Source organism: Bos grunniens, chromosome 16 (assembly GCF_055505025.1).
Source record: "Bos grunniens cultivar Pamir isolate PY7600 chromosome 16, Bosgru_T2T1.0, whole genome shotgun sequence".
NCBI classification, from domain to species: domain Eukaryota; kingdom Metazoa; phylum Chordata; class Mammalia; order Artiodactyla; family Bovidae; genus Bos; species Bos grunniens.
Window position 1 is genome coordinate 79,464,893 of NC_141180.1, and position 60,948 is coordinate 79,525,840.

Genomic DNA, 60,948 nt, shown 5'->3' on the forward strand with positions numbered 1-60,948 from the left:
TGTTTCTCCTTTTAGTGCCTGGGTCCTTCAAAGAGGCTGTGTCCTATTCCCGACCTCAGTGTGCCCACCGAGCTCGTTGCTCGTGTTGCTGGCGTGTTTGCCTGATTTCTTGTGTGTCTCCCCAGCTGGCCTGAGAGCTCTGCGGGCAGGCTTGGGTCCCTGGTGCTGGAACTCTGTCCAGCACACAGCATGCCCTTGAGGGGTGTGTGTTGACCAACAGAACAAATGGAGCGTTCGCCCCTAGAGTGCTGAGTGTGGGTCTGCCCTGTAGCGAGGGTGCTTGTGTAGGGGGACTTTGTAGTGTCACCATGGTCCCAGAGATACACCTCAACATTTGTCTCACTCCCCTAGGCTGTCTACCATACTGTAACAGGCATCAAAACACAGTGATGGTCCAAGCTAGGGCATCAAAACACAGTGATGGTCCAAGCTAGGGGAAGGGCCAAGGGGAAGGATGACAGGACCCGAGTGGTGAGAAGTCTGCTGTCGCCCAGCTCTCCTCGGGTCCTCGGCGATTCCTGGGACCCTGGGACCTGCCCCTGGTGTGCCGCAACAAAGCTCCCTGGTCTGGAGTCAGACCATGGAGACGGTCCCACAGCTCTGCCGTGCCACTGCCCTGAGCCTCATAACAGGGGGTAATAATACCTATTCCACCTTTCCTGAGGAGTCGTGTGGCTCAGATTCGTCCACTCGCCTACTGTTTACCTATCCATCCATCCATCCTTTCCATAACTTTGATCAGTATCTTCTATGCCAGGCATGGCCCTGGTTGCAAAGGATAGACATTTGCTTAAGACATACTTCCAGGGAACTCGGAGAGTTATGAAACAGACAATGAAATCATGAAGTGTGAATTATGACCAAGAAATAGAGTGTAATAGCATGAATGAGATAAACGGGGGACAGGCCTTGATAGGGTCCCCAGGAACCCTGCTCATGGGGGGGTAATGGGTCTGTGGTCCTCACGGGCACAGACCCCTGGCACCACAATGCTGCTGCCTTGCTGCCCTCCCATGCCGAGGACGGGCTCTGCTGCCCTTCAGTGCGGGGAAGAGCTTGCACCTCTCAGGACTTAACACCGTGAAGCTCAAACTCTTGCCAGTCCCTTGTGTTTAGACCCAGTTCAGGGTAGTTCAAGGTGTCTGGGAAGAGAAGGAACACCATCCGCAATCCCTCACTACCCCTCTGGCAGCTGGGATGCCCTGGCCCCTGGGATTCTCCCTCCTGGACTCATCCAGAAGCAGTCTAGTATTGTTCAAAACCTCCACCCTGGAGCTGGGTGGCCTGGGTTTGAATCACTCCCCACCTCCTTTACTACTAGCTGGGTGACCTTGGACAAGTTACCTAACCTCTCTGAGCTTCAGCTTTTGCATTTGTAATATCCACACATGTAAGATTACATGACGATATAAAGTGCTTAAAACAGTGATCGAACAAAACAGGGATCGCACGGTGTAAGCTCTGTTTTATGAGCACTACCTCGGCCATCACCATGATGTATCATGTGCTATTTGTCTGCCTCTCCCGAAGTCTTTGAGGGCAGGGACCCTCTGACTTCCTCATTCATCTTGGTATCCCCAGGGCCTGACTCAGAGCAGACAGGCCGAAATATCTGTTGAATGATGACCGACTCAGGGGTCGGTGGGAGCTCTGGGACAGGCTGGGTAGAGCCAGGGCTGGGCGGGGCACTCGTACAGGGGTCTGAGGGGAGCTGTCCGAGTCACAGGAGGCGCGTCAGTGGCCACCTGGTCTGGGTGTCATGCTTTTCTTTTCCTGCTCGCAGCTCCCGAGTGCTCTGTGACCATCTGCCGGGGCGGGAAGGGCAGGTGCCCAGGGAGGTAGAGCGGAGCCAGTCTAGAGGATTCACGCTCCTGTCACTAAGCTGCTGGACCAGGGACAGCTAGAGGGAGTCCACAGGATGGGTGAGGCACCCTGGAGTGGCCACGGGGGGCAGGAAAGAGGGGGCGGCCCTAGTGGCCACCAAGATGAGAGGGGCACCAACCCCGAGAGAAAGGACCGTCTGTCAGCAGAGCCTGCCCCATGCCCTGCCCACACTGCAGGGGAGTGGGGGCCTGCTCTGCGTCTCTCAGGGCTCCCACCCAGGTCCCTTGTGTGCTTCCCAGCCGTCACACAGCCTCACAGACGCTCACGGCTGCGTGGACCTCAGTCTTTAAAGCCCGGCAGAGCCTGGACGGGCAGAGCAGGGGGCCCTGACATCACTCAGGAATTCACTCAGCTGAGTGGGCTGAGGAGTCACAGGTGATCAGAAGTGCATTCTAGGGGGGACCGTGTTCTATCGACGAAGAACTAGTTCTATTTCCAGGGGAAGGGCCTGGACTGTTGGATTATGCATGAGGCGGCGCCCTCTCCTCTCTGGACCTGCACAGAGTTGGGCTGCTTTTCCTTCTCTTAGTCCTTGATCCCTGGAGATGGGACGTGAAGAGTGAACAGCTGGGCATGTTGGCCAAGCCCCACTTGGCTGGAACATCCTGCAGAAATGATGGCAACCTGCTGCAAAGACCCCAGTGGACAGGGACTCTGATAGAGCTTTGTGAGTCGGAAGGAGACATGAAGGGCACTGGGAGGGAGCTGGTTGTCCTTCAGGCCTCAGGAAGTGGTCTCCCGCAGCTCAGAGACCTCCGTTGGCAACTCCTACCTGGTGACTCAGAGGTGAAGAATCCGCTGGCAATGCAGGAGGCACAGGAAACAGGGTTCGATCCCTGGGTTGGGAAATTGCCCTAGAGGAGGAAATGGCAGTCCACCCCAGGATCCTTGCCTGGAGAATCTCATGGACAGAGGAGCCTGGTGCAGTACCGTCCCTAGGGTTGCAAAGAGTCGGCCACGACTGAAACGACCGAGCAGACACGCATGCACATTACGATGACGACTCCTGCATCACCGCACACACATATAAACATCCCACTCACCATTATGCAAACACATATGCACCCTCACACAGTCATGTATGTATGCACATACATACAACTCCGCTCACATAGACACACCCCTTTCCCACCCTTACCAAATCATCGACACACATACACACACCACTCTGCCCCCTTCACTGGTTTAGACGGTTCCAGACATGCCTGTGAGATTTGAGTTTGTTTCCAGTGAGGAATAAGGTGATGGCTAATGGCCAGCTCGAGGGGATGGTGGCTGCTGCTCTTAGCTGTTTTTTGCTGCTGTCCTTGCTCTGTGCATGAGGAACCTTAGCTCCCTGGCTAGGGATGCTGCTGCAGAGGAAGCAGCGAGGAGCCTTAACCCCTGGGCCTCCAGAGGAGTCCCAGCGGCTGTGGTTCTGCTGACGTTGTTTGCGTGACTGTCGTCCAGGCTGTGTTTGCACTTGTTTTCCATTCACTGAGTCTTGCAAGATATGTTTCCACATTGGCTGAACGCCTACCACGTGCCAGGCACAGTTCTAGGTTCTGGGGATCTCAGTTGGGTTTCCCACGAGGTTGGTCTCGAGATAAGGGCTTTAAAAGATAATTTTAAAAAAGCTTTATGGAGATAACACACATTTAAAGGGAATGATTTGATGATTTTTAGTGTGTGCACAGAGCTGTGCAACCATCACCACAATCAATTTTAGAACATCTTCCTCATCCCGTAAAGAAACCCTATACCCACCAGCAGTCATTCCCCATTTTCCTCCTCCCTGCTCCACGGCAGCTGTGAATCTACTTTTTGTCTATAGATTTACCCACCCTGGATATTCATATAACTGGAATCATATAGTCTGTGATCCTTTGAGACTGACTTCTCTCACCTGATGTAACGTTTTGAAGGTTCACCCATGTTGTAACATCTGTAGGCTTTTTGTTCTTTTTATGGCTAAATATTATTCCATTTTATACACTGGCTGTACAACATTTGCTTGTCTATTCATCAGTTGACAGACAAGTGTTTCTATTTTTTGGCTATTGCAAATTATGCTCCAATGAACATTTGTGTACAAATTTTTGTGTGGTCATATGTTTTCAGTTCTATTGAGTATATACGTAGAAGCAGAATTGCTGGGTCATAAGGTAACTCTATGTTTAACATTTTGAGAAACTGCCAAACTGTTTTCTAAAGCAGCTGTACCATTTTACATCCCCACCAGCAACGCATGAGCATTCCAACCTGAGACAAGATTTTATTTGGAAAGTGATCCCAGGAAACACCAGTAGGAAACATGGAAGGGAGAAAAAGAAGGGAAGGCAGCCAACAGAAGATCCTTATCCAGCGAATCACCACTGAAAGTAATCGAAGCCTAAGGCCATTGCAAGTCCGTCTGGGAGCCAGTATAGAACTAGAACTAGGTATCCCACCTGAGGAGCATGGTGGGGAGATGGGGGTGGAGGGGCGCAGATCCCTAACAGCCCTGGCTGAGTACTCCTACGTGTGAATCTCCTGCCAATTCTCTTTTGCTTGATGCAGAAGCAAGCAAAGCAAGTGCAGCAAGAAAAATCTGTCAGGCAAAGAAATGCAGATGCTGGCAGCTGAAGCCAAGCCTGCTCGTCAGTGACGGTGGTAGGGAAGAGGAAGCCAGCCGGGGCATCAGCAGCATCTGCTACCGGGGGTGGAGCACAGATCCTGCCCTCGAGGGGTTACCCTGCAGTGAGAGACTCAGACAAGCATAAGCGGTGCACGGTCAGGTAGCACCCTACGGGAAATAAAGCAGGGAAGGGGACGAAGGGAGGTTAGGAGAGCTGCGTCAGCTCAGGGGGTCTGGGCGGCTTCTCGGAGGACGTGAGCTTTCAGCAGACACCTGAACGGAGCCAGGGACAGGCCATCTGAAGGCCAGTTAGGTGTCTGATGGAAGCAGCACTGGAATCTGGGCTCTGGGGTCAGCACGTGCTCAAAGCCCGAGCAGGGAATACTGCTGGTGTCCTGGTAGCGAAAAAGGCAGAGAGCAGTGGGAACCCCCAGAAATGCAGCCAGGGGCCAGGCTGGGAAACAACGTTGGATTTTGTCCTAGAGGTAAAACAGAGGCCACAGAATGGGTGAGAGCAGGGAAATTTCCTATCAATTTATACTTTGGTTTCTTGCTATCAAAGCCATTGGGTTCTAGAAGTATTGAAAATCCCTAACCCAACATTTAATGAGCCCTTTAGGCTGCCAAACGCGATAACAGCTCGCTACTGGGCATCCAACCACCCCCTAAACATTCACTCTTTCCATTTAATAGTGCCAGGCACTGGTCTAGGTGCTGAGCGTGCAGCAGTGAGCATCTGACCTAAACTCCTCTCTCGCCAAGCATACATTCTAATGGGCAAGTAACGTAAATATGTCAAATATGCTCTAAACATATGACTCATTAGAAAATGATCACGGCTTTAGACTACAGAAAAATGAAGGGGACACAGGAGTACAGAGTGTGGGCTGGGGGTCCGGGCTTAGGTATTTTAAAGGGAAGTGTCAGGATGACTCCTGAAGGAGCTGATAACGCAAGGACAGCGCTCTCAGCTTGGTTGACTCCCCAAGGCTTCATCCCCACCTCCAGGGAAGGCATCCAGAAAACCTGCCACTGGACAGAGGGCACGGCTGGATGTCCGAGGAGCCAAAAGGGCCCCCAGGGTGGAGGACGGAGATGTGCCCATCAGCGGTCTGCACACAGCCTGGTGGGGGGGGGAGGGGCCAGCCTGGGGGCAGGGCAGCGGGGCTGAGTCTGCCCGGGCACAGGGGAATATTGATGAGCTTTCTGGCAAGAAGTGACGGAGCTGGTGGGGATGGTGTAATGAAGACAGATGATCCCAGGCCAGCCCTGCTCATCCTCCTGCTGGAGGAGGGAGGGGGGCGGGGGTGGGAGAGCGCCTTGCTAGCCAGCGCTGTGGCTGGCAGCTGCCCACCCTCCCTCTCCTACCCTCCCCCGCCCCGCCCACCTGAGTCCTCCTTCCTGCCCCCCGCCCCCCGTTGGGATGAGTCCCTTTCCCCTTCTCCACTCCGTTCTTCTCTCTTCCCCGTTTCTCCCTTGGCCCAACCTTCCGCAGCTCTCCCACCTCCCTTCTCTCTCTCTTTGCCCCCGTCCACCCCCAGCCTCCTGGCCTTGCACTCTCCTCTCTGGGGTTTCCCGTCCCCTGGCAGCTCTCTGAACGGCAGCCACGCCCCTCCCCATTCCGTCAACACTTTCCTGAGCGCCCACTGTGTGTCAAGCCCTGGCCATACTAGACTGTAGGCCGTGGCTACAGCAGTTCCAGGGAAGAAGGGAGCAGATTTGTGTGTGTCTCTGATTGTATCTCTCTTCCTTTCTTTCTCCCTTCCTTCCTCTCTCTCTTTTTCTTTTTTTCTTAAAGTGGAAAAATATGCATAAGATAAAATTTATCATTACAGACCTTCAGTGCACTCACACACTTGTGCACCATCACCAGTAGTTAGCTACGGGACATTTCATCACCCCAAAAGGACCCCACGCTCATCACTGGTCTCTCACCCCTCCCCTCAGCCCCTGGCAGCAATCAATGATTAATCTGCTTTCTGTGTCTATAGATTTGCTCTTCTGGCATTTCATATGAATGGAATCATACAATATGTGCCTTCTTCTGTCTGAATTCTTTCACTCAGCATGTTTTCAAGGTGATTCCGTGTTTTAGCATGTACCAGTACGTCGTTTCTGGTTGCATAATATTCCACAATACGGTTATCTCATTTGTTTATCGGCTTGCCCATCAGCTGATGGACACTTGGGTTGTTAGGCACTGAATTTTGAAACAAACACCCCCACACTGAACCCCACACCACTCTTACCTGTGTGGCATTAAGCATCCATGTAATGTCTTTGAGTCTTGACGATTTCACCTGTAAAATGGAACTGTAAAAATTTAAATTTCTCATCCCCTTTCAGAGAATAAGAAAAATGAGCTGGTTGACCAGGTTGAACAACTGGAAACCTGCCTCTCACCTCTCTATTCCTGTACCCACTATCCATTTGTTCTTGAATTTGGGATAAATGTTCAATAAAAAGATCTACTGCCAAGACTAAGGGGACTGATGTATACTCTTGGGATATCTGTCATTCATTCATTTCTCTGGTTTTAACATGCACTATTTTTTAGAGGTTGGAGAATATCACTATGAACAATGAGAGAAATTAAAAACTCACTCCCTAACGACTGATTTTTGATGGTGGGCTCATGTGAGTTAACTCGTATCCTGGTGTGTGAACGCCCAGCTAAATGTGTTCATTGAGATGGAAATACTGATTTATTTCAGCTGACACAACATAGACATCATTTTAAAGCCATGTGGGCACACTCTGCTGGCACAGACGGCTCTGAAATGCACGGCCGCTGTGACAGGGTGGCAGAGTGGAAGAGAAGATATATGTGAATGGGCCTCGAGAGCTGAGACGCTTGATGGAAGTGTGAAGTGGGGTTATATCACGCTCTCATTCCCCCAAGGAACTGCCTGCCCCCACCCCTGCCCCCACCCCAACCATCTCCAACATAGGAGAAGCCACATACAGAGACTGTACATGTCTGCCTTCATTGAAATAGGCCAGACATTGTACTTATGTCCCCGAGTACAGAGGCTCCCTCTGAAAGGAAGGACGGGGAGTGGATGGAAGTCAGTTAGACTAGACATGCGGAATTCCTAAGTGGCTAGCTGAGCACCTCCATGGGGGACCACGTCTTAGCTCCCTGGGGAAGGAAACTGTGCCTGGTCGTCCTCACCCCACTCAAGCTCTGCCTCCTCTAAGCTCTCAGAGCACGAACCTGCAGTCAGGACCTTAGCACTGATGCCCCCGGACTCTCCTTTACACAACTGGACTGTGAGCCATTTGAGGATGGTGTCTTTTGTAGCTGCTGTGGTTTCCCCATGGGTCCAGGGATACAGTAGGAATATAGAGAGGGGTCATGAATCAGAGCAGTGGTTCTCAAAGTGTCCCCCCAGGCCACCTGCATGAACTACCTCCTGCTAGAGCTGGTTACGAATGACATTGCCAGGGAGCCACCCAAGAGATTGTATTTCAGTAGGGAAGGTGGTTGGGGGCCATTAATCTGCATCTTAACAGTGTTCCCAAGTAATCCTATGCTTAGTAAAGTCACTAATACCCTGAATATTCATTGGAAGGACTGATGCTGAAGCTGCAGCTCCAATACTTTGGCCACCTGATGAGAAGAGCTGACTCATTAGAAAAGACCCTGATGCTGGGAAAAACTGAAGGCAGGAGAAGAAGGGGATGACAGAGGATAAATGGTTGAATGGCATCACCAGTTCAATGGACAGGAGTTTGAGCAAGCTCTGGGAGATGGTGATGGACAAGGAAGCCTGGCGTGCTACAGTTCATGGGGTCACAAAGAGTCGGACACGACTGAGCAACTGAACACCACCACCAACAATCCTATGCTTAGTAAAGTCAGGAAACCACCCAGACCAAGGATCAAGCTAGGTGATCTGGTAGGCACTTTCCAATCTGACAGCCTGTGACATACTGCTCCATCGTCTAAGCATTCCGTCTCCACCCACTTGTCATTACGAGCTTCCTGTGTGCCTCGCTCTTGCCCGTGTAGGAGACTGAAGCTGTCAGGGCTTAGGGGAATAGCCAAAGAGCAGACCAGCATCACTGTCCCTGCTCCCAGCAGAATAGCAGGGAGGGCGAGGCGAGGGGGAGAGGGGGCAGTGGGCTGGGGATGGGGAGGCAGCAGGGCGGGAAGGGCTGAGTGAGCAAACAGGAGGGGCACTCAGACCCTGGCAGCCACTGGGTCACTGCTGGTGCCCTGCCCACCCAACCAGCCTGCTGGGAAGGAGGGACCATTGCTGCCCAGACAGTCTCTGCTTTGATCACCAAGAGGGCTCACCAGGACACGTAGAACAGGCTGTTGAGGTCAAATAGAGCTGATGTTGTAGGATGAGAAGCCAACCCCCGGGCCTTTGGATGCCCTCATCTGCTCCCCAAAGCTAGTGTCTCTGGGCACACCGATGGCAGGGAGACCCCTGTCCTTGGCCCTCCAGCATGTCTCTGATAGTTCCCCTTCCCTAAGAGGAGCATACCCAATGTTTAATAACTGTTCCTGTATTACATATATTACCTCACTGATTCTTTATGCCACCCCTATCATTAATATTAAACCCCTTTCACAGATGAGAAAACCGAGTCAGTCATATATTGCAAAGTTTGCACGAGTTCACTTCTTTCAGCTGGTGAGTGTCTCACCGCTCCCCTAGCACCCATCTGGGTCCCAGGTGTCCTCTTCTGCATCCTGCGGGGCCCTGCCCACCTTTCTCAGAGCAGAGGGCCTGGGACTTGACCCCTGCAAGAGTGCTTTCAGATCCCTCACCTCTCTGGTTCAAGACACGGCCCTTCTGTTGATGCAGCCCCAAGGTGGAAACCTCACCACACTGGTGACTCAACTGAGTTTGCTGTCAGATGAAACCAGTAGCTTGATGTTTTTTGGTCCTAACGCCCCCATCCTATTCTTGCAGAACAGGAATGCCGTGCCCAGGGACAGGAGTTTACATTGATTGCTTTGAATGTTTTCACCGACACTATTTGTGGTTCTGTCTGCCATATCCCCCGTAGACAGACAGACATACGTGCACACACTCACCTCCTCCAGACAACAAGCAGACATCTTGGATAGTCCTCCTCGACGACCTCTGTTTTCCACTTCCCTTTTGCAGAGTGGAGAGAAACAGGGTCAGGCAGTGCTTTTTCTGGTGTTCTCCGAGTCACACCACATACTCAGACCAGACAGCCCCATGCCCAAGACGGGAGGCACTGCGTCAGAATCCCAGCCCGAGCACTTGGCAATGGACCCCAGAAAATAAATTTAGCCTCTGTGCCTCAGCATTCTTCCCTGTAAAACGGGGATAATTAGTATTAGTTGGGGGATTAAATGTGATGTGCATACCTGTGTGCTAAGTCGCTTCAGCTGTGTTTCACTCCCTGTGACCCTATGGACTGTAGCCCTCCAGGCTCCTCTGTCCATGGGATTCTCCAGGCAAGAACGCTGGAGTGGCCAGTGTTGCCATGCCCTCCTCCTGGGGGTCTTTCCCAACCCAGGGATCAAATCCACATCTCTTATGTCTCCTGCACTGGCAGGCAGGCTCTTTATTATTGCCACCCAGTAATTGGTTAATAAAGGTCTCCTCTCCCTCCTTGCCTCCTCTGGTCTCTCTGGGTCCCCTAATCTGCTTTCTTGCCCTAACCCCTCCCATGTCTGCTTGATCACACTTGCCCTTGGTTACAAAGTGGAACCCAGAATGTCTGTGATGAAAGGGCCTCAGATGCAGTCTAATCCAGCCCCTTTGTTGTCCAGATGAAAAAACCATGGTCCCTCCTCCCAATTCTCTGTTGCTTCATTTTGTTCCAAAGTGGTTGTATTTCCAGTACTCCAGTCACCACCTTTTCTCTCTCCAGCTCACGTAGCACTCAGATAGGACTGCTTTTCGCCAATGCAATCAGTGAGCGCCCAGCCTCCCGCTTGCTGGATTTATGGCTCTCTGCTGCCTTGCGGGGTCCTCAGGGGTCTGTGCGGCTCAGGAGTTATGGACGCACAGAGACTGGTGCTGTGCACTTGGCCCAACTTGTCAGTCACCTCCCAGGGTGGGTTGCTTGGAATAAAGAAAATAAAATACCGGGGCCAATATGCTGACTACATTTTTATGCTCCCCATTCAAATCCAAAATTTTCCCCATGGGGCCTGCTGGAAAATATTCAGAGGAAAAAGGCAGAGATCGTTCTAGGATCAGCCAGGGAAGGAGGCCTCCCGGGAGGGTGCGGCGTGTCCAGCGGCTGGATGTTCCTTCTCAGACGGGTCTGCGCCTGTGTAAGCAGGATGCTGCAGTCACAGAGGGTGGCCAGGGAGAGACTCTGATTTCTTTGAAATCTCCATTAATCTTTCCAAACCAAAGTTAATAGCAACCAGCTTCAACTCAACTCTTAAACCCCCTCCCTCCAACCCCAAAATCCCTCTCAGCCTGGTCAAATGCCTCTGCCGGAGGCAGTGAGTGGCAGCCCGCGTGCATATCTGGGGCAGTTTTGTAATAGTGGGATTGGATGGTGTGGGAGCTAGCTTTCTTCCCAAGTGATGAGAAAAATACAATAATTTCTTAAGATAAAGGACATTCTAACACTGAAGGAGAGAAAGAGAGAGGACAAAATGTCAGACTGAAGGACTATTCTTTAGACTGAATCAATTTGGCTTTATTAAAAAGATACATGATTGTCTTTATGTCTGCTCCTTGCAGTAGAGCAAGAAGCTCTGGGTCTGGATTCAGAGATTTGGGATTTCATTTGGGGCCTGCCACTGAGCCGAGTGTGACTTTGGGTAAATTAACGGGCACACTTGAACACCAGTGGACTTGCCTTCCCAGGTGGCTCTAGTGGTAAAGAACCCGCCTGCCAATGCAGGAGACATAAGGGACTGGGGTTCAATCCCTGGGTGGGGAAGATCCCCTGGAGGCCGGCATGGCAGCCCCCTCCAGTACTCTTGCCGAGCACCCTATGGACAGAGGAGCCTGGCGGCTGCAGCCCATGGCATCATGCAGAGTCAGACACAACCGAGCTGGTTCAGCACAAGCGCACGAGGTCTTGCCTTCAGTCTCCTCACTGTAGAACGATAACATTTACCTCATGGTGGGAGCAGGGAGAGGAGTCAGGAAAGGAAGGCGACCTCTGCTGAGCGTCAGTGAATAGACGTGTGACACTGGGTGTCATTTGATTCTCCGGACAAGCTAACGCGGCTGGGGCCATCAGGGCCACTTTACAGATGGGCGAACTGAGACTCCTGGACTAGACCATCTGTCTCCAGCTCTCACAGACCCACGGCTGGCTCCCACAGGCGCCTGGCTGCAAAGCCACGTTCTTTCCAGAGGGCAGGCAGGCAAGGGCGGGTAGAGGCTGGAGTTCCTGCTCTCGGCCTCATCCTCCACTGAGATGAGGAGGCAGTGGAGCTTTGGCGAAGCTTCTTTGGCTAGAGGGTGTGTACCCAGCGTCATAGATCATGCTGCTAAGACGTTGGTCACGAGCTCCTTGTCTCTGCAATATGCTCCTTGAGGGGACGGTCACTGTCCAATTCATGGAAAAGGAGTAGATTTTGTTTTTCATTCATCACCGAATACCTAGATCTTAGTACAATGCCTGGCATACCATGGTACATTTATTTAATAATGCAGAGCACCTACTCTGCACTGGCTCTGTTGTAGGTTCTGGGGTTTCAACAGTGATGAAAGCAGATTAGACACCTGCCCTTCTGACAATTGCAGCCTAACAGGAGAATCGGCTAGCAAACACAGAAACCAGCAAATAAAACAGTCTCAGATGGTAGTAAAGTTCTGAATTTAAAGGAACAGAGTAAAGGGAGAGAGTGTGTCTGTTGCAGTGGGGGATTTTTCTCAAGAGGTAACAAATCTGACTGGAATGAGGGGAAAAGCTCTTCGTTGACAAGAAGGGGGAGAGGTGTTTCAGACAAAGGGAACAGCAAGCGTGAGGCAGGAACAAGCTCGGAATGTTGGAGGGAGACAGAAGGAGGCAAGTGTGGGGAGAGCTGTGGGAAACGAGAGAAGAAGGGTCAGATCATATAAACCCCCATAAGCCAAGCTAAGAAGCTTGGGTTTTATTCTAATTCCAGTAAGAAGTCTTTGGAAGGTTTTAAGCAGTGGGAGGGATGTGATCTGATTTACGCGTTAAAACAATCACTCTGGTGTTTGGACAGAAAGTAGACTCGGGTGGGAAGGAGGGCTGGAAGCAGACAGAAGGCCGGTGCAGTGGTCCAGGAAATGTGGTGAACCCAGCCCCGACCAATCTCACGGGACTCGAGGGCTAGCAAGGGAGATGGGAGAGGGAACTTGGTTTGGGCACCGGGTCTTGCTGATGGATTAGATGCACAGGCTGAGGCAAACAGGAATCAAAGATATTCCCTAGGCTTTTGGACAGAGTTGATGGTGCTGTTAACTGAGATGGGAAAAATGGAGCAGGAACGGGTTGGGGGCAAGAGGTATAGAAATCAAGAATTCCACTGTGGACTGTTAAATTTGAGATTTCTGATAGACATCTGTTATGATTTGAACTGTGTTTCTTCCCCAAAGATATGTTGAAATCCTAACCCCTCATGCCCATAATCTTATTTGGAAAAAGCACCTTTGCAGATAAAAGTTAAGAGGAAATCATTGGGGTAGCCCTAATATAACTAGTGTTCTTTTAAGAAGAGAAAATCTGGGGACAAACAAGCACAGAGGAAAACACCATGTAAAGAGATTTAGAGGGAACATGGCCATGTGACGATGGAGCCAGAGACCAGAGTGATGGTGTTACCAGTGGGGCTACTAGAAATCAGAAATGGCAAGGAAGGATCCTCCCCTTAGAGGACTCCCAGGAAGCAGGGCCCTGCGACACCTTGATGTTGAACTTCCAGACTCCAGGGCTGTGAGAAAATAAAATTCTGTTATTTAAGCCAACCAGTGTGAGGTGCTTTCTTACAGCAGCCCTAGGAAGTTAGCACAGCATCTAAGTGGAGAGGTCAAGTGGGCATCTGGATGTGCAGACCTGGAACTCAGGGAGAGGTTATGTTTCCAGTCATAGGTCTAGATGAGTCTGCCTTGAGCGTGAATGAGAGAGAGTTGACAGAAAGGAGGCTTCTGAGAGATGAGAGTGGGCAGTGGGGTGGGGTGGGGGAGGGTGCGGAGGTGTTTCAAGGAGGAAGAGAATGTTTCAAGGAGGAGAGCCTGGTCAGTTGTGTCAAAGACCGATGACAGAGCAAGTCAAACAGCTTTGTTTGTACTTCAGACTTGGGAAGAGAGAGGCTGAAAAAAAATAATAAACGAGGGAGGCTGCATATGACCTTGACAAGAGAGATGTCAGCAGGTGGTGGAGACAGAAGCCAAGCTGGAGCAAGCTGAGGAGAGGATGTAAGTTTAAAAGTCTAGAGTGATTACAGAGAACTACTTTGAATTTTGCTGTGAAATAAATGGGCCTTTCCTGAAAAAAGGTATAGGGCTCAAGGGAAGGTTTTCTTTTAAGGCAGGCATTATTAAGGCATATTCCTCTGTTAGTGAGTGACGAATGGTTCAGAAGAGAGACGGGACAACCGCTAGGAGCAGAGTCCTGGCAGGAGTGGAGGGGCCAATGCAACCAGGAGGGAACTGGCCCTGGATGAAAACAGAGCCTTCCCCTCTATTCTAACTGCAGGGATGGCGGAAAAAGGAGTCGAGATCGTGCCGGCAGGATGGCAGATTTGGTGGTGGGCAGATGAAGTACTTCTCATTTGTTTGCATTTCTTGGTATTTATTGTATTAGTGAATATATTACATATGGGATATATATATAGGAGAGGAGAAAGAGGAAGTATGAAACAGTCCTTTGAGAGGAAGAGGAAACGAACACAGCTTGGAAATGTAGAAGGTTGCTGGAGAGAGTGCTCTTTTGAGACTTAAAGTCCTAAGTTTCAGGGCTTCCCTGGTGGCCCAGTAGTTAAGACTTCACCTTCCAAGGCAGGAGGTGTGGGCTCAACCCCTGGTCAGGCAGCTAAGATCCCTCATGACTTGTGGCCAAAAAAAACATAAAACACAAGTAGTATAGTAAGAAATTCAATAAAACCTAAAAAAAAATAAGTGCTAAGTTTCCACTGAGACCAGTCAATAGGCCGGGTTGTGCGATTTTCTTCAGTAATATTCAACTGCTTGGGTACAGAGGGGTGGGTGGCTAGCTAGATTCAACCAGAGTTTTGGATTTCGGCGAGTTCCCGAATGGAGAGAGGCAAAGAAAACGAGTGTTTGTGAGAGACAGATCACAGTAATGAACCTTGGAATTCAAGCTAGATAAGGAAGAAGCGCTCACATGTAGAGCATGGTGTACAATAAAAACTTATTTGGTGGATTAGGTCGCTATGAGATCAAAGAATAGTTGGAATGGGGGTTCCACAAAAAAGTTAATTGGAAAGATAGGAGGCATCAGAGACTGAGATGCCTGAAATGAGATTATTGGAGGTGCAGATATCGGTGAGAGCAACATTTAGGTATGAGAATACAAGTGGGCGGAGAAGATAGCAAAAAAGTAGCAAGGGGTGGGGTCTAACCCCTTCATTACCAAAGATGCTGGAGTTTTTGCAGGAGGAAGAAGTAGCTTGGAAGCACCTCCCTTGACCCAAGATGTGTGAGGTGCAAGAGAAAAAACACCCTTCACTATTGTCTCCCTTCATCCTTGCCGGTAGGCGGGGCTGTGGAAGAGGCAGCATTTTCAGAGACATCCAGGTGCCAGTAAAACAAGACTGGAAGGGAACGCTCAGGGGTGGCTTTCAGGATAGAGGGGCTTGGGCTGGTGACAGATTGCACCCCAGGGGATACAGGGGAAAGGCTAGGGAGCCTGGGAAGAGGTGGGAGATGGGACTCAATTCGTAGTTACACGGAGTGGTTTGAGGATTCTGGTCTGGGATTATGGATAACATGGGAAGCAAGGACTTGTGATAGGAGGCGTGACGGGTGTGTTCTGGCCGTATCATCATCAGTTAAAGCCACATCCAGTCCAGTGTATTTAGCTGCCAAGTATGGGAAGAAAAGGACGAATGAAATGAGCCCTTGTATCCTTGAGATGTCCAATGCCCTGCCAGGCACATGGCATATTCATTGATTAAAACTCCGTGTATTTGATGCTCTGGTGACTGTAACAGGAGAGGGTCATAACCCAGAGCACTGCATACAATAGGTGCTCGGAATCCTGCAGATAGTGATGATCTCTTACTACCTTTGATGCTTAATATGGAACTAGTTTGCATTTTAGCCCTTCTGATGAAAGTCCGCTCCTGCATTCGAGACTCACCAGGGGCTAGATGTGGTTGTGTTCTGCCTTAATGGGCAAGGTGTGGACGGCTGAGGCAAAGGTGGGGATAGGAAGGTGACCTGTCCAAGGTTGGAGCTGCAAGACAGCCCTGTCCCCCAATCTCTGCCCCAGACTAAAACCTCCTTGCAGGCCCTGCTCTGGAGACACAGAACAGGTGCATTCATTGGCCAGACTGAGGAAGCCACTCCTGCCCTGGCCTTTGACATCCCTTCCTTTTCCCTGTAGCTGCTTTTCCCCCAGAATAAATGATGTCTAATTTTTTAACTCTTATTTTTTCTAGCCTTTTGGATTTTGTTTGCCTCCTCTTTGCTTCATTGAGGCCGGGGCTCAATCTCTGCCTTTTCTTCCCCAGAATAATGCTTCCCTCCTGTCCCCACCCCTCCCCCACACCATTAGCTATGAGTCCAGATCTTTCTCTAAGAGGCCTCTAAGGTTCCCGCTGATGTTATGCCCCAGTGTCTGAGGTGACCTGGCCTGGTCCCCGTGTGGCTGAGAGAGCGCCCCTTTGTGCTGGCTGATGAAAGGCTGCCCTGTCCTGTCTAGGACCTCAATACCGGGAAGGTAACAGGAGAAAGCCCACTCCCCTCCTTAGGCTCTGCACCTGCTGCTCTCAACTTTCCTCGGGGGCCACAGGGTGCCCGGGCAGGCAGCTCACTCACTAAGCCTTAGAAGAGCAACCCTAGGAAGCAGGTCCAGGAGCCCTTCCTGCCCTGTCCTCTCCAGACAGAATGGGGCCTGCAGAGAGGCTGCCCAGACCCCACGGCCTTTCCTCCCCATCACCCCCGCTCCATCCCCATCCTGCTCATGTTTCTTGAAGGGATTTGGATTCTTTCAGTAGAACAATGAGCCTGCAGGGAGGTTGTTCCCCTCTGTGACTGAGAGTTGAACTACAGAATTTCTGGGCTGGAAAACAGCTCATCCTGTTAGACATCCTTGCCTTTGGCTGTAGAAAGAACAGGGTGCAAACCTTCAGACCAGAGTCACTTTCTGTAAAAGACTCTGTTATTTTTCTTGGTAACACATCCTGGTGCTTTAAACTGCAAAAGTCAATTCAGTTCAACCTATGTATACAGAGTGACTTTTTAAATTGTCATTGTTACATTGCTTCACCTATTATCTCATTAAGTTATTTCATTACTCATTTTGGACAGGTAATATCCATAAGCTAAGCTAAGTCACTTCAGTCGTGTCTGACTCTATGCAACCCCATAGATGGCAGCCCACCAGGCTCCCCCGTCCCTGGGATTCTCCAGGCAAGAACACTGGAGTGAGTTGCCATTTCCTTCTCCAATGCATGAAAGTGAAAAGTGAAAGTGAAGTTGCTCAGTCGTGTCCAACCTCAGCGACCCCATGGACTGCATGCAGCCTACCAGGCTCCTCCGTCAATAGGATTCTCCAGGCAAGAGTACTGGAGTGGGGTGCCATTGCCTTCTCTGGTAATATCCATACAGGGTACAATATCAGAACTACTGGAGGGTAAACCATGAACACTGAATTTCCCTACTTACTCCTGTGCCCCACCCACTCAGATCCCCTTCCCAGAACCGACTGTTACCTTGTCTCGTGTATTTTTCTGTAGCTGTTCTGCACGCATCTAGTCTCACTTCATGTTCACGACAGCCTTCTCAGGTGGGTTCTGTGAATCCCCTTTGGTTCAGAAAGGCTAGGCAAAGTGCACAAAGTGTGTTAGTAGCAGTGGCAATTCCACTTGAGCTACGTGTAATTTCAAAGCCCACACAGCTTCTGCTCTAACAGGTTGCCGTTCAGCCAGCTCACTCTTCCCTTCCCTTCCACAGTCATTCACTCAGCAGGGTTGGCTCGAGAGCCCGGGTGTGCAGGGCCCTGTCCTAGGTGCTGAAGACTCTCACAGACGCCAGGGATCACTTTGGTCTCTACACTCACCAGGCTTATGCAGGAGCTGGGGAGGTCGAAATTTCACAAACATGGCTTGGCCACAGGATTTGTATATGGCACTTAAGCAGGCCACTCTCTCCTTCTGACTGTCAGTTTCCCTATCTGTCTGATGAAGAAAGCTTAACCATCTGATGAACTTGACTCAAGGGGCTGTTGTCAGAATCTAGGGATAATGAATGCAGAAGTTCTTGGGAAGCATACAGTCCCAGCACATGGGAAGGAGTCCAGGGTATTCCTATGGACAGCTTCCCTGTGTGAGGGCCAAGGGTCACTGACAGATGAAGTCAACAGCACAGAACAAGGAGCTGGGATGTGATAAACTGAAACAGGGTTACCATCACGATGCTCTTTATTTCAGGGTTGTCTTTAGCATGCAGGGTAGGTTGCAACAGACTGTGACTAGAAGTAAAATGTGGGCAGCCTGTGGGGTTGGCCTAGAATGAAAAAGAACAACACACAACTGAGTCTCTTTCAAAACACTAGCCTGCAGGCTCTGAGGCTTCCCAGGCCCACCCCGCTCTCTGCCTGATAGATATTCACCTGCCTTTGAGGGTATGTTACCAGCAGATCAAGGGCCTTCCTACAAGTTCCTTCTGCCAGGACTCTCTGGGTGCCCCTCCCAGCCCATCTTCACCTGGCTATCCCTTTTTCATCCTGCAGGCCTCCGCTTAGATCCCATTTCCTCAGAGAAGCTTTTTTCCCTGGACTCCCCAGCGTAGATTAGGAGCCCCTGCTATTCACCACCCCCACCCCACCCCCATCTCTCCTGATTAGCTCATATCACCAGTCAGTACCCATCTTGTGCACCAGACTGTCAGCTCCAGGGGAGTGGGCACCAAGCCCATCATTTGCTTGTGTATCCCCAACGCCCAGCACAGAGCTTAAGACACGCTAAAGTATTTGTTGAATGAACATCTGAAGTTAGTCCCTCCCACCTCTGGGTTCAAACCTTGTTTCTACCTTGTTATAGCACTTCTCACACAGTTGGAGTTCTATTTTTTTAACACGACTGTCTCATCTGAATCTTCTCCCTTGATATTCCTGGTGCCCAGCCGGCATCACGGCACAGGGGTGTTCCTGCACACCGATTGCTTGCTGAAGGAATAAAGGAGGTAATTCCTTGCAAGGAGCTGCTCTAACCGCAGGGCATTTCCTTTGCAGACAGTTAAGGAGCAGTCTTATCAGGTGGGCCCAGGAAATGGGGGACGGGATTAGGTGGGAGCTGATGGGGCTGGAGAGAGGAGAGAGCAGAGAGCCTGAGTGCCATCTCCCCGCTGTTACTGCTGCGGTGTGGAGGGCAGGAGATGGCCCCGAGGGAGGAGCCCTGGTCCCCGGAGGGATCCTATCCGAGGGCTCTCGAAGCCCCGTCTCTCACTGGGATGGGCCTGGCTCAGGGGACCGACCCCGGCTGCCCTCGCCGGTCTCCTTCTGGCGGGGGAGGTGGAAAGAGCTGGGGCGGGGTGCGGGATGGGGGTGACTGAGACCGCCGCCCTCTGGGCTTTCCCCCGTCCCCACCCCGTCCCTCAGTCCCTGAAGCATCAGCCAGAGCTGGGATGAGAAGCGGGTGGCTCGGGCCGGGCGGCGGGGGAAGGGCGGCGCGCCAAGGCGCCCAGTGTCCTCCGGCGGCTGGAGCCAAGGCCCAGGCTCTCGGGCCCCACGACGCGAGGCGAGCCGGGGCTGTGCGGTGAATGCAAAGAGCCAGGCGAGCGCCCAGCGCCGCGCAGCCGACGGCGTCCTCGGCCGCAGCCCAATGAAAAGAGAGCAGATAATTTATTCTCTAATCCCGGTCCGGGTGCCGGGCGCTGGCGAGTGGCGGGGGCCGGGAGGGGGGTCCTCTCCTCCCCGCCCGCCCCCGCCGGCCGCCCCCTCCCCGCCCCCGCCGGCGCCCGGCGCGCACACACACATTTCCTGACAATTAGCGAGCACACCTTGGCCGCGCGGCCTCCGGCGGCGCCGCAGCTTTTGTCTCCCGCCCGCCGGGCTGCGAGGCGCTGGCGCCCGGGCGCGAAGTTGCGGACCCGCCGCCCCGGAATGCCGGCCGCCGGCTGTGGTCGTAGGGCGCGGAGGGCAGGGTGGGGGGCCCGGCGCGCCGGCCCCGGGGCTGGGGGGCTGCCCCAGAGAGGAGAAGAGACAGGAAAAAGTAAGGCAGCGCTGCCCCCTCTTCCTTTGTTATAACCCTGAGTGTGAGCGCGCGCGGGAGTGCCTGTGCGCGAGTGTGTGCGTGCCGATATGCGCGCGCGTGTGAAAACGCATGCCTGCGTGTGCGGGTCGGGGCCGGCCGGGGGCGGCGGGGCCCGAGGGCGCCGGGCGGCCTGGCAGGGAGGGGAATTGCACCGCGTGCCGGGTCTTTCTCACTCTGCGCCGAACTCGGGCGAGCGAGCAGGTAGCCGTCCCGCTCTCGCCGGCTTCTCGAAGGACTGAGCTCGGAGTTTGTTCACAGACGAGCGCTGCGCGGGGGAGAAGGGGCGCGCCGGCCTGGGCCCGGCCTGCGGGTATTGGGGGAGTGGAACCTCCTGCAGAGGATCTGCCCTGACCGCAGGGGGCGCACCTGGGGGGTGTCTCTGGGCTTTGAGCGCGGCGCCGCCGCCGCCACTGGGCCTCCCCGCCCGGGGGTGGGAGCTCACGATGGCCCCTGCGAGCCCGGGGAAGGGGCGCGGCTGCGGGGGCTGCTGGTGGGGTTGCGGAGGGCATGGGAGGCGGCGAGACTAAGTGTGTCTAAATGCCAATTCCCCGAAGTTCAGCGCATCGGTTGTCATTTCATACCTTAATGCATATTTATGCTGCGCCGGAATAGGCTTCATAATTAACTCCCGGAGCATCCGCAGAGGTTAAAGGGACCCCGAAGATTTGTGCATTGATTGGGTTCCACGGCGGTGTGAGTGTGTGTGTGTGTGTGTGTGTGTGTGTGTGTATGCGCGCGCTCGTGTGTGCGTGCGCCCCGTGCGAACCCATTGAGAAGAATAATTATTTTTCTCCACTGGAAGCTACAGCAGAGAATAAGACAAGGAGTGAAGAGAGAGAGAGATAGGAGGGGGAGAGAGAGAAAGAGACAAAGGAAGTGAGTGCGAGAGAGGACACGGCTTAGCATCCGAACTGTGAGTACTGAGCGAAAACAAATAGGCAGAAAGTGCTGCAAACCCCTGGGCCGGGTTGAGGGCCAAGAGGCTGAGGAGGACCCTCTTCTTGGCCGGGGGTGGCGGCGGGGGGGTTGGCTGAGCGATGAGGGCTTCTTGAGCTTTGGGCGGACCCCAGGTTGCGGGCTCAGGCACTCACCTGAAAGCCGGCGCTGACCAGCCCCGGGCTGCGTCAACCTGCCGCCCCGGGTCCGCGGAAGGGAAGCCCCCCGCTCCGCCCGCATTGTCTTTGTTCCCTTTAAAGGATTTTGCTCCCGGTGGGATTCAGTGGGGAGTGTGAGAGGGAGCTGGAGCCCCGGTTCTTGAGGGAGCCGAGTCTCCCTCTCCCGGCTGGGAGAGACCCGGGTGCCTCCGCGCTTTGCTTTCCCCTCGCTGTAGGGTAGGATGGCGGAAGGGGCTGTGAGCAAGCCCAGGATCAGGACTTCGTGACCCCGGTGCATTTGTTTGGCGCTAAGACAGGAAAAGCAGAGGTGTCTGGAACTCTGGGGCAGAAGTCCTCAAGAGCCAGCTCGGTAGGCTGGAGAGGCCATTTCCTTGGGCAAAACCAACTCTTGGCCCTGGATCCTTTTCCTGCCTGGGTCCTCAACCTCGCATCCCGAGAGGAGCAGGAACCCCGGCCTGGGTGGGGCCTGGGGAGGCCGCGACGCAGGGGAGAGCGGCTTCCTTTCCTGAGACAGGGTCAGCGACGGGGTGCTCCTGGAACCCGGCTGGCCCCCAGCCCCGGCCTCTGCCGAACTGGTCAGGAGAGGGCGCCTGGGGGCCGGAGGGAGAATCCTCCCTTCCTGACGGACATTCCATAGCCTTCTTTCGGAAGCTCTAGTATCCTGCTCTTCTCCTCTCAACCCTCGTTAACAGATTCTTCTTCAGGTTTGAATTTACTTTTTCCTGGTGGTTTTTCAATGTATCTTCATCTGCCGGTGAACAACTTAGCCTAACATAAGCAAGCCTCTAAGAAGCTGACTTTAGAGAGAAATTTGGCTCTTTTGAGTCTGAGACCGGAGCCCCAGGACCAGAGAACTCCGAAATGATTGTCCTTTAAGAAGCCCCCTTGGGGAGCAGTTTTGGTGGCCTGCAAACCCTGTTTCCAGCCTCCAGGAGGACACAGCTGGAGCTTGGGGCTGGGAACAGCTTCTGTGTCTGTCACTCATTTCCACCTTCCCATCACCCCACGGGGCCTGTCACAGGAGAGAGAGGAGGAGCTCCCTCACACACACACACGCGCACACACACACACACACCACACCGGGCAGAACTTCCTCCAGGTGGTGCTGGGCACCCTCTGAGACTCAGAACAGCTCACCGTGCCCATACACCTGAACACACACAGAGAATGTCCAGCTGAGGCCACTCTCCTGAAGGTATGACGAGGCAGGACCCACCCTCAACTGGGGGGAAGGGTCAAGTTCAGTTTAACCCCCAAAGGGAGCTTGAGGACTCTGGGGGGTGGGGAGGAGCAGGGTAGGGCTGTGGGGCTGAATGCAGTCGTGCGCACACACACCTGGGCCTGTCTCGCCACTGGACTGCCTGCTCGGCCGTGACGTTGCGAACGACGTCTCCCTGCACCCAGCACGGCGCCTGTCCCCTCTTCTGAGCTTGGTGCACGTGTGCTAAACCTTCTCCCATCTTTTCTCTCTGCCTGCCTCCTTCTCTGAGAGGTGGTCCACTGCGGTTTGGAAGAGCCTAGCCATGTTGTTCTTTAGGTTCTTTAGGAGCCACCGTTGCCTTATGTGAGTTGAGGAAGGCGTGGAAAGAAAGGAGTCAGGGGGGGAATAGGGCCTGGGCAAGGCCCTGGAACCTTTTGATGTTCACCAACTGCTCAGGTCGACGTGCCTATGAGTTTGCCAATGACCGTTATTGTATTTTTCTTTAACAGCGTTCTGTCTCTGACAAGCCCAACCCTGGAGTTTATTAGAGATCAGATGCAGGGGCCAGAGGTGTCAAGCCTGTAGGGACCACCCCCTGCCCCCCAGCTTCTGCCTGTATTCTCTACTTCCCTAATTTCACTGTGCTTTTGTTGCCTGAGGCTGTCACCAGGTCTGGCTTCTCCTTGCCTGAGAGCCCAGGGACCCTGCCACCAGGCGGGAAGCTTCCTGTCTTTGCCCAAGAAGGCTCAGAACTGGGGCTCCTGAGACTACTAGAGGAAGCCTTTGGGAAAAAGAAAGTTCGTGCCTGACCTCTCTGCTTTCTTGCTCAGTGGAGCAGCACCCCCCTCCCCCCCAACCCTTGGGCAGGGGCTCCCAAGTCAGTGACTAAGTGGGAACCGAGCTGGTCACACTTTGAAGTAGAGATGGAGCTGGGAAACAGGAAATTTGAGCCATGGGGAAAGCTGGGGTAATAATAGGATGGCCATGCTGCTCTGGTAGCAAGCATGCAGCTGGGCTGGCTCAGGTCTGGAGGGTAAGGCACAGGAGACTGCCAGGTCCATGTGGGTCAGTTCTGATTCGGGACTGCAGCAGTCCAATTGCAGCTCCAAATCTGGAGGTCCGTTTGGGACAGAGGCAGTAGAATCAAATCCCTACAAATTCTCTGAAGTACTTTGACCCTCCCTCCCTTGTGGTGGGTGGAGTTCCCCACCCACAACCTGCTCCAGTACAGGGACTCTCCCCCCAGAGAATACAGGCATGAGGGAGCGTCACACACATACCACGCCTGAACCATGGGACTACCTAGATCTCTTGCCCTTGCTTCCAAACTTCTTCCTTCATTCAACAAATCCGTACCGACACCATTCAGCCAACATCCTTATGGTGATTGTGTTTCCAGTGAACTCTTCACGCGGGAGTGACCGCCTGCCGTTCAGTACCTCCATCAGACTTCCTAATGTCCCACCATGGGCGAAGAGGCAAGGCTGCTTGGATCCAAACCGCTCCCCCCCAAAGTACAAAAGTCTATGAAAAGTTAGGAGAAGTCAGCTCTGGTGTGGGTTCAGTGTCTTGGAATTGATGGGAAGTAAGTTTTGCTCTAACTTACTTCCAGGTGCAAATATTCCTTCCCCACCAGCGTGTTGGTTCTGAGTGCCTGCCTTGCACCTAGCTTGAGAAGTGGTTCTGCACCGTGTCTGGCTTTCGCTAGCAGCACACTGGCCCCGCTGGAGTTCTAGTTTCCTTCTCGTTTCTCTGGCTGAGCCCAGTCTGCATCCCACACCCCTTGCTTTCAGTTCAGCTGGAACCGTCTCCAGCCCCAGGGCCCCAGTGCGGGCTGAGGCTAAGTGTTGCTGTGTGCTCTTGAAGGGAATGGTGGGACTGGGGGCTCCCAGCAAGGGAGCTGCTGTGGCCTGTTCCCCTGTGAGACAGGCTTCAGTCTCCAGGCTTCCGGACATCTGTTCTGCCCCATGAGTGGGCATCAGGGGACTCATTACTGGCAAGGGGATGGCACACCTCAGGGTGTCTGCGCTTGGTCAGTCAGATGGCCCTGGGGGGAAGGGCAGGAGGTCAGGAATACCTCAGGTCTGCTCCCACGAGCCGGGCATCAGCCAGCAGCCAGCTCCCCCATCCCTCTCTGCTTCCTCCTGTTCTGCCTGTTTCCCACTGCAGCCCTCCACTTTCCTCGTGGTCAGCATTCTTCCTTTGCCTGCCTGCTCCTTTTTTCTCTCTCAGCGTTCTCCTGCCCTCTTTTCTAAGAGCAGAATGCCCACCCAGCTCCTGCAAGCCTCAGTTTCCTTCTCTACCAAATGGGAAGAAGAACGATAGCGTTTGCATGACCAAATGATTATAATTAACAGGGGCCTGGCACTTGCATGATACGTAGCTTTCACTCAATAAAATATGAGTTCCTTTTCTTTTTTCTCCTACGTCATTCCTTTTCTTTCTCAGTTTCTCTCAGTGTCTCTGTTCTGTCTCTCCCATTGCTGTCTCCTCCCCTCCTCTGTTCTGTCTCCTCCACTCACTCCCTCTTATTTCCACCCCCTACCCTCCTCCAGGCCCAGGCTGTGCTGACAGGAGCAGGGCTGGGCGGCCAGTGGCAGGCTTGGCTTCTCACTGGAGGCCCAAGAATGTGTGGAGTCATGAGGGACGATGGGAGCCAGCAGCAGGAAGGATGGCGCCTCTGTCGTGGCAGGAGAAGCTTCCCACATCCTCAGCTTGGCTGAATGGGAATACCAGGGGCCAGGAGTGGGGGAAGCCCCCACGGGTGTAGGCGTGGGGGACCCGCAGGGCTCCCTGGTGTTTCTAGCGTCTGTTGGCGTTTCTGGGGAGAGCTCAGACCTCAAAGGTGACTGTCTTTTTCCCTGGAGTGGCCTGTCCTGGGGAACAGGACAAAGGAGGCCACTGGCCTGTGGGGTGGTTTCTGTGTATTTCTCCTTGAGTTTCCTGGGCCCTACCCAGTCTTCACCCTCCCACACAGAGCTTCAGATGGTTCAGAGGCAGCCACAAAGGAGATAGGAATAGAGGGGGTGTGGCCCTAGCTTGAGGGTGAATCCCTGGGGTTCTCAGCAAGTGGTGGTCTTTCAGCAGAAAGCATGTTCTCAAGCCTGGAGGAAGCAGAAAAGCAGGTGAGGCCTGGAACCTCCTTCCCTTCCTGCACATTCCAAGGAGCTCTGGACAGGCCAGTACCTGAGACTTGATACCTGTTCTTTCCCCTCCCCCTCCCTCCAATCCTCTGGCCCCAGAAACACCAGTGGAGAGGGGCTGCCCACCTCCAGAGCTTACCAGGGGCTTGCCAGGTGGGCTGGGGCTGGCAGGCCCAGGACTCAGCCTGTCCCGTGCCCACAGTGGGCAAGCCAACCCTGGGTCCCAGCTGTGGCCCGCGAACCCGAGGTCAGGACCCGCCCTGAGCCGGTCTGAGGCTCTCTGAGACAGAAGGCCGCTGGGCAGTGCTGGGGCAGAGAATGTGGGGGGCCCCAGGGAGGAGGAGTGAGTGTAGAGAGGAGCTTGGGCTGCAGAGACGGAGGTGGGGAGGGCGGGGCAGGCAGGCAGGAGAGGGGGCCCCCAGGGAGCCGCCTCAGGTCTCCTGCCAAAAATTAAACCATAAAAAAGCTGGAGGGGAGCAACAGGGGGAGGACAGAGAGAAAAGAGGTGGAGAGGGAGGGAGGAGACCAAACAGCCCCTCCACACCAATAGCCCGGCGGGGGGACGTGAGTAATACATGGCTGGTTCAGAGGCAGTGAGATCAAAAGCAAGCAGATACAAGAGGTTTGTGCTTCACCGACCAGACAGCCAGAGAGCTCAATGAGACCTTTGTTACCCAGGCCCGAGTCAGGGTTGAAGGAATACCTGACCTCCTGGTCCTGCCCCCATCCCGGCCCCGGCGGGGGCGGCCGGCTGGGTCCCCACTCACGAGTCAAGTTTAGCTGGGCACCGTTAGGCAGGCCGCGGTGGGCGGGCAGAGGGAGCAGGCCTGCCCGCAGGGGCTGGGCCTGGAGCTTCTGGGGGCAAGTGAGAGTCAGTGGCTGCTGGAAGGCAGGAAGTGGCTCTGCAGGGATGTGAGGGAGACTGCCTCGGACAAGGGGCCCCACTGGGCCCACCAGGTGAGCAGCTCCTTGGACCCCAGCCCAGGGCCCAGAGTCCCTTGGGAGGGGGCTGCAGGCATGCCACTTGGCGCCCACAGGTGTTTACAGGTCCCGAGCCTGGGGTTTGGGGCCCCGTGGGAGAGGAAGGGCAGGGAAACCAAAGGCTTCTGGGGTTGGGGCCAATGACCCAAGTTCAGGTGAGAGGTTGCCCCCAAGTTTGGGCAAGGCTGGGGTGCACTGTGTGGATTGCTGGGGCGTGCGGGTGGCCCAGCGGGAGGAGGCCGCCCTGGCCGGGGTCCTGCAGGAGAGAGCCAGTGAGTCGGCCCCGAGGCTGGGTGGGGGGCTGCCATGGGGGTACTGCTGCTCCCTGGCAGACACAGGGCCGGCCGGATCCGGTCCTGAGGCCTCTTCCCGTCCTGCTGGGGGTCCCTGAGCGAGGTCAAGGCCAGCTCAAGGATCTGAACCCTTTGGGGCTTCCCTGCAGTTGTGCCCTCCAAGGCTGATGCATGCCCACAACTGACCCATCATGGGAAAGGGAGTGAAGACACAGTACTCGGGCTTCGAGAGCATCTTTTCTGGGGTCCTGAGACCTTGGTTCATCTCAGCTGAGCTCTTCACCCTAGTTCTAGAGGTGCCTGGCCAACCACACATCCTTCCAGGGAGAGAGGCAGAATACCAGGAGCCCTCTCCCCCAGCATCGCCCAGGGATGGCTCCAAAGTTAGCTGCCCTCGGCTGCGGTGATTTCGAGGTCTGGCCTTTCCCTGCCTCCAGTGAGCTCTGAAGACAGATCCCTTTCCCCAACTCTGGGGCCACCCAAGAATGGATGCAGTTGCTAGCCACCCGCACTAGTCTAGGAAGTGTGGGCTGGCCCCCAGCCTTGGGGTTGCTTAAGAAACTTGCTCACGCCTGTAAACCCAGGCCCTCCTCTGCCCTCTTTGCTTCCGGTGGCTGGACTAGAAAGGGTTAAGCTTTGTAAGGAGGGAGCCCAGTATGGGACTGGTCCTGGGCGCAGGCAGCAGTGGCGATGAAATATCCGGCCTTATTCTCTAGAGGAGGAGGTAGTTAAGGACCCTGGGCAGGGGGCTGGAGGCTCATTAAGGACATTTGAGGAGGTCCTTTATGGCCAGGAAGCCACCCCTCCTCATACCCCAGTGTGAGACCCATTGTGTGGGGCCTTTGTAGGGCAAGAACTGGAAACTCATTACTGGGATGGCTTTAAAGCTGCTGAGGCCCCGGCAGGTGGTGGGGGATGGTAAGAGAATGTAACTTGGGGGGCCCTTGTACATCCTATCCAGGGAGGCGATGGCGGTGCGGGTGGGTCTGTGGGAAGATGAATGAGCGCTCCCCAGAAACCCCCAGCTCCCTTTTGAGATTCCTGCCGCTGGACAGCCCCCTCCCCCCAGCTCTGCTGTGGCCTATGGCTTTTCATTCCTATGTGATTACTGTTCCAAACTCATGTAGGGCTAAAAGCCATGGGCTACAGTGAGGGGCGCGCGCCTACTCCGGCACCACCTGCGTCTCCCCCAGGACCAGGCTGGGGGCAGCCACAAAGCAGGTACCGAGGGGGCTCTGCGAGGGGGCTCTGCATGTGGGGGGTCTGGTAACCTGGGATCGGGAGGCTGTGTGACCTTAGCCAAGTCACTTCCCCTCTCTGGACTCGGTCTCTCACTCTGATAAGAAGAGACTGGACGAGCGATTCCCCAGGGAGGCTCCCTCAGCACAGAGGTGCAGGGGTGCACAGGGGTGCAGGGGTCTCTGGGCCGGTGCCTCTCCCTTTGCCAAGTTCCTGAGGCCTGTTGTGCTCTCAGGGATCGGTGGGTGGCGGGGGCTGGAGTCGGGGTGCTGGGCCACACAGCACTCTGGCCTCTGCTTCTTGGCCTTGCTGACGCCTCCTGTCAGCTCGGGATCCTCAGCCTTTTTCTGTGTGAGAGAGACCTCAGGACTTCTCAGGGGCTGAACTGAGAGAGCTCAGGCAACAGAATGAAGCTGGGAAGGCTGTGAGTTGGTGCCCAGCCCCGGGCTCCTGCCCAGTCCAGGCGCTTACCGCCCTCCTTCTGGGTCTCTGGATGGCGCCTGCTCTCCGTCCGCCCTCCTGCCTGTCATCCCTCTTGCCGGGCTCCCCAGGGCTCTTTCTGCTTTTGTGTTTAACCTGCCTGACTCCATCCTGAAAGACGCCAACAGATGGAAATACTGGCTAGAGAGCAGAGGAACCACCTTCTCCTCGGTCCCTCTTCCAGCCCCCGGTCTGTCTAAGACCACTGAAGGATCAGAGGGTCATCTGTTTGGTATTGAGAATCAGAAGGCAAGCTACTTATAATGTCTCAGAGCCCTTAATTTCCCCGGCCAGCATTTACCTGCCATGTACCACGCATGATTCTAACTTACCTGGACTAACTCATTTAATCCTCGAAACAACCCCATGAAAAGGATACTGTTATTATCCCATTTTACTTCTGGGAAATCCAAGGCACAGGGTGCTAAGGAACTGGCCCAAGTTTGTGTGGTTGGAAAGGGGCGGGGCTGGGATTCAAATAGATGCTCTTGCCATGTCATCCTGGGTGCCGGGAGAGCCCACGGCCAAGGGCATGGGAAAGAGCTGCCTCACACCGGGCCTCTCCTCACCAGGCACAAGTGGCCCCCAGGTGCAGCTCTAATCACCCAGGTTTTCCTTTTCCATCAGAAGTGAGGGGGGAAATGAAAACAATGGGAGAAGCGAGAGAAAGCCCGAGGCAGCTGGGTTCTTGCTGGGGCTCATCCCAGTCACTTCCCCTCTTGCCCCAGCTTAGACGGTGCAGGAACAGGGATGAGGATTTGCCAGGGCTCCCCACTTTCCCCCTGAGCTCCCTTGGCCAGAGATCGGGGCCGGGGGGTGGGGGTGGGGGGCAGGGGCTGGCATCTCCTTCCCCCGCCTCCCTCCCATGAGCCTGTGGTGCTCTTCCTCCAGGACATCCAGGCACCTGATTTGCTCCCTCTAGCTCCCCGCCTCCTAGATTAACAGAGGTTGGAGCAGTGTCCCCTTCCTGCCTAAGCTGAGTCTCTCCCAGGAATCCTGTTGCCCAATTTGCCAGGAAGGCCCCGGACACTGGGCTGGGCCTGGGAAGAAGGGGACAGATGACCCCTTCGAGGATTACTATCCCTCTCTGACGCTCCAGCAAGGCAGACTCTCAGCAGGGGTTGCTGGGTAAATGTTTGCTGAATAAATCCTGAACCGGGAGAGCAGGAGGGAGGGGTCGAAGCCACTACCGGGCTCAGGAGCAAGCCCACCACTCACCGGAGAGTCCCCCCTTGCAGAGCCTGGGGCTGGGTGCTTCTGGGGTTACAAAACTGCAGCTCCTTTCTCTTCTTTGTCTCTTGGCCCCTGCCAGTGGGGCAGGCCTGGAAGAGATAGGCAGTTAAATATTTCACATAATCGGTGAACTGAACTGAATAGGCGAGCTGGCCTCCTGCCCTCTCCCGGACGACGTGCAGATCAGAAGTCTGCATCTATCCAGTCCTCTGCCTGCAGACTGCTGAAACCTAAAATATTCTGAGCAATCTAAGTCTTTTTCACAGTCTTCAGAGCTACCCAGCATAAGGCCTCCCTTGGGAGAGTGGGCCCGTGCTTAATGCTGCTGAGATTCAAGTGAATCTCTCTGGCCATATTTGTCCCGTTTTTAGTGGAAATGGAGTTGGACTTCTAAAACTCTGCTTTCTGAATGCAAAGACTATTGGAAAAAAGTCTCTGTCCCATCTTTAGAAGGAGGTGGCGTTAAGGTTTGACATCTGGGGGCCCATGTCACCATGTCATGCTGATGACCCCAGTCACTCTTGTGATGACCCTGGGGGTGGGCCACCCTCAGACAAGCAGGCCTGGAAGACCCTGGAAGCTAGGGCATAAAGACATTTCAAGACTGTTAGTGTTTTGACCACTTGAGCTCCTAAGGCCCCCAAGTTCCCCAGAACTACTGGTAAATGAGGGGCTGCCCTTGTAGTTTTGAAAGCTTGATGGAGTTTCCCCTCCATCTCTGTAAGCAAGCGGGCAAGCAAGATACAAGGGTGGGGGCTGCCCTGGGCAAGTCAGCAAAGGCAGAGGGGACCTTGGCTTCAGATTCCAGGCGCTCAGTGAGCCAGAGGCTGGAACGCGGTCTCAAGCAGGGCAAGAAGGAGTTAATCTCCAAGGGGACCTGGACTTCTCCGAGACAGGAGGCCGAGACAGGAGGCTGGTGCCCAGCTCTGCTGCTGCCAACTCTGGGAAGAAGGCCTGGGATCTGTAGTTTGTGCCACCACCCACCCTTGGCCTGCCTTGTTTATCAACACAGCCTGGAGACTACAGTTCCCAGAAACCTACAGAGGCCAGACTCAGGGGGAAGAGGTGGGGTGTGAGGCTCTGGGGTGGCAGGAGGGAGAGGCAGAGGGGAGGAGGTGGAGAGAAATCCCAGTTCACTCCCCTTTAATTCTCTCTCCTGGTGTGTCTGCTCCGCGCCGATCTAATCCCCCAAATCCGGTCTGCTAAGCCGCAGCTGCTTCCCTGTGATGAATGGCGCGGGGAGGGAAGGTGAATCCATATTTTAATTACAAAGGCGCGGTGCTGAGGGGAGCTGGGGAGGGGCAACGGGTGGGGGGCGGCGCTCCGAAGTACTCTGGAGGCTGAGAGCACCCCTCCTCTCAGGGTCATTCCCCTTCTGCCCTTTACCTGGGGTGGGGCTGGGGCAGAGTGCGGACGGGAGTGCCTTGCTGGAAGCTACCCTGCTTCAGGAGGTGGGGGGCGTGAGGGGGTGGGGAGTTGGGGGGAGGGATATATCCCTTTTTAGCCTGTCAGAGAATTCCAGGCTTGTCTCAACACTTGTAAATATGTTCCTGTCCTTCCAACCCCCACTCCCGCCCACCTTGGTGAAGGACATTACCAAACTTTGAGACACCTGAGAATTTGTGGTCTGCCCGCTGGAACCCTGGCTTTCTCCTCGCCTTAGTCTCTGGCCGGCTCTGGCTCCCGTCTACCTCTGGTTCTTCCGCCATTCACGCCCTCTCTGACCCACTGCCCGTTTCTGCTGAAGGTGCTGGAATTGGAAGACCCTGTAGGGTGTCTGCATGGTCCTCTCGGAGTGAAGGGGGGTAGGGGCTTGGGAAGGGGTCGGCAGGGAGGCGGGGACACTCCTGGCTGGAGATGATGATCTGGGGGTGGGCAGCGCTTCTGCTTAGCCCCCACAAAGCTGACTGGCAGAGAATCTGACTGGTATGGGTCTGCCCGGTACCCCAGACCATCTTGGACCTGAGCTGGGGTCCAGCCAGGGAGGAGGATGGGAAGGAAACCAAGGCCAACAGCTTGCAGTCAGATGCAGCCTAGCATGGGAGAGCAGGCATCTGTCCAGTGTTCACGTCCCTTTCCTTCCTATTCTGAGTTTTGGGAGCTGTTTTTCAACTCCGTGCCCCTCCTGGGCAGGGGAATTGAGGCTGGAGGGGAAGGCTGCAGAGTGGGAAGGGAAGTTTCCATCACATACATGAGTAGGGAATGCCCACCCCGCCGCCGGTGTCATTACGACTCTCAGACTCCATTCATTTCAAACGTTCAGACCCTTTCCCCCTAGAAACAGGAAGAGGAGGTTCTTCAAGGTCTGGCTTCTCCGGGGAGCCCTCCAGCTACTGTGAAGAGAAGAAGGAAGGGGCACAGAGGGCACCCAGGTTCCTGCCGGTGGGGCAGAGGGACTCAGGGAGGAGGAAAGGGGCTCTCAGCAGGCCAGACACTGAGTGGACACCGGGGATGCCCAGGGACTTGCTGCTGAAAGGGCTTGGAGTGAAGACCCTGCATGCCCTAGGAGAGAATGGCAGGCCAGCCAGGCACTTCCGGTCAAAGCCCTGAGCAGAATAACCAGGCTCCCCCGATACACCTTCCACCCTTAGAAACAAGGACCTGGCTTTCCCAGGGAGGCAGTCCCCAGATCCACACCTGGAGAGCCAGGTTGCAGCCCTTCGCTTAGCTCTGAGTGGCTTTTTTAACCCTGCTTTCTCTAACATGTAGGTCCTGGTTCCTTCCCCCATCCCCCACCTTGCTTACAGGGTGCAGAACATTCAGCTTGTTCTCATCTTCCCCAAAGGACCCCTGGGAGGCACAGTCACAGGCCTAGCTAGGAGGGCGTGTTGGGGCTGGGGTGGTTGTGTGCATTTTGCTGTTTTGAAGAAAGCAGGCACTGGAAGCGAAGTAGGGTGGGGATGGAAAAGGATCTCTGAACACTGGGACCAGAGACTGTGAGGGTGGAGGTGAGGGAGCCACGGTCAAAGGTACTTCCCGACTTGTTTCCGTTGTGAATTCCTTCCCCAGATCAAGTTGTTGCGCCTGCTGCTTCCTCCCCTATACTTTCCCCTGAACTTTGTCCATAGTACCCCTGATACACTCCACATCCTGCAGCAAAGAAAGTGTGTGCATTAACAATTACTGGTTACAAGGAACCCCCGACTCTCGCCCTCTTCCTGATCAGGCTGGGATTCCCTTTCAGCCCCTTAGCTTTGGGGTCTAATTTGTTAAACCTTGATTAATCTCCTGGAACACTGAAATGAGGAAATGAAGGCCCAGAGAGGCACACTTACGTGCTTAGGGTGATACACACGCCAGCGTCATAGCCAAGAATAGAACCCAGGCCGTCGAAGCCCCCATTAAGATCCCTGTCTCTCTCTAGGTTTGTCATGGGAGGAATCTGGAGATAGATATAGTAGTTGTGTCTCGGCTCCGTCTATATATATCCTGGAGATTGTGTTCTGCTCTCTATATATACTCCAGAAGAGTGGGTGTGTGGCTGGGGCTGGAAAGCGGGTGATTAAATAACCAATCTACCTACCCATGCTGACTCAAGCTGGGCTTCCTGCCCACCCAGCTGGCCATTGGAAATGCGCTGCACCTATTCATTACAGTCATTATCCGCATTACCGGGATCCTGAGCGCAGGAGGGAGGAGAGAATCCCGACAGGACCCAGTCCGCTGTGGGTGCTGCGCTTAGGGAGGACCTGCCAGCCAGCTGGGCACTCCGCTCTGCCCGGAGAAGCGTGAAGGAAGTTTGTTCAGAGGAGCAAGGTTGGCAGGACCCGTGGAACTCTCCGGAGAGCCACCACCTGGGCCCTGCCAGGTTCCTCAAAGACGATGGAGACAGTCCGGGCGCCCAGCACTCAGGGCTGGCCATCCTGGGCTCTGTCTACAGCTGGAGGGGCCGAGGCAGGGACGCGGGCCTGCTTGTTCTCAGCCACTTCCTCTCAGTATCTGGGCTGTCCTTGGCGCTCCTTGCAAAAAGAGAAGTGATCACAGCAGGCCCGGTGTGTGGGCCTGACTTCCATGCAGGGGGCTTTCCTTTGTCCCTTCTGCTCTTCCAGGGCCAGAGGAAGGGCAGAGAAGCGAGCTACAGGCGTCTGCGGGTGGCCGCGTCCAGGGAGGCCTTGTTGTTTGGAGAAGGGGGTACTTTCACAGACTGAGAGCTGGCCTTGAGGAGCCATGACCCCTCCCAACCCCAGAGGGGCCCCTGCCTCCTGTGACAAGGGTCGTGTCAGCCGGAATAGGGGTACAGTGGGGTAGATCCAGCCTCAGCCTGTACTTCAGGCTGAGACTTTTGCACCAGGGAAGAAGCCCTGTCCTTACCCCATGTTCTTACCCCCCACCCCTCTGCCCTGCCTAGTGCTCAATAAAATAGCCCAGGGTGCTGAAATAACTGTCTGCTCTCTGCTGAGGAGGGTGTGGACTCGGGCTGGTCAGGGGAAGTGCCTCTTGTGCCCCATAGGTTTCCCAAAGGGCCTCAGACAAATCAGGGCTGTGAGGGGCACAGGAAATCCGAGACTCAGTGCCAGGTGTCGGGTGGTGCTGGCTGAGGGGCTGCCCTCAAGGCCCCCGAAGGCCGCCCTTGGATCGCGAGACTGTGTGGTCCCGAGGACCCGGTGGACGCCCGATGCCCGCGGTGGCACAGCGCAGAGCTCACTCTGAGCTGGCATGCTGCCTGCCCCCAGCCGCAGGTGTGCGGGGACGAGGCAGCCGCAGGTGCGGGGACGGGGAGGCCGAGGGTGGGCGGCGACGAGGCAGCTGCAGCCAGGCCCCCCTCTCCCTGGGCTCGCCGGCTCCAGTCTGAGGCGGGACTCAGCTCCACAGAGACCAGGACGCGAGGAGCTGTCAGAGACCGCCATTTGGTGACTGGCCCCACCCTCAGCGCCGGGAGAGGCCGCATGGGGCCTCTGCAGCCTTGGGGGTCCCCGGGGTGAACCCCAGCTTGCTTCTCTCTCCTGCCTCTCTCCCACCCCCTTCCTCCTCTGCCTTTCCCTGCAGATCTCTGGTGAGTAGTCCCCGGCCTGGCCCAGGGCATGCCCCAGTTCACTTTCGCTTGCTTCTGTGGCCTCCACGGTTTCTGCAAGATGAAGAGGAAGAAGGAGGAAGCTCACAGGCAGCGGGAAACAGCGGTGTGAGCGGAACCGGGGGCCCTTCTTCAGCCCCTGCCCCTGGCTGAGGCTTGGAGCAGGAAGCCTCCCTCTGACCGGGGCTCTTCTCAGGTGACCCCTGACCCCATCTCACCTGTAGACAGCAGCCTCCTCCGTGTGGCCTGGCCTCCTGCCCCTGAGTTTCCAGTCCCAAGAGCTCCCTGAAGAGAGACCCCGGTCACACCAGGGGAAGCCCAGGATCTGCTGTGGGCCTTCCAGAGTCAGAGAAGCCCCAGGGAGGCCCCAAGAATGAAGCATCTTCCTGCCCTGGAGGCTTCTGCCCAGAGCAACCACTCCCATGAGGGACATACTGCCTGGGGCCAGGAGAGCTGCTGCAAAATAGGAAACCGGCCTCTCTGCCAGAGAAACTCCAGCAGCTTTGACCCCGGGGAAGCCTCAAGCAGGTGGAAGCGTGAGGCAGACCCCTCCTAGCCTAGGATGGAGTCTGCCCTGGGATCTCAGGACGTGAGCCCGGAGCCACCTCTGTGGGAGTGCAGCCAGGAGCTGAGTCCCCTGCCCTCCATACCCTCCCGGCGTCCCGCTGGGCCCGGCCGCAGGGAGGCCCCCTGAGCGTGGTAGAGGGACAGGGACATGGAGGGACAGAGACAGACATCTGTCCTCAGCTGAGCAGGCCGCCTGTCCTCTGCCCCACTGTCCTCCACCATGGAGTGCAGCCTTCCCTCCAGCCCAGCTCACCTCCGCCCAGCCTGGCCTCACTTGCCTCCACTGGGCCTCCTCAACGGCAGCTCAGATGTGGCGGGACCTCCTCAGGGACTGCCCTCCGGGCCCAGACCGAGGGACCCCTTTCCTGCACTAAACCGAGCCCCTCCTTTGCTCTCCCGTCTTCTCGCCTCACTCACCTGTCCCTTCCTTGTCTTCTCAGAAGCCATAGCGGGGAATGCTTGCATGTGGTGCCTTTAGGGGACACTCTGATACCCTCCTGGACGTGTCCCCTAATCCTATCTTCAGGGTCAGAATCTATCCCCACTCCCAGCCTGTTTCCAGGAGGCAGGAAGCAAAGGAAAATCCGTTTCCTTCCTTCTCTGCCTGCCTTCCTCTGTCCTCTCGTTTTGATGAAACCTGGCCTTCTGTCACTGTGTCTGGACCTCTCAGGTGCTAGAGGGTCACACACAGCGAAGCCAACAGCTGAGGCACGCTAAGCAGATTCTGCGTCTTGAGCGAGTCTGCCGTCTACTTCGTCACTGGAACAACTCAGCCCAGGAACACACTCTGCATCCAGGGACAAAATAGCCTTGCTGACACATAACAAGTGACCTGGGTAGAGGAGGTCAGGGTCAGCACAGAAGGGGCTGTGCACCCTCTGCTTGGAATGTGCCCATCTCTGGGTAGTGGGGGAGGGCAGGAGACCTGCTGTTTCTTCTGGAAGCAAGGGCATGTGCCATCCTGGCAGCCTTTGTCCCGCCAGCCCCACACTCAGGGGCATTTCCTGAGCTTTGAGCAGATGTGGTGGATTCCAGGTCCTCTTTGCAAGGCCAGAGCACAGCTTAAGTTCTCTTTCCTCCCAGCCTCCAGCACCCTCCTTTGCCCTCACCGCCGAGCCCCAGCCCTCTACAATCTGTTATTTCCTTTTACATCCAGAGAATTATAAACAAATCCTTCCCTCGAGGAAGGAGTAATAATGGCCACTGGGGTTGCAAGGGACAGAAGAAAACCTCCCTGGTTCTTCAGCCTCCTGAACAGTAGCGGCCTCAGATGAGGCAAAGAGATGGTCAGGAAAGCTTCCCAGGGTCCTGGTATGAGGCCACAGAGCCCTCCGGGTGGCTGGAGACAGCTCTGGCAGTTGCCTGCGAGGCTGCAGCCCCAGCGAAGTCACTTCTGTGGCGGAGGATGAAATTGTATCCCTAGAGACCGAGGTGTTGGGTGTCCTGTCCTGACCACACGGGTTGACCTGGAGGAAAGGTCAGGAGAGTGGGGAACACGCGGGAGGGGTGGTGAATGAGAGCTTCTCTGCTCTCAGGCCCGGCAGGGATTTCAGCTGCAGGGGTTTGGCCGTGAGCCGGTTCGGGGAGAGCTGCTTCCCCCAGGGGAACTCCCTTGGCTCTGGAGGGATACTGGATACCTTGAGCCCCCGCTCTGGAAACATGGAAAGGTCCCAAGGTCACGGCCCAGCTGTGCCTGCAGACAGCTGCCCTTGGCCTCGCCTCCAAGCCATGGCCCCTTTTCCGTCCCACGCTGAGGTTGAGGCAACCCAACAGCTGAGTAGGAGGCGGCGGCAGCTTCCTGGCAGCTTACCCCACCGTCTACTGTCCCTTAGTTTCGATCTCAGGGAAACGGGGACTTCACTCCTCTCAGAGTCTCGAAGGTGAGCCCAGGGCACGGGTTTCACCCCACAAGGCAGAAGCAGCCCCGGCATCCACAGACCATGCTCCCCGGGCAGCGGACTTGGAGCCCAGGCTCTTCTTCCTCCAGTTCCTTGTGTGTGTGTGGTGGGGAAGGGGGCGGGGGGAGGGGGTCAGCGGACTTGGAGTCCAGGCCCTTCTTCCTCCTGTTCCTTGTGTGTGTGTGTGTGTGTGTGTGTGTGTGGAGGGGGGCGGGGTCTGTCGCCTTGCTTCCGGCCCTAAGTCTCCTTCCCAGAGATCAGGTGGTACTTGTGTCCTCCCCGTTTCCAATTCCCTCCAGTCCAGCGTTCTCTCCCAGACCCCACCTTGAGGAGGTGATGGTTCTGAGGAGGGGTCGGGCCTCCTGGCCTTGCCGCGTGGCAGGAGTCCTTGTGGACACGTGGGAAACCTTAGTTTCCCCGTCTGTCAAAGGGAGACCTCCCCAGGCGCACTTCCCCTCCATGTGGGCTGTTGAGCGGCAGGATAAAGAGATGTGAAGGGTGCTTGAGGCTCCCATGACTTGACTGTTGTCTGGGACCCTGGCCGGAGGGCCCCCAGGGGTCTTTTTTCTTGTCTCAGGTCTTTTTTTTTTTTTTTTTAGAATGTCATTTCCTTCTCCGGAGCATATGAGTCAATGGGACAGTACAGGGAGATTATTCTGTTTTGAGGAAAAAAGCAGTAATTTAAGTGCAGTATGTACAAGTGAGCACAGTGGGATGCAAAGAACATCGAGCTGGGAACCAGGACTCCTGGGCTCCAGCCCTGCTTGGTCACGGACAGTGGTGTGGCCTTAGGCTAATTATGCTGTGTTTCTGGGACTCCGTTTCCTCAACTGTAAAGAGAGAACTGCACTAATGTCCTCTAAGTTCCCTCCAGACTCCAGGGTTCTGTGGGTCTGGGAGGTCAGTGGGGCCCGGGGCTGTGGAACCAGAGCACTGGCAGATTTCCTGTGCCCCCGCTGGAGTGCTTTGTCCATGTAGCAAATATGGGGACGGGCGATGGGAGTGATAAGGTGGATCTAAGAAAAGGTGGGAGGACTGAGGAAAAGCCAAGGCACCCAGAGCCTCTGCTAGAATCCCGCCCGCCCCGGCCCCCAGCTCAGAGCCAGGGCGCCCTGCAGTTCTGTCTCCTTCCTGTAGCCAGGACTCCAATTCCAGGCCCTGTCGGGGCCATCCCAAGTACCACTTCTGTGCACGTTCTCTCATAGACACACACACACACCTTGCAGATGGGTCTCAAGGGTCTGCTCCCTGCTGCACTTTACGCAACCCCTTGCACAGCTGCTGGTGAGCCCCATCTCCAAGCTGACTGACCCGGCCCACGTTATTACCTTGCCTTCTGCAAGGGGAAGTGCCTCAGGCTGCAATCTGCTGTCTACAGACTTGAACGTGCATTTTGCCCAGCGCTCTGGGATGGGGCGTTGACTGTCCTTGGATGGAGAGCTGTGGCCCGCATCTCCCCACGCTCCGCACGGCTAACTCCTGACCTCGGCAGCCCGCTTCCGCTCTCCGGGCCTCCAAGAAAGGTGGTGACCAGATCCATTTCCTCCCTACCTCATAGGAAGGCGTACATTATATCAGATGTGCCCAGCAGTGGCTTGAACTTTTGCAGGCAGATACTTGGTTTATAGCCATGAAGATGGGCTTTCACCAGAGAAGGAAATCTCAGGCTGCTGGGTCTGGTGGACTCCTTGGCATGCTGGTCCAGAAAGCGTGATGTTCACTGTGAAGGTGGCCACTGTATCCAGCAGGTGATGAAGCTGACACCACCACCAGAACCAAGAACCAGAATCTGTTCCAAAGAGCAAACTCAACCCCTCAGACACAGAAGCAAGAGCAAGAGGGAGTGGTCCTGCCCTCACCCTGCTCCAGACACACAGTTCCCTAAGGCCAAGGCACTGAACGAAGAAACAGGGGCGTTAACCCTCTACCCTCTCAGTGCGCGCTGCGCTGGCTGCTGTGGCCAGTCCTGCCTGGGATCAGAACCACAGACCGTGAAGACTTAAAAGTAACCTTGGCTGTTCACAGGGGAGCCCAGAAGGTCAGGACTGTCCACCAGGAGGGTGCAGTATGGGGGCTACCCTGGACTTATTATACTGAGGAAGAAATTTAAAAATCCAAGAGCCCCCAAACTGGGCAGTCCAGGCTCTGGCAGAAACCTCAGGCTCTAGAGCTCAGGGGTTTCCTAGCGTGTGACTCTCCTGTCTCCCTCCCCTTGGGCAGCCTTCCCTTTTCCCTCTGCCCATCCCTGAGTTCCACCCAAGAGGTGGGAGGCAGGCTGGAGGGGGAGATGGCAGGACCCAGAGATCCTCAGGACTCTCCCAGCCTTCGTTGCCATGGCAACGCTGCTATTTTTATCCCATTGTTCATGCCGCTCAAAGCTCTGACTCTCTGTTCCAGAGAGAGGCCAGGCCGGCTTCTGCCCTCATCCTTCACTGCAGCACCTTCTCCCAGAGGCCTGACAGGGGAAAGCGGAATGGCGGGAACAAAAGCCCGCTGGGCCACCCTCAGCCAGGGGGACTGCCTGACAGCAGTTTTCCTCTGCACCCGCGAGCCTTTGTTTTCTGGCTGGCTTACGCACTCAGTTTTATGTTTTCAGTGAGATCAAAACTCCCCATGGTCTCCCTGAGAGGCTGCTCCAGAGAAAAAGGAAGAGCTGCTGCTTGCAATGAGTTTTTCCCACACACTGGGGTTGCTGCCCTTCTTGGGAAAACCAGAGCTGGTTCTGAAGAATGTCCTGTTGGTACAAGCCAACCCCTGTCCCCCTGAAAGGGGCTGGAGAGCTAAGTTTGGTTAGTTAGCAATCAGATGTACTGGACATCACTAGGGAACCTAACGGTTCCTCCCTTTCCTCTGCCCCTCCACCAAAGAACTGGGCCAACTGGGCATCATACCTTTGTCCAGTCTTCATGCCCAAAGGCTGTTAGCATGTATTCTCTAGTCTGGGTTTGTCGCCTTCCCTCCCTCTAACCCCTCAACAGCTGTCTCTCTCCAGAGGCTTGAAGTCTTAAACTTGTTGATGATGCTCTTGAAGGCTGGGTTTAATGAAAAGCTTTTTTAGCCTCTCCTCCCTGGCCCAGCCTCTGGTCCTCTCCCTACGCCCCACCCACTCCCGTGGCAAGGTACCCCTGAAAGCCAATGGTGCTAAGCTTCCCCACTGATACGCTTTGAAGGCCAGTGAGATCTGAGCCCTCCAGCTGGGGTAGTTGGGTTCAGAGTGAGCATTTCTTGCATGTCCTTAAGATCATGCTCCTGGAGACAAGTCCCAGGTCTTAACCCAGTAAAGTACAATCGTATTGTGTCATACTCTTGCACTGAGGTGAACTGACTCCCGGATGGCTAATTTTTCTAGGGTGGCTGGGACCCATTCACCTAGCCTCTAATGGGTTTCATTTTGGCTCAAGATGCATGGTTTCCACAATCTATGCACCTGGAGTAAGCACTTTTCTGGTTGCCTCGGAAAAGCATGCCGGCAAATGCTGCTCTGTTAATTGCTGTAATAAACAGACTTTTATTATATCCCTTTGCAGTAAATGAATTATGTTGTCAGGGTAGATGGGGCATCCGTGTTTATTTCACATTGTAATACACTGCAGCAGTAAAAGCTAAGCATTTATTTCCACCAGCTCTGTTGGGGAGAAGGGAGACTGGGAAAAAGAGGAGTATGAACATGAAGTGATGGGGTCCTGGAGGAGGTTTTGGGAGACACACAGAGCCCTGGGCCGTGAACCTCACTTGTGCTATCTAGAAATTGGAGGAAGGCAGCCCTTCTCCCTCCGAGCATCTCAGAGAAACAGTGGGATAAAGCTGGCTGGAGCAGATGACGTGGGGAACAGGAAGAGTGCTTTGGGACTACAGCATGAGCACATGGCTATGAAGATGTTTATATTTTTTACAAGAGAAATAAAGACCTTTAGGTGTACTTCTCGGGACTATTGACAGGACAAATGGGAATTTTCAGACTTACAAGGAGAGAAAGATGCCATAATATTAGGAACAAGAATGATTATATCATACGGTATGTGAATTATATATCAATAAAACTGTCTTTTAAAAGGATTATTATATCATAACTCCACTTTGATTAGAACGCCAGCGATTTCAAATCATCACTGAAGAGGCTCTGAGGAGGCCAGAGAGCTACAGCCATCAGGTCTCACCCAGAGTCACCTCCTGTGACGCCCAAGGTAGCTGGGGCAGGGGGGCACTGAAGTGTCTCAGGCTGCTGCAGCTTGGAGAGCCGACTGAATGCCCTGGGGCGGCCCGCCCCTTCTCCTGGTGCAGCCACCACAGAGCTAGTAACAGGCTCGCAACGGTGGTTGCTGACGGTCTGAGATAAATAAATGCCCCACGCCGCTCAGCCTTCAGGAGTCAGCTGGAGTGTCAGCTTCTGCTGTCAGAATCCCAGTCCTTGCCCCTCGTGTGGGGAAATGTGTGTGGCATACTGCTGTCTATTAATTTGTCCTATCAGACTTGAGTCCTGACTGTGCGAGGCCCTCGGGGAAGAGCCGTAGGAGAAACACGGGGAAATCACACACTGTCTGGGCCCTTGAGGAACTCACAATTTAATAAAACAAAAAGACTTGAAGGATTCAAGATGCAGGGCACAAGCAAAGTGCTTTGAGGCTTCAGGGGCCTGAGAGGGGCCTCCAAACACTCTCTCAACCGTTCAGAGAGTGGGGAGGGATCAGACAAGGCTTCACAGTGGAAATGGACTTCCAGCTGAGATTTGAAAGATGGAGAGGAAGGCATGCTCAAAGCACAGATCCCAGGACCCCTCTCTCTTTGCCAGCATCTAGGACATTTGCAGGAGAAGGCAATGGCACCCCACTCCAGTACTCTTGCCTGGAAAATCCCATGGATGGAAGAGCCTGGTGGGCTGCAGTCCATGGGGTCACTAACAGCCGGACACGACTGAGCGACTTCCCTTTCACTTTTCACTTTCATGCATTGCAGAAGGAAATGGCAACCCACTCCAGTGTTCTTGCCTGGAGAATCCCAGGGACGGGGGAGCCTGGTGGGCTGCCATCTCTGGGGTGGCACCGAGTCGGACACGACTGAAGCAACTTAGCAGCAGCAGCAGCAGCAGCAGGACGTTTGCCCATGGTTATACACACATGCGGTGACTTTGCAAACAAGTGCCATACAGAGCCTCTTCTGTCGCAGGTGGGCCCTGTTGCTCCCAAATTCCTTTCCTTTCCAGGAGTCTGACATTTCTTCCTCTTCAGGCTTTGACTCCCTGAGGCTTGTCCTCCAGGAGGAAGGGGAACCCTGAGCAGTTATCAGGCGTTTGCCCCACAGCATCAGAGAATACACCAGGCTGTCTTCCGGAGCAGGTTTCACTCGGATAGGAGAAAAGCACAGGAGCGTCAGTGGACATCTGGTCCCAGGGTGGCATGGGTTGGTGGTCACGGGGCAGGGGGCACCTGGTGGGGAAGAGGGACGAAGCAAAGGGTGGCTGGGAGCTCTGACAATGAGCTTCCCCCATGGCACGGCTCTGCGCCAAGGTGTGCAGTCTATGCACACTTAAGCTCCGTCACTCTCTAGACCTCCTCCCTCCTTTCCCTTCCCTCTTGTTTTCTCTCTCCAAGTACTTTCCCCCCAGCTTCCTTCCAAAGGATGTCCCATCATGTCCCAGCACACTGCCAGGGTCCAGGAGATTGGGGAGAGAGGCGTGGGTTGCCTGTCCTAAAGCTGCCCTGCCGCAGCTAAGATGCTTGTTGGTGGCCAGGAAGACGCGTAACTTCATCTGTCTGAATTCCGGTTTCCCTCCATCTGTCTGAATTCCAGTTTCCCTCCTTATGAAAGGGTGGATCTCTGCCTCCACTTCCCTTCCTCTCAGCTGGCTATGGGGGCAAGAACATAAGACTTGGGTTCTGATCTCAGTTCTCCTCACTAGCTGTGGCAGCCCAGAGAACTCAGTCACCCCACCCCTCTGTTTTCCATATGTAAAATGCAGATAATAATGCCCACCGCATGTTTTTTGAGGATCAAACAAAAGACAGCATGTGCTAAAATGCTTACTTAGCTCACTGCCTGGCATAAAGCACGAGTTCAATGAGTTAACTGAGAGGGTTAGTTAAGATTGGCAGATTTTGCCCTTATCTCACACATGTACTGCCTTTAGCACAGTGGGGTGGTGTGCTGAAAAGTCAGCCGCGGTTCCTCTGACTTATTCTCTACTTCCCACCCCACCCTCCCCACCTTCCCCTCCCCTCCCCACCTTCCCTTCCCCTCCCCTCCCCCATCCCCCCTCCCTCCAACCCCAGCCTGGGTTCCTCTTTTATTCTGCCCTCCCCGCCTCCCTTTCCCCACCTCTCACCTTCTCCATCCCCTACCCAACCCCAGGCTGAGCAATCGAGGACCAGTCACTCCCTCTGTCGCTTCCTGCCCTCCCCTCCCCCCGCCCAGGGCTGGAGACCGAGGACCGGCGCTCCCCCCGCCGCACTTCGGGGAGCGTCCTGCAGGCGGCGCGCTCCGGTCGCTGGCGCGCCGGTCGAGTTGGGGCTGGGGTAGGGAGCGAAGGGTGAGGGGGAGTGTGCAGGGAAAACAGCCCCACGCGCAGCTCACATATTTACATCCGAACTGTCAAAATAGTTATTTTTAAGTCGAGCTCCGTCTGCTGCGGCTTAAAATCGAGCAGGGCGGGGGCGGGGCGCCTTGCCGGGAGCGCGGGCGGCGGGCGCGCGGAGCGGCTCGGAGCTGGGGCTCCGGGGGGCTGTGTGTACCTGAGCCCGGGCGTGTGGCCGTAGCCTCATCCTCCGGCCGCTTTGCCCCGAGCTTCGACCTTCGGGAGGCGCGGACACCCAAACCGGCCATGCCTGCCTTCCCAGAGCCGACAGGGGTGACCGCGCATCCCCCCGAGCCAGGATGGAGGTCTGTCCTGTGCCCCTGGGAAGGAGAGTGCCCTTGCCCCAGCCCCTGATGACCTCAGTCCCCAACTCAGCAACCGGCATCCCTCCTAGCTGCATCTTGGATCCACCGAGCTATAAAGCAGGACCTCTGGGGCTCCAGATCCAGCTGTCATTTTGAGGACCCCTCCCCCCCCCCCCCCCCCCCCCGCCACAACACACACACATACACTCGGGCATCCACAGCATAGCCACTCCCGGGAAGGAAGGTGCTGGTCAACGTTTGGACAGGCCTGAAGCTAAGACCCCTTGGATCTGCAAGCAGTGGAGAGAGTGACTTCGCCTTAAATGTCAGCAATGGCAAGAATGAATTTTTTCTAGGCAAAGTGAGGGGCCTGAGGGTTTGACGCTTGTGACGCTTTCTTTCTGGCTCGCTCTCTCAGGGGCAGTGGGATTTGAGACAGACGCTGGCTGGCTCTGCTGCCATCAATATGTGTCCCAGCCCTATCCAACGTCTGCTCTGTAATGAGTGCTGTTTGGGAATGTCACCTCTGCTGATGGGAAGGCGGCCCTGCGCACAGCCGGAGCCGCCTCTCCGTCTTCATTAGGCAGCCCGAAGCCTGGCTGCCCGCCGCCCTCGCTGGGTGACGGATGAGGGCGACGAGGAGTCAGGGCAGCAGCCTCCTGCTGTCCAGGATTCATTCCCAGACGATGACCCCACCGCCGTCACTGCCAACCTCCCTCCCCTGATAGCTGGAAAGAAAGGCCCTTCTAGGACAAGGTGCTGCAAGGACAGAGGATAGCCAGAAATCGGCACCAGAGAGTGGAGTCATTTCCGAGAACAGACACATGCCCTAACCACTGTGGTCTCCTGCCTAGATTGCTCTTTCGGGTCTTTCCCCTCCCCTGCCCAGCTGTCTTCAGAGGCCGCCTTTTATGTCCTTTCTAATCTGTTCATCATGCTCAAGTCACTGGATAAGGGGATCAGATCAGATCAGATCAGATCAGTCGCTCAGTCGTGTCCGACTCTTTGCGACCCCATGAATCGCAGCACGCCAGGCCTCCCTGTCCATCACCAACTCCCGGAGTTCACTCAGACTCACGTCCATCCAGTCAGTGATGCCATCCAGCCATCTCATCCTCTGTCATCCCCTTCTCCTCCTGCCCCCAATCTCTCCCAGCATCAGGGTCTTTTCCAATGAATCAACTCTTCTCATGAGGTGGCCAAAGTACTGGAGTTTCAGCTTTAGCATCATTCCTTCTAAAGAAATCCCAGGGCTGATCTCCTTCAGAATGGACTGATTGGATCTCCTTGCAGTCCAAGGGACTCTCAAGAGTCTTCTCCAACACCACAGTTCAAAAGCATCAATTCTTCGGCGCTCAGCCTTCTTCACAGTCCAACTCACATCCATACATGACCACAGGAAAGACCATAGCCTTGACTAGACAAACCTTTGTTGGCAAAGTAATGTCTCTGCTTTTGAATATGCTATCTAGGTTGGTCATAACTTTCCTTCCAAGGAGTAAGTGTCTTTTAATTTCATGGCTGCAGTCACCATCTGTAGTGATTTTGGATCCCAGAAAAATAAAGTCTGCCACTGTTTCCACTGTTTCTCCATCTATTTCCCATGAAGTGATGGGACCGGATGCCATGATCTTCATTTTCTGAATGTTGAGCTTTAAGCCAACTTTTTCACTCTCACTTTCACTTTCATCAAGAGGCTTTTGAGTTCCTCTTCACTTTCTGCCATAAGGGTGTGTCATCTGCATATCTGAGGTGACTGATATTTCTCCCGGCAATCTTGATTCCAGCTTGTGTTTCTTCCAGTCCAGCGTTTCTCATGATGTACTCTGAATATAAGTTAAATAAACAGGGTGACAATATACAGCCTTGACGTACTCCTTTTCCTATTTGGAACCAGTCTGTTGTTCCATGCCCAGTTCTAACTGTTGCTTCCTGACCTGCATACAAATTTCTCAAGAGGCAGATCAGGTGGTCTGGTATTCCCATCTCTTTCAGAATTTTCCACAGTTCATTGTGATCCACACAGTCAAAGGCTTTGGCATAGTCAATAAAGCAGAAATAGATGTTTTTCTGGAACTCTCTTGCTTTTTCCATGATCCAGTGGATGTTGGCAATTTGATCTTTGGTTCCTCTGCCTTTTCTAAAACCAGCTTGAACATCAGGAAGTTCACGGTTCACATATTGCTGAAGCCTGGCTTGGAGAATTTTGAGCATTACTTTACTAGCGTGTGAGATGACTGCAATTGTGCGGTAGTTTGAGCATTCTTTGGCATTGCCTTTCTTTGGGATTGGAATGAAAACTGACCGTTTCCAGTCCTGTGGCCACTGCTGAGTTTTCCAAATTTGCTGGCATATTGAGTGCAGCACTTTCACGGATAAGGGTATAACTGTGTTCTAATTCCAGACTTCCCTCCAGCCAGGCCTGTATGTTGCCTCCCAGCAAAATCCTGCTCCCTTTAAATCACAGCCCTCATCCCTGCCTGAGACAAGGGACGCTGAGATGAGTGAAGCCTTAAGGTGGCATGAGACAGTGACATGGCTTCAGAGGCCCGCTGCTACTGTGATAAAAGCCTCGCCCAGCTGCTGGCCGCCGCACCTGGGGGTTTCGGTGCTCGCCCCTTCCCCAGGCCGTGTCCCATCCCGGCTGTGGCATGGCCTTAGCCTTCTCTGCTGGCCGGGCCAGCTAAGCTGGACTCAGAAGTATCCTTCCGTACTTGTCAGTGGTTGGGGGGTGAAGGCAGGTTGGTCCTACTTTGGAGGGTTGGAGTGGAGGGTATGATCACTCAGAATTGCGTGAGGAACTGTCCCATCCAAAAGCTACACAGATAGTTGATTTCTTGACTGGGTCTAGTGGTGGAAGGGGCTTCACCTTTCCAGGTCATTTTGAAAGGCTGTGAAGGGGCCACCTGGACTTTTTCCATCACTCCTCCATGACCCCGTGATGGGCACCCTTGTTCAAGCCAGAACTGTTCCTTCAACTCAAGCCAGAGTGTCATCTTGACGTCCCCCCACTCTCCACCCCCGCCCCCACATTAAACCCATCACCATGCCTGTGGGCTCTCCTTCCTAAATCTCCCTTGAAACTACCTGCTTCCATCTCTACGGCCAGCAACTTGGTGCAAGCTGTCATCTCGTCTCACCTCGCCCTTGGATCTTGTCTCTACCGCCCTTGCACTGGCGCTTCTCCAGCCGCCCTCGTGGTGCCCCAGCTGCACGTGACCATCCCTGGCCGCCCGTTCTAGCAGTTAGGCCCTCCCCTCCCAAGTCCTTCTCTGTCGCCTGTCAGTCTCATCGTCACACTCTTGAATCCCCTCCTCACTCCATTTGCTTGTTTCTCTGCTTTCCCCTCTAGGGGCACAAGCTCTAGCAGGACAGGAACCCCATCTGCTTTATTTACCCTTAAATCCTCAGCACCAAGAACAGTGCCAGGCATGTGGTGGAAATGTTTGTTGAAGGAATGAATGAATCAGTGAGTGAATAGCTTGCCACCACTTCATGGTAGCCCAGCCCTGCCCCGCTCTTCTCTTTCCGTCACGTTTAGAGGCATCTTCCTCCAACATCGGTGTCACCGAGTCATTCCTCTGCTCAGAGCCCTTTGGTGAGGCAAAACGCTGGCAACTGTTGAAGCAGCATGAAGGGTATGTGTGGATTTTATCATACTTCCACTTTACTTGCTTGTAATTTACTACTGTTTGAGACCGTTTAAAGTAAATTGAATTTGAAAACTGTGGAAGCAAAAAAAAAAAATTGTAAAACCTTCAGTGGCTCCCACTGTCCTCAGGGTAAAGCCTCGGTGCTCCTCTTTCTCACGCCCTTCACTCTCCAGCCCCTGCCAGGCTTCCGGCCTCACCCTCAGCAGTCACCTCATTGCTTTGCACATTGAGAGGATCCCCGTGAAACAGCCACACTTGTTAGCATCAGGAAGACTCAGAATTCGCTGGAGCAGTTTTCTGTTTTCATTTTACCAGTGTAGAATTGTAGATGTGTGTGTGTGTGTCTGTGTGTGTGGCTGCTGGAAAGTAGGGTCAGCTTAGAGCTTCTCCTGCAAGGACTGTAAAAGGATATTTAGGCCATTAGGGTTTCCATCTCTCTTAGCCTCATTCTTGGTTCTGTTTTATGCTCCCGCTTTTTTCCTTTGCTTCTACCTTGATTATCTTTCTATGCCTGTCTTCAAACCCTTGCCGATACAGTCTCCTTCAAGCTGTGAGAATTCACCTCTCCTTGGTTTTAGGGGCAGGAATGGATGTCCCACCATGCCCTCTTCATCTTGGTTTGTCTCATCTTTTATTAAATTTGGTCTCTCTTTTGTGAGTTGTTCCTTCCGCTGAACAACACTCTCTCCCTGTGATGTGAGCCCATTCCCTCCAGTGCATTCTCTCTCTCTCAAATGTCCCTTAGAGTAAAAGCAGATCCCTGACTGGCCTTTTTATTTAAATTCATTGTCATCCATAGGCATACAAATCCCCTCCCTCTTGACCCTACCCCCCAGCTCCCGCCCCATCCCACTCTTCTAAGTCGTCACAGAGTGCTAGCTGGAGCGCCCTGTGTCATAGAGCAGATCCCCGCATAGTAACGCCTGTGTTTCTGTGCTGCTCACTCAATTTGTCCCATCCTCCCCTTCCCCCACTGTGTCCACAAGTCTGCCGTCTATGTGGACATTGCCATTGCTGCCCTGCAAATAGGTACATCAGTACCATCTTTCTAGATTCCATATACATGCATTAGTATATGATATTTTTTCTCTTTCTGACTTACTTCACTCTGTATAATAGGCTCTAGGTTCATCCACCTCATTAGAACTGACTCAAACGTGTTCCTGTTTATGATTGAGTAATATTCTGTGGTATATATATACCACAGCTTCTTTATCCAGTCATCTGTCGATGGGCATCTAAGTGGCTTCCATGTCCTAGCTATTGCAAATAGTGCTACCATGAACACTGGGGTTCATGTGTCTTTTTCAACTATGGTTTTCTCAGGGTATATGCCCAGTAGTGGGATTGTTGGGTCATATAGTAGTTTTACTCCTCATTTCTTAAGGAATCTCCATATTGTTCTCCATAGTGGCTGTATCAATTTACACTCCTACCAACAGTGCAAGAGGGTTAAGACTATACTACAAAGCTACAGTCATCAAGACAGTATGGTACGGCACAAAAACAGAAATATAGACCAATGGGACAAAACAGAAAGCCCAGAGAAAACCCACGCACCTATGGGTACCTCGTCTTTGACAAAGGAGGTGAGAATATATAAGGGAGAAAAGACAGACACTTCAATAAGTGGTGCCGGGAAAACTGGACAGCTATGTGTAAAAGAATGAAATTAGAACACTTCCTGACAACACACACACAGACAAACTCAAAATGGATTAGAGACATAAATGTAAGACCAGAAAATATAAAACTTTTAGAGGAAAACATAGGCAGAGTACTCGATGACATAAATCACAGCAAGATCCTCTATGACCCACCCTCTAAAGGAGTGGAAAATAAAACAAAAATAAACAAGTGGGACCTAATTAAAACTTCTGCACAGCAAAGGAAACTGGAAACAAGGTGAAAAGACAGCCCGCAGTGGGAGAAGATAAGAAGTGAAACAACAGATAAAGGATTAATCTCCAAAATATACAAGCAGGTCCTTAAAGGAGGACAAGCTACCTTCAGTTTCCCCTGATTCACAGGGAGAGGTGGGCTGTGACTGTGAGGCTGTGAGGCCGTGAGGCCATGTCCCCGCCCCACCAAGAGCCCTGCAAGAGGCCGCTGCTGCCCCTGCAGAGTAACGGGGCTTCGCTCACAGCTCACACTTCTGAGCCCTTACCATGGGCACTATTGAAAACAGTGCATTAAGCACGTGAAGTGCATTACCTCAGTCCTGCGGCATTCTGCGGAGAAGGTAATTTTATTGCATTTCCATTTCACAGATGTGAAAGCCAAGGCACAGAATCCCAGAGCTTAGAGTAGGTGGCGGGTCCAGGATAGAAGCAGAGGCAGCCTGGCCCGAGTCGGCTCCTGATCGCTCTGCATTTGCCTCTAAGTTCCTCCGGAGGGTCCTGAGCTCCCGGCTGAGACTCTGGCAGTCCGCAGCCTCCCTCCATTGCTTTTGCTACTGTTTATCATCATTTCACGGGGAGACTACGGTGAAGGACCCCACGTCTCCCTCCCCACGGCCACTCTTCCCCTGTGGTTCATCTTGTCCTGCACTGTCAGATTAGTCTTCCTGATAGTCAGGGACCTCCAGGGACAACCCATCATTGTCATCAGAGAGCCCCAGAATGGGAGGCTCCTGGAGGCAGAAGGGACCTGGGGCCCTACACCTTTGTAGGAAATCCTAGGGCTCTTGTTCAACCGTGTCCATCCCTGTGTAAAGCAAATCCTTTGCTGAAGCTGGTCTGCTCTAATCCCCATTCCTACTCTAAGCCTTTGTCCGTAATGTGTCTGTCTTTGCCTGGAAGGTCCAACCTTTTGCTTCTGCCTACCCACACCTTACTTGTTTGGTAGGTTCCAGCAACCCACTCCAGTACTCTTGCCTTGAGAATCTCTTGGACAGAGGAGTCTGGTGGGCTACAGTCCATGGGGTCGTAGAGCTAGACACGACTGAGCGACTCACACACACACACACACACACACACACACACACAGTCAGAGTTTCACCTTCTCCAGGAAGCTCTCCCTGAACACCTCCCACCCCTAACCAGGGGTGATTTTTTCCCCTCTGCTTCTGAATTTCTGCAACATTTTTGGGTACTATGTTGGTATCCAATTATGAACTTTGACTTCTTACTTTTAATCTTATGTCTTTGGAGTTTGTTTCTTCATGTAGACATAATCTCCTTGAAGACAAAAATCACATTTTGATCTCTTTCTATTGTCCACAGATTATCCAACATTTTTTGTACATTAGTTATGCACAATAAATCTCGTATGCAAGACCTACAGGATACCAGAAAGGGAGTGCTTAAGATAATAATTTGTCAGCATTTAAGGGCTGGTTTGTCTTCATAAGAGAACTAGAGGACAGATTCATTTCGGTTTTAAGAAGCAGCACAGAGAACAGGGTGGATGGGTAGCCTCCTAACTTTGCACAGCAGTGAAATTCTGCCTTTAAAAGCAGTCTTCATAGGAGCCCAACATGCGAAGCTGGCAGAGGCAGACTCGTCCTGACTGCCCTGGAGTGTGGCTGCTCTGTGCTCACCACCCACCTCCGCAGCAGCTTGGAGGGAACCTTGGGGATGGAGCATTGTATCTTGAAAACCACTGGGAACGATCCATCTTGTCTTACTTCACATAAGCAGCATCTACTAACTTGGAGGCTGAAAGAAGAGACTGTATGCACTCGATCTTATTAAAAACATATTTGCTTTGTGTTTATAAAACGGCAATTAAGCAACTTTCTTCTCTTTGTTTCACAGAAATTTGGTTTTGTTTTTTTCCGTTAGCCTTGTTCATGCCTTATTCTCCTGAGGAGAAGATGCTTCTGCCAGAGCCCTCACTGCATTTGGTTAAACAATTGTTCAATCCTCTGTTGTCCCCATTAAAGAGGCAGCTCTTTGAAAGCAGACACTCTGCCTTACCCATCTTCTCATCTTCAGTCTTAGCAGGGTGTCTGGTGTGCAGTAGGTGTTCAGTAACTGATGTCCCAAGGGACCTGAGTCTCTAGCTATGCAGCTCTCTCTCAGTAAGCCAGGCTCAGCTCGTGGCCTCTGTGGCTGATCCACATGGACTGTGGGTGTGGCGTGTCTTTCTCCTGCTTCACAGCCTAAGGCTGAACACCTCCCCTGCCCTCCCCTCCCCTGCTCCCCTCTTCCCCTGCCCGACTGTCACGGGCTCCAGGAATATTAGTTAATTTTAATATTAGCCTAAGAAAGATTAATTAGGAAGGCAAATTTGCTCTTAAAAGTGTAATTAATTCCAAAGCCAAATAGCGGAGAGTTATGGATTATCTGCTTTGCTGCTGCGTTCAAGCAAAGTGAAGAATCAAGAGTTGACTAGGTGAGCAAAGAATAATCATTTAAGTGTCAGTGCTGTGTAGACCAAACTCCAGAAGTAGGCTCATGGCTGAGACAAAAGATTTAGGCTGAAATAGTTCCCGTGCAAGGGAGGCAGAGGAAACCTCCAATCAGACATCCTGTCCAGTCTGTTCCAGCTCCTAAACCATTCGCAAACCACATGTCGTTCTCTCTAGTCCTCCCGCAAACTGGCCTGGTCCAGTCTGAGTCAACTCTTTTCTGGACTATTGTAATAACTTCCCCAAGAGGTCTCCAGACTCTGCCCTACCAACTCATTCTCTACTCAGACTCAAACTGAAATTGTATCAAATGCATAAATGCATTGTCCTCAACCCAGAGTCAAACACAGTCACGCCATGCGCTGCTTCTGAACTTCCAAATGTGCATGGGGTGAAGGGTTAACTCCTTGGCATGGGCCACAGAAGTCTTCATAAGTTGGCCCAACCTGTCCACCAGGCTCATTTCCTTCTTGCTCACCACATCCCAGAATGACGGTCCCCAGTTCTCTTTTTACAGGGCAAACTATGGCTTATTCTAGAAGCCTCAGCCCAAATGAAACTTTCAGCCCTTAGAAACTTCCAATTCTGGGCTCCTGGAGCACTCTGTTAACAGTTTATCTTATTTTCTTGATATTATTTGCTTTCTTTTCTCTTTAAGGGAATGAGCTCCTTAAAAGGACTGTGGGTTTTGCATGTTTGTATTTTCTCTTCTCTGTCTCCCTAATTTAAGCCAAGCATAAAGTCTGTCCCATAGGAGATGACCAATAAATATTTGTTGAAAGAAATTGGTCAGTTCATAATTTCAATAGTGATGCCAACCGGATTAGCTCACTGAAACAAACTTCCTCCTTTGTCCCTCAGTCCATAGTAAGTGCAGCTTGAGATATCTGAGAAAATGCCTCAGTTCTCCACTTCCTTGTACCTGCATAGCTGTGGCTCAGAGGCAGCTGGCTTTAGAAGGAAAGTTGGGAGAGAATGGCAAGTGATGCAGACTTCAGCCTGACAGCTGCTGATCCTTGCTTTAGTTGATTTCCCCCTTTGCAAATGGTTATTGGCAATTGAAACTGCATATCTACTCTCTGCTCCCCTATGTAAATTGCATTTACATTTAAATTGTGCATTCTTCCAAAGGATGGGGTTAGTAAATAACATCAGATTAAGCTTGAGGAGAGGAAATTGTGCCCCATGTCAAACCTGAGACTGAAGTGACATCTGGCTTTTAGTATTTCCGTTATTTCAGTTTAATAACAGCATGTGGCATTAAGGGAAAAGAAATTGGATCTACATTTTAATGAAAGGAGGAAGCTCTCAGGGTTTAGATACCTTATCATGTTGAATACCTAGTCGATTGGCAATTAAAACTTGTTTCCCTGGAGAAATGGAATAAAACATCTTTGCAGTCATGGAGAGAATAAAACAAAAAACAAGCTAATGACCGGGACTTCACAGATAAAACCAAGGGAAGTGGGTGATGTAAAAATAAAAATCAAATATTTCAGGAAATCGCAGAGCACAGGAAATTTTAAACAGAATAACACTGAGAATAGAATCATGCATACACTTCAGACAGAATGGTTTGCGAATAATAGGGGGGTCAACCCAATCATACCATCTGATTAAACTCTTTGTCAGCCTAGCTTGTTTTAAGCTCCAGAGGTCTGACCAAGAAAGTATTTTAGAAATGCTACTTTCTCCCAAGAGTCTGTTTCAGTGGAAGCCGTTCCACCTGCTGGCTGCTTTCTTTGTTTAAAGCAATTCTGGGAAATGTAAATAAAATGCTTGTGCATCCTAATAACCCAAGCCTATCATTTATTTGCTTTGATTTGAAACACATGTGTCAATTTTCAAAGTCTTTGTTTGGTAAACCCAGTGTTCAGATGTTGGCAAATGTTTGCATTGTATGTTTGTTTGGAAACTGATGTTTTATTCACAGACTTGGGAGCCAGAGCCCTTGGAACCGCAGTCTGGGATCCCTCAGTGAGACTCCCTGACCATGCACACAGAGATGTTCAGTCCCTTCCCAGAACCTGCAAAGTGTTGACATGATAGAGTCCCATGGGCAAGTGTAAGTGGGGTGGAGACTTCTAAGAAAGACATTGGTTGTAGAAACTTTCTGCAATAGAGCTCATGAAAAATCAAAACAACAGAAAACGTTTATACACTACTTACTATGTGCCAAGCACTTCATGTGCCAAACACTTCATATGCCAAGCACTCAGTGAATCCACGTAATAGCCCTGTGAGGTAGGTGCCACTGTCATCCGTCTTACAGATGAAGAAAAGGAGACACAGTAAGGTTAGTAACTTAGCCCACCCAGGGGCACTCAGCTGGTAAGACACAGAACTGGAATTTGACTCTAGCCAGGCTGGCTCCACTGTCCTCTTAAGCCCTCCCAGTGATTTCCTCCTATCCCTGGTATTTAATGAAGGCATTGTGTTTTCACAAAGCTATATTTTGTCTTGCATAATTGTTTTTAAAGTCTCAGCAGTATTTTTTGAAATACCCAAGCTAATAGTCTGAGGGTTCTCTCTTAAACAAACTTAAGCAACGACAACAAAAACTAGCTGCTGCAATATGGATAATAAATAATATCTGTGCCAGAGGTCTTTCAGGAGTGTGCGGAGGGTGAAATGAGATGAGATGAGAGTGCTTTGAAAAGGCCAAAACCATCAAAGTTCTGAAACATTGTTTACCAAAATAGTCTTTTTCCTACATGAGCAGTTCCTTAACAAGTTAATATGAGTTCCTTCTACCTTCCCATTTTCCCTAGAGTATATGGCCAAATTATCCGTCTACTACTGTGAGTCTTGATGATGGCCTGGACACTTGAGTCTGTTTGATTTCTCCTTTATCTTCCCAATTCCTGAACACCATTTGGTTTGGTAACAGACCCTTCTCACTTCTATGCATGACAGTCTCTCTGCGTCCCTTGATATTTTACCATGGCACTTGGCCTATGAAGTTGACCAGTGCCCCTTTCTGTTTGAAGTCAGGTTAAATTCATCATCTGACTTTCACATCAGTCTGTTGCCAGGGGGATTTCTGATGTCACATGTCAGTATTATGATTACCATAATACTTAACAGGCAGAAAGGGATTGGTTGCTAGTGGAAATCCTTGGGTGAAACTCACCCAGCTTTAGTAACTACCCAACTGCAGAGACTTTAGACAACCATGTAAACGGGTAAGTGAGTTAATCATTCAACTGGATTCTATTTGAATTTTTCTTCCATATGGGTGTTCCTTTAAGCAATTGTCTGCTGTCACTTGAAATTGATGAGGGCTCTTTTGGAGGTTATTTTTGGGAAGGTGGTGAAATAACAGACAGCTGTTCTTGGGAACAAGTGTCATAGGATCTGCCTAAGCTAGCTTCCAGTTTAAAAAATATCTGAGGTGCATCATCCTTTTCTTTCATAACATTAGGTCATTTACTAGCGGCCCTAAAAGTGTCAATTCAGCTTTCCAAACACATAGGAAAGAAGGAAACTTACATTTACCAAGTACCTACTATGTGCCAGAATGTGACTCTGGTCAAAGTATAGCTTTATTGAACAAATAAAGTTCAAAGTCATTACTTAAAATTGGTTCAGATCCTGATATGCTGAGTAATTGTCTTGAAGTCATTTTCACTGCAATATTAAGAAGACTGGAAACATGATAAAAATGAGGTATAATAAACAAAGATTTGACAAATGCATCTGTCTTTTCAGATTAAGTAGGTAGAAGGTCAGTTTTAGGGGATACAGGGATCAATGAAATAAAACTGATTGAACCTGAGGTTTTGCAGATTTGGAAAGCCATATCAAGAATTGCCTGAATCTATATAAATCAATTTGTGTGCCAGAGAATGAATAGCTGACTTTTTTTCAAATGCCAATTCAGCAATTACAAAGCCTGTTGGCAGCTAATTAAAAACTGCCGTCCGTTATGTTCAGACTTGAATTACAAGCGTGAAAAGACTACTGTCTGCAGTAGCGGAGTGCTCTGCACACTCTGTGCTCTCATCAAAAGGAGGGCAGGGATAAATAACTTTTATTTAACTCACTAAAAAATCTCTCTCAGCTCTTTCATATTTAATTAACTTATCTTCTAAGAGCTTGTGTCTTACTCAGAGCTCCTAAGCAGTGATCGAAATATCTGTTCATTTTGTGTAGAAGATTTTTCTTACATTAGTTGAGTAGAAAAGTTAGAAATAATTGAACCCCAAAGACACTGGGGAAAGTGACACCCTACCAAAGCTTTGCATTGAGGCCACTAAAGCCAGAAGAGATTGATGACAGACAAACAGCAGAAAATGGTGGGTTTTGCTTTATTGATTCTGCACCTCCACAGCTGGGGAGCTGGGGCTGTAAACACTTCTGTGGACTGGTAAAGTTTTAGTTCTCATTCACAAGTCTGGTTTATAACTTAACGTTTTGCTATCTCAAGGATTCCACTGTCAGAAAAGGGACCCAACTTTTGTCACCATGGTGGAAGTGAAGTGTCTAAGTGATGACGAATTACAGAATGAACTCCACAAACTTGGATTTCCACCTGGCCCAATACTACGTACGTATGCGGCAATTATTAGAGGCTACTCAACGATTACTTGTGAGCTAACTCCAAAGGCTGAAAATTATTTGTAATGGAAGAAACATATGCAATAAAAAACTTTAAAATAGAAATAGGAAAAAATTTTAAAACCCAGAAAACCGTATAGAAGGAAGAGACCATAAGTAACCCAGTTCTTACTCACAGATTAGTGAAGAGAAAGTATTGGTATTTTACAATCGTGAGAGTTACTCTTGATTATATCACCCTGGGCTCTTTTTACATTTCTAGAATGTGCCCGTGTTAACTGTTTATGTCCTTGTCCATATTTCCCATAAATAGGATGTACGACTTTGTCAGTCTTGTTCTCCAATGTCCACGACACCTAACTCTGTGGCCAGTCCACAGAAGCCCACCTTAAGTGTTGGTGGAAGGCGAGGAGTGAGTCCAGTAGGTATGGGGTCCACCTTACTGTAAAAGCCACAATTTCCCAATAATGTAAGAATAAAAATCTAAGTTGTGTAATATTTTGAATCACAGACTGACTTAACTGCTCCCCACATTCTTGCTCAGCTTCCACCAGAAAAGTGTATGAGAAGAAGCTAGTGCAATTGTTGGTCTCAACTCCCTGTGCACCACCCAAGAAGAATGGACCCGGAGAACTGAACAGAGCTCAGGACAATGACGACAGTGAAGGTACCATCAGAAGCTGACCTGTAGATAGCAGCTGTGCACTTATTCACGCCTTTACGGTACGGTTTGTGCAGCCTTAAATGCTATGCCAGGTGACCTGTGAAATATCCCTGTGGCCTGTTTGCACACAGAGCCGAAAAATAGGCCCCTGGGCTGCAAAAGGAATCTATTAACGCCACATCTACAGTCATGCCAGTGACTGAGTGGGTGGACTGTTGGAGAAAGGACTGGTCAATTTACACATTCTGTTACTAATCAGAGCCAACTCTGTGTTTGATTTCTAAAACCAGAAGTTCCGACAGGTAATTTCCTAGTCTCCTTTGAGGTCTCAACCTCTGCTTTGCCTCAAGCAATAAATTTGGCAGTTATTTTCTTCAGACTAAATGATGACACGTCCATTCAGACGTATGAACCAAATTGTACCTCCCCAAAGTCCTCCTGTGCCTCCTGCCTTCCTGACTTCATGGGGGTGGACCACAGCTGGTCTCTTCCAGGCCCCAGGGTGGGTAGGGAGTGGTGAACTCTGGGATCCGTGGTTTTTCTTTTCAGGGGCCCCTGCTGTAGGGCTACAGTTCTCCTTCAGGAGTGTCTAGTTTAGGCTCTGAGGGGGTGGGCTTTAAGAGTCCCACAATGCATTCTGAGGCTTTTTTTGTTCAATAGACATTGATTAGAGTCCTATGTGAAGCACAGTAAAATAAAAGGAACTATTATTCGTTGAAGGCCATCGATGCATTTCTGGCCTAGTATACATTATCTCACTTAACCCTCACAATACTTAGGTGAAGCTCAGAGAGGCCAAGTAGCCGGCTTAACATATAGCTCGGAAGTGGCCCCAGAAAATCAGCTCCCGATAGAATGTGCCACGAAGAGCAAGGCCCATCCGTCTTCATTATCACTAAGTGTCCAGGTCCTGGAACAATACTGTGCACACAGCAGGAAGTCACTCTACACTTCTCTCATAATTTCCATTATGAGGATGAACATATGACATTTTTATCCTGTCTGACCTAGAAAAAATGGTAATTTCATATAGTTCAAATTAAGAACTCGACAAATAAATGCCTGGGGCCCCCGAAGAATCCCCTGGAATACCTAGTGTTGGTGGTGCAGACCCTGAGGCTTTCCCTGAGCCCGGCATGACCTCATGGAAATGGCAGCAGAGTTTGGGGACGGACCTCACTGGCCCCTGAGCAGAGTAGTTAGCATGGGGGTCCCTCAGGACAAATGGCTACTGCAGAGTTTTTCTGGAGGTGGGGTGTGTTCAGAGTCTTGATCCAGATTTGGGGCTACCACTGTACCCTGCCAGAGACAAGAGCTGAAGGGACCTGACCAGCCCTCTGATGAAATGCAGGGTGAGCCTAGAAGATTCCAGAGAGGAAGGCTTGTACGCTCACTGCTCATGACTGCCCAGGACTGCAGGTCAGAGCTACACAACCAAGCTGTTGTGTTCTCAAGCCAAGCCATCCTGGTTCTCAGCACGCAGGTTCTCCACAGAGGTGCATTTACGCGAGGTCTAGGAGGGAGGTGGACCTTCGGTTTGCAAGCTCTGCTATTGCTTTACTGTCCACCCAACACTAGCCAACTGCAGGCAATCAGAGTGGAAGCTCTGCTTCAGTCCTGCTCTTGTAAAGCAAAAGTCAATGGCCGGTGGGTAGTACAAGCAGAAAACCTGCTTCTCAAGGCCAGGTCTGAATTAGACGCTTGAATCTGCCCATTGGAGGAGTTTCATAGACCCTGGTGCCGTTAGAATGCAGAGGTTGTCATGGAATTCAGGAGGTCTTGTGGACATTCGGCCTTGGCTGTTTCACAGAAGCACGCAGTCCTGGGGTGGGGTTGTGGTGGAGGGGACAGGGCAGCACCAGACCTGAGGCTGAGCATTAGGTCGTCCAATCAATGAGTGGATTCAGTTTTTCTTGTTCTCACTCACTGTGCTGGCATTCGGTGGATCTAACTTCTTCAGGGGCCTCCCTGGTGGCTCAGAGGGTAAAGCGTCTGCCTGCAGTGCGGGAGACCTGGGTTTGATCCCTGGGTGGGGAAGATCCTCTGGAGAAGGAAACAGCAACCTACTCCAGTACTCTTACCTGGAAAACCCCATGGACAGAGAAGCCTGGTAGGCTACAGTCCATGGAGTCACAAAGAGTCAGACAAGACTGAGCGACTCCACTTTCAGTTTTCACAACCTCTTCAAACGTCCCAAATATTTTTGACTTAGAGGACTCATGTAAAATCCTATGCAAGAAAACCTCAGCTGCAAGTCCAACAGCACACAGTTGCTCCAAGTTGATCAAAACAGTTCTCCACCAACTGAAGCCGAGAGCTGATTAACAACCTCATGGCGGTTTCTGCTCATGGTGGTTCCCCTGATTTTAAAGCCTTTTTAGCACAGGCCAGGCCTTCCCTCCTCTGGGTGCTCCTTTGAATACGGGACAAATTCTGCCCTGTCTTGACAATCAGAGATGCATGAGGCTCACAGCCACTTTGAAAGGGCAATGACGAAACCAAAAACACGCCCAGATGAGCAGCCAGCTCTGGCTCTGCAGCGTGTTCTCTTAGAGGCACACAAAGCTGACTGCAGCCTCCCAGGGAGGAGCCCGCAGCGTGCTTGTGTGTTCCACAAAGGCCAGGGCAGAATCTGCTCTCAGAAGGCGAAATGAATTTTCTCCCCCTCACAAGAATCTTTTGCCCTGTGATTGAGAGGATTCACTCCTGTGATTGGTGTATATTCCCTTTGCTAGCTTGTATGTTCTCATGGCCGATTTTCCTCTTGTTTCCCATCATCCAGAGTTTAATGCCACTATCATTTTGAAACGAAATATCACACCCTCATCAGAAAAAAGCAAGGGACCCAAAAATGTATGTATAATTCTAATGCATGAATACTTTTACACATATATTAAATATGGGAAATAGCACTTTTCATGTGTCTTAGCAAAGGAAATAGCTAGTCCGCTACACTCAGTTATAATGGTAAAATCCTAGTGTTTTAAAAAGCCCCTGTTAATGCAGGTTTCTGTTTTGTGAAAGTATTTCCACATCCCAGCACAGGGCCAGAGTAAGTGTCTCCCGCCCCTCCCTGAATAGCCACCCTCGCCCCCTCCAGCGGTCGTCCCCTGTCTCTCCTCTCGCCTGCGGTCACACGTACACCCACAGTGAGCATGGGGTGAGTGTGAGTTCCCGTGCCCTTCTCTCTGTCTCCCGGACGCCAAGGTCTGCCCTCCACCCTCGTCACCACTGAGACAAGCAGCCGGTTGGTGGGAGTCACAGGTTTGGGCAAGCCCCGCTGGGTTAGCAGCCCCGTCCTTCCACTTGCTGGTTATGCGACTTGAACAGCTCTAGGCCTCCCCGAGTGCAGCTGGATCGCTGTGCCGTGACACAGGGCAACTGGGAAGGGGAAGGCTCTCGCCTCGGACCTGGAGCACTGTTAGCCCATGTCGTGAACTCCGGGCCATCAACTCTAGAGCCGCTTTCTCAGCCTTCTGATCACTGTCCCTCCTTGCTGAGATGCCTGTTTGCTTAGATTCTGGCAGCTCCGTGCTCTCTCGGCTCTTGGTTCTGGCCTCTTCCTGTTCCCAGCGGGGTCTTTGTCTGTTGGCCCCTACAGGCGCTGGTGCCCGAGCCTGCCTTCAGCCGCTTCCCCCTCACTCCGCGTCTTTTCCCTTTCTGTCTCTTCCCCTCCGGCCTCTCTCTGGGGTGTCTCTACATGGCCTACACAGAGAACCCTCTCCTAGGCTTGGGTCTGCATATCCAACTGCCTCCTGTCCTGGAGAGCTCCTTCCTTCTTCTCCTCCCTGTCCTTCCTTCCCCATTTCTCACATTCACCCAACAAA

General features: G+C 52.6%; 2 protein-coding genes and 2 long non-coding RNA genes across 4 annotated transcripts; 2 read left to right on the forward strand and 2 right to left on the reverse strand.

Moving 5' to 3' along the window:
- Positions 1 to 15,148: 15,148 nt before the first annotated feature.
- On the reverse strand, positions 15,149 to 19,872 carry LOC147357104 (uncharacterized). Its single transcript, XR_015142888.1, has 5 exons — positions 19,603 to 19,872; positions 18,635 to 18,769; positions 18,010 to 18,108; positions 17,316 to 17,423; positions 15,149 to 15,458 (listed from the first exon to the last, which is right to left on the reverse strand). It is a non-coding gene; the product is annotated as an uncharacterized LOC147357104 (long non-coding RNA).
- A 4,627-nt stretch (positions 19,873 to 24,499) lies between these two features.
- On the reverse strand, positions 24,500 to 30,762 carry LOC147357105 (uncharacterized). Its single transcript, XR_015142889.1, has 3 exons — positions 29,527 to 30,762; positions 28,300 to 28,419; positions 24,500 to 25,276 (listed from the first exon to the last, which is right to left on the reverse strand). It is a non-coding gene; the product is annotated as an uncharacterized LOC147357105 (long non-coding RNA).
- A 208-nt stretch (positions 30,763 to 30,970) lies between these two features.
- On the forward strand, positions 30,971 to 41,073 carry BLACAT1 (BLACAT1 overlapping LEMD1 locus). Its single transcript, XM_086342919.1, has 2 exons — positions 30,971 to 31,346; positions 34,528 to 41,073. Exon 2 carries the CDS (start codon positions 34,563 to 34,565, stop codon positions 34,662 to 34,664), a length of 102 nt encoding a protein of 33 aa, XP_086199045.1. The 5' UTR covers positions 30,971 to 31,346; positions 34,528 to 34,562; the 3' UTR covers positions 34,665 to 41,073.
- A 14,987-nt stretch (positions 41,074 to 56,060) lies between these two features.
- On the forward strand, positions 56,061 to 57,500 carry LEMD1 (LEM domain containing 1). Its single transcript, XM_086345622.1, has 2 exons — positions 56,061 to 56,446; positions 57,002 to 57,500. The coding sequence occupies exons 1-2, from the start codon at positions 56,365 to 56,367 to the stop codon at positions 57,139 to 57,141; spliced, it is 222 nt and encodes a 73-aa protein (XP_086201748.1). The 5' UTR covers positions 56,061 to 56,364; the 3' UTR covers positions 57,142 to 57,500.
- The last annotated feature ends 3,448 nt before the right edge of the window (positions 57,501 to 60,948 follow it).

What these genes read in the sequence shown, in the direction of transcription:
- BLACAT1 (XM_086342919.1), top strand. Translation starts at nt 34,563, where the DNA reads ATGCCCCAGTTCACTTTCGCTTGCTTCTGTGGCCTCCACGGTTTCTGC.
- LEMD1 (XM_086345622.1), top strand. Translation starts at nt 56,365, where the DNA reads ATGGTGGAAGTGAAGTGTCTAAGTGATGACGAATTACAGAATGAACTC. An exon ending in TCCACCTGGCCCAATACTAC is followed by an intron (nt 56,447 to 57,001) that starts GTACGTATGCGG and finishes ATTCTTGCTCAG; the next exon opens with CTTCCACCAGAAAAGTGTAT.